A 72,089-nucleotide genomic window follows, 5' to 3' on the forward strand; every position below is an offset into this window, starting at 1 on the left:
CGTCATTACTTTGTTGAAAGCATTGCCTTGGAGTCAAGTTGGATGCCGGGAGCACTTGGTAGTGGTGGCGCGGTGGATCTGAAGCGGGCAGTGTTTTGGTGTGCTTGGTGCCGTTGGTGGTGCATCCGTCTGGGCTGGTCGTTGGTCGGCAGGAGTGCGGCAGGAGCTCCCCTCGGTGACATGTCCGTCGGGGGCGATGGTGGTGGGCACTTGGAGCGCACACGACATGCTTGCAGCGCCTGGCGAGTTAGGTTGGGCGCCCTCTCGGGATCGGAGAGGCACATGTTCGCTCCTCTTTCGTCGGAAATGTCGTTTCTCTCCGGCGACGGTGATGTCGTCTTACATGCTCGTGGCGGTCTTTTTGGCCTCTAGGCGTTTCCTGTATGTCCTGTTGTGCCCTTGCCTAGGTGTGGTGTGCTCTTTGTAAAGGTTTTAGCTCGGTTTCCCTTAATTAACCGAGCATCGGTTTCTTTACCACTTCTTCTAATCAATCGAAATACGCAGCTCTCCTGCGTCTATTTCAAAAAAAGCCACAACATCCTCAATGGATTCTGAAAAGCACATTTCATGATGAACGCTGCATTCCCCATGCCTCCTGTACGTTTAGCTTTAGCAGGAATGAAGAGAGTCATAAGCCAGCCTCAAGGCCGGCATCTTCCTCTTGGCGCGCTAAGTTCAGAGACAAGTGCTTCCTTCCTGTCGTCAGAGACAAGTGATTGATTCCCTCCTATATCTCACTGCTCCTTTCGGCTTCCATTTGCTTGGTCTGGCTGGATTCAGAATATCCTGAACAATTATGAATCGTAAACCATGGTCCACAAAGTGACCGCTATGGATGCATGCATCTAACGTTTGCTCTTTCAAAGTTTAATTAAATTTGGTATTTTTTTAACCATGTAATATTTGCATCCGGACCATGCTTGAATTGACAGATAAGTAAGGTACTACGGGCAAATTATTCGCGAAAGATCTCAGTTCACACCAACTGCTTTTCTAGAACACCAGCACTCTCTGGACCTCTTTGCTGCCGAGCAACTTGCAGTTGCACTCTGCAGAAGCAGCGATGCCTTCGCGATTCCATGCCAAATGATTGAGCAAAGTAACGGAGGCCATGCATGTGCGGGAGAGCAATGTGTGCCACTGGCTGCTGGCTTCAGTTGTGGCTCCATGGCTGCTTCCCTTTGGCGTTTTTCCCTCGGCAAGATTAGCTTCGTTCTTTGCCGCGAAAGCTACTGTTGAACGAGAAAATATGGCCCTGATTGGAGCAATGCATGTATACTTCTTTGATAACATCATTCCAGCGGGCGGACGTGGGGATAGAACGAACCGGAAACACCCGCAAGGGAAATGGTCCCGTGAGTGGCCATGCATGGAATGTACCGGTGAAAGTGATGTGCTGCTACCTACTGGGAGTGTGCTTCTCTTCTGATTTAGACGCGGAAGAAGCTGTGCGTACCACGTGAAATCGTCTATGTATGTAGGGATCTGTGTGGTGGTTGAAGAACTTAAGCATGTGCCGTGCAAAGAATAGTAGTACGTGTCGTCCTCATATGGAATTACTATATCATAGGCATTAACAGGTCTTACGCCTCCATTAGCTCATAGGATAGAAATATCTTAGAAATGGAAAACTTGTACGAAATGTGGTGTCATGTATCTCAAATCCTACGAGTAGGATAGGAAAAAGAGATGTCATTTGGTTCACATCACAGGATTTTTTCCCACGGCTAATGTTCTAATTTTCCTATGGAACATGGCCACCTTCCCGGTTTGGCCTCCATCGCTCAATCAAATGTATACTCCTCGATTTGTGCTAACAAAAACATATACACCTAAAAAAAACTCCGTCAAATGTTATAGCCTGCTCATCTAATTCTGCATTCTTGCCTTAAAAAAACTAATTCTGCATTCGCGCAGCGCAGTTGCAAACGATCATATATGCAATGCAAGGGGTGGATGAGTCATCCACCCCATCTCACATGCTAGTTTTATCTCAACAACCGTGTAAAATTGGTCTGATTTTCCATCAAGACCAGGGCAGAGCAGAGTTTCCCAAAGCAGGAGGTGCCTACTTCAATATGCAGGTGCCAGGAAAGGAAAAAAAACAAACAAGAAAAGAAAAACCGGGCTTAAATATATGTGCTGGGCTATATATGCAGAGCTGTACTTTCTCTCTCACTCAGATGAGAGGAAGGTACCATTCGAAAAGAAAATATCAGACCAAAGTTGGACGGCTGATGACTATATATGCTGTGTTCGTCAATTAGTACTAGTATATGTAGCACTATTCCAGGCATCGCGCACGTTAACCCGGCTAGGCTGTACGTGCAGCTGCTACACTACTGAGCTGAATTTTAATGGTGTTTCCAATCTTGCAATGGAGAATGCCAATTGCCAAGATGGGCATGGCACCGCACCGGCCACGCCCAGTTTGGGGCTCGGGGCTGAGCTGCATGCCTGCAGTGGTACTACATCCATTTCCATTGGCCAGCTAGGTTACTAGCTCATACAGACGACGTGGCAGCAGAACATTTCTTCTTCTTTTCTTCAGTAGAAGCAAAGCATACCATTTAAGTTACGCTCCTTGCAAAAACTCACCGAGGGACGGGCAAAGATAACAAAGGCGATTAGAAGGTTTGAGTGAGTGGTAGCAGAGAGTAGTACTCCCTCCTTCCCAAAATATAAGGCGCACTTAATTTTGCACGGTCTTTGATGCATGACTTTGACCACAAATATTTGCATGAAATATTTTTCTAACCATCTTAAGAGAGAGAGAGAGAGAGAGAGAGAGAGAGAGAGAGAGAGAGAGAGAGAGAGAGAGAGAGAGAATGGAACAAAAATCTCAAATATGGTGAATAAAGAGAGGAGATGAAAGGACTTACCCTAAATAGTACCCTTGCAATTTGGGATATTTTAAAAGCATTTTTATTATTTATTAAATCCTAGAATTAATTTTACAGAATTTATAAATGCCTAAATGAGTTATTTCCAAAGTAAATAATATTTATGGAACCGTTTCTAGTCTGGAAATAATTTTTTACAGTGTAGTTATTTTGATGTAATGTGGCTTTTATAGATTTTTAGAAAAAAGTTTCATATATAATATTTAAAACTCAGTCTGGTTGTGTAGAAATAGAAATAAAACCTAAACCTTGAACCTATTGGGCCAAACCCATCTATCTTCGCCTGCGTGTGCAGAATAGCTAGCAACCCAGCCCAGAGTTAAAGCGAACTACGAACATATGTGAATGCAATGGGGGAATATCCTATTTGAGGCTCTCTGCGTCAAGCTGTCGAGGCTTCGCATAAGAAGAGCTGGCGATCGAAGGGTGAACTGGGCTGGCCCATTTACTGTGTTCACGTTTCCGGTTTTGGGAATCTTCTAGAGTTTCCCAGCCGATTTTTTCTGGGTTTGGGAACCTTCTAGAAGGTTCTCTAAACCGATTTTTCCTTTATTTTTGGTTTTTTCTCCTTTTTTACGTTTTTGGGTTTATTTTTCTACTTTATTTCCTCTTTTCTTTTCCTTCTCTGTTTCCTTTTTTCCTTTCTTTCTTATTTTTCAAGTTTTTTTTGAGAAAAGTTCATGTATCAAGAATTGTTCGTAAACTTAAAAAAATTGTTCTCACTTTTACAAAACGTTCATTTAAAAATATGGTCGTGTTTTCCAAAATGTTCTGGGAAATGAAAAACGTTCCCTTTTTAAAAAATGTTCGTGTTTTCCCTTTTTTGTTTTTGTTTTTTCTTTTTCCTTTTTCTTCTCTTTTTTGTTTCTTTTCAAAAAAGTATAAACCAAAAAACAATTTTTTCTAAAAACGTCCGGGTTTTGAAAATTTTGTTTGGATTTTAAAAATATGTTCGCGGTTACAAAATTTGTTCTCAAATTCAAAAACTGTTTACGGTTTTAAAATTTGTTCCCAAATTCAAAAAATGTTCACGTTATTGATAATGAGTTCATAATTTTAAAAATTGTTCACTTTTAAAAAAAAATTCAAAAACTTGACCTGCTCGAAAAATGTTTAACATTCATAAATTGTTCACTTTTTAAATTATTTTTCGTTTTTGTTCACTTTTTTCATAAAAGTGTTGGTATTTCAAAAAATCCATGTTTTTGAAAAATGTTCATAATTTTCAGAAATTGTTCGCATTTTAGAAAAAGTTCAGGATTTCAAAGTTTCTTCACCATTTCTTCCTGTTTTTGAAGTATGTTTGGAATTACGAAATTGTTCATGTTTTTTAAAATTGTTTGTGTTTTCAGAAAGAACGAGAATCTCAAAATTGTTCGCTAGTTCAAAGAAATATAAAAATATCATAAATGTTTCAAATCTTCCGCTACTTTATGTTCTTAAAAGTTCGCTCTATACAAAATTGTAAGCTGACGTGGTTAGCTTCGTGAGGTATAAATCGAATACTTAAGTTCGAATCCTCACGTTGCTTTATTTTTCGGGATTTTTAGCGTCGCGTGGTTTTGCTTTCAACGCGATTCAGCTCCAGTGGGCCGGTCCAGTCGTGCATCACCCTGTGCGACGCGTGCTCCATTCGACGCAGAATACGTCCTATAGGAGCTCCCTGCAATGGGGCCAACTCTCCACTGTCTCGTCCGCCCAACTCATATTCCAGTTTTGTCCCTTTTGACACCATTCATGGTGAATTTGCATTTTTATTGTTTTTTCCTGTGTATTTGAATTTTGATCTGAATATTTTAGGAGTTGTCGACATATGTATTGTGAACATGAATGGTTTTTTTTAGAATTTTTTGATATGTTTAAATTTTAATTTAGTTGGTATCACAGTATCATGTAAATACTAGTATCACCTGATACTTTCCCCCAATACAGTTCCCAGCGCGCATGCAGGTACCTAGAAAGGAAAACGTAAACAAGAAAAGAGAAAACGTACTACCACTGAAAATGAAACAGAAAAAGATGAGAGCAAAGTTGGATGATCGATCAACCGATCGGGGAAATTCAGCATGTACACACGGAATACATGTCCAAAACACGATTTATGTGCCGACCAATACATTCGGGTGTGCATCCATTGTCGTACTCCACGCTCCTGCCTCCGCAAAAAAAAAGTACTACACGCTCCTGCACGTTCTCATAAGAAGGTATTTTTCTACTTATATCGCCCTTGCTTTAAATTTTGATGTTGTTTTCCAATCTTGCAACGGAGACTGCCAAAATGGGCATGGCCGTACGTGGCAGGAGAACATTTAAATTAGGCTCCTTGTAAAGGGAGACCAAGATAGGAAAATGTTAGGGATAAAGGCATCACAAAGCCCACAACTCAGGCCCATGAAACGACAACGAGCCCAGCAAGGAGGTAGCAAGCCCACAATATTGCTTGCCAGCCGATGTTGATTTCTCTCGCACATATACACATACACAGAGCTGGCCGCATGGCCCGGCCCGGCCCGGCCCATTGTAATCGTGCCTGGCACGGGCACGGCCCGCAAGGGCATGATTATTATATGGGCCATGCCGTGCTGGCAAGGCCCAGTTAGTAATCTGGCTGGCCCGCCTACTGTTTGGTCTACCGGGCGTTTTTGGGCTTATTTTTTCCTAGTGGGTTAGTATTAGGCCATATATATATATATATATATATATATATATATATATATATATATATATATATATATATATATATATATATATAAGATGCCGTGTCGGCCCGCGTGCTCAGCTTAGCAGCCCAAGCATGGCCCAGGGCGTGCCGCGTGCCGGGCACGACCCGTTTAGCCCGTGCCGTGCCTGGCCCTTGGCGGGCCGTGCCGGCATGTTCGTGGGCTGGCCTGATTGGCCCGGCCCGTTTAGCCAGCTATACACATACACATACACTGTATCTTATATTATATATGAGGATTAATAGAGGAAGAGAATAGGTTATTAAACCCCCTAATTCAAATCTATTGTATTCAGCAACCATCACGCCATATTTTCTAATTATCGTCACATGATAACTTACACTGACCATACCAAATTTCTACAAATATTACTACATTATATGGTTATGAATTTGTGTTTATCCAATCTTTTAAAAGCAGTTTAATTCAATAATTGCAAGTTGTACAGAATTTTAGATTTGTTGCAATGCTAGGAATTAGTTGGATTACAGAAGCAACTAAAGATGTCCGAGCAATGGAATGTTGAAGTCTACTAATTCTTGGACTTTTATTCTCAACATTTTCTGTTGCACTGTGCGCACGCCTACTCGTGCGATCAAGATGTATGATAAAGCCGTATTTCCCATATTTTGTTGTAACTTGTATCGGCTATTTAAAGTTACATATATAGTACACTACTACTCCTCGGCAAATTTGACAATTTTGACCTCGGGACGAAATCATTTCACAGAATGAACTGGGTGCGAAACTATTTCACTCCCCTGACCTTTTTGTGTAGCGCCCGCCACGCCGGCGCCATACCCTACTGTGCAGCGCCTAGCGCGGCAGCGTTGCACTCCTGTCCACCGTGGCAGCCCCTGGGCCCGCACCCAGCAGTGCAGCGCCTCCGGGCTAGGCGCCACACATGTAATGTGCGCCTAGCGGCTAGGCGCTGCACTGTGACTTATCCAGCCACTTGGCTGGGCCCCCCTCCCCCCACACACCACACACTCTCTCACTCTCTCCCCGAGCTGTGCCCCCCTCCCACTCTCAAATCTTCTTCCAAATCTTGCAAATTTGAAGAATTTGTCCATGGATTTCGAAGTCAAACCCTCCCTCAAGGTAATATTCTCCGATCCCCTTGTTTTGATCCAAGTAAAGTTCTCCCATTGCTCATTTGTTGCTAGTTTGGGGAAACCCTAGTTTTGTTTGGATCTAGAGATTTGCATGGAGATGTGAGATGTTTGTTTGCCAATCTCTATGATTGGGCTTTGTTAGTATGCTAGGGTTATTCTTATGGGTGTTCTTATGTTGGTGCTAGGGTTAGGTTTAGGGCTAGGGTTATGGTTAGGGTTAGGGTTATGGTTAGGGTTAGGGTTGTTGTTTCATATATATATCAGGGTTTGTATTCCGTGTTAATCCTTGGATTAGTACTCATGGAAGCAATGTTACCTTGTGTTCTTTGAATGCTTATAGAGATGGGAAGAACATGTGTGTTTGTTCATCATGGGGACAAAGACGCCTTTTTGAAAGGCAATATAGAACCGGACCCGGATGAGCTTGACATGGTGTTTGATACTAGTCCTAGCTATGCGGAGCTCTTGCAACAAGTTAGGAAAGATTTGAATTGGATGGACCCTAGTGATATCATTGAGTTGGAGGGAAGGCATAATGTTGGTTTTGGAATGCACATCCGTTGGAAGACAATGCGTGTCAACTCGGAGCAACGTTGGGTTGCATACAAGGAGACGGTGGCCGAATCACTAGACAAGGCTCTTGAGTTATTTGCAACGAAGAAGGTTGATTCAAGTTTGCATTTGGACTTGAACCGGAACCCCTCCCCTTTGGTTGCTAGTAGCCCCCCACCCTTGAAGCGAGATGAAATTGTTGAACCTCTTTTGACCCAAGAAGTGAGGCCAACATTGAGCCCGTATACAAACAACCAAGATGAATCTTTGCAAGAGGACAACGATGAGTATGCGGACGATGACAATGAAGTTGATCTCCATGACAACAATGTGGGTGATCTCGACAAATATCATTTGCAAGAGACAATGGACTATTCCATCCCTTTTTCCCGTGCATATGCATCGGACTTGGATGACGATGGTCCCGATGAACAAGTTGATGCGGAGGGGTTCACGGTGAAGGAGGCCGAAGCTTTCGAGAAGGTATTTGGTCGGGATCATCGGACTACATTGTTCAAGGATGTTAGTCTCGCGGATGAAGCCGTGGTAGATGGTGGCCAATGTATACCTCTTGGGGTTAGGCCAAGCTCTCACCGTGATTTGGTAGACGACAAGAACCGGATTGCTAAAGGTTCTAAGTTCGACAGCTTGTTGGAATTGAAGATGTGGCTCGACAACTACTCGGTTACGCATTATCGTCCACACAAGGTGGTGAACTCGGACGTCAATGTGCGCTACACGGTTGCATGTGCATGTGAAGATGAAATATGTCCGTGGATTGTGCGTGCAAGACCATGGAAAGGAGGTCCAACTTGGCATGTAGTGAGTTGTGTGCCAACTCACTTGTGCCAAGGCAAAAGGGTGGATGGCAAGATTGTGTCCAAAGACCACAAACAACTCACGTCCGAGTTCATTGCTTACAGGCTCTCCAACTCAATATCCACACTTCCAACAATGAGCGTCCAACATGTCATTGATCTTGTGAAAGCCATGTTTCATTACAAGGTGAAATACGGCAAGGCATGGAAGGCGAAGCAAGATGCATTTAAGATGTTGTATGGTACATGGGAGGAAGCATACAACCGAATCCCTAGGTTGTTGTTAGCCATGGCCGCGACAAACCCGGGCATGGTTCATGTGGTCGAGCCTCATGGGCACCAAACAACGGTTCATGAAGGAAGGAAAGTCAGAGTATTTGGCCGTGCTTTTTGGGCGTTCGAGCAATGTGTGAGGGCTTTCGAACATTGTAGGCCGGTCATCGCAATTGATGGCACGTTCTTGACCGGACAATACAAGGGCACCTTGTTGGTTGCGATAGCAAGTGATGCCAATAACCGGGTGTTGCCATTGGCATTTGCTTTGGTTGAGGTGGAAAACAATGACAACTGGGAGTGGTTTCTGCATCTTTTGAGGACGAAGGTGTTACCCGCTCAAAGGGAAATTTGTGTCATTTCGGATCGAAATCAAGGAATTCTTAACGCGGTGGAGATTGACATTCCCGGGCATGCTCAGTTGCACCATCGATGGTGCATGAGGCACTTTTGTTCGAACTTCTATAGGGCATGTGGCCTTAAGGAGTTGGCCGATGATCTTCAAGATTGTTGTCTCGCTTTCTCCGATAAGCGCTTCGCCACTTTGTACAACAAATTGCTCGCACACAAAAAACTTGATCCCGGGGGTCAAGACTTTCTCAATAGGCACATTCAATACCAGAACAAGTGGGCACGTGCTTTTGATGAATATGGCTGGAGATACGGTCAAATGACAAGCAATATGGCTGAATGCTTCAATAGGGTGCTCAAAGGTGCACGTGGATTACCCGTGACGGCAATAGTTCAATACACATTTGACAAGATGAATGCGTACTTTGTAAAGTACTCGATGGAAACCGATGCACAGATAGCGGGTGAGAACCCACGGAAGTACAAGTACAAGTTCCCACCCAAAGTTGATGAATGGTTGGTATTTCAATCACGGAAGGCGGACTCAGAAGAAGCTATATTATATGACAACGAAGAGTGGAAGTATGAAGTGAAAGAGCCAGGAGGAACCACAAACGATGGCCGGCAACATGGAGGTCGGGCTTTCAAGGTGTCGTTAACACAATGTGATTGCACTTGCGGGAGGCCATTGTTGCTTCATCTCCCATGCTCACACTTGTATACCGCCGGTCGCGTTAGGAATGTGGATATCAATCACCCACGCACCATGAGGGAGTCGGAGTTCTCAATCATGACGGTCAAGAAAACATGGGCTCCCCGCTTTCACCCATACTTTGACCAATCACAATGGCCGGAGTATCATGGAGTTCAACTATGGCCGGATCCGGAGTTGAAGGTTGTTAAACGGGGTAGACGTAAGACAAAGCGTCTTAGAGGCGACATGGACGGATGGGGCCATGGTGGGCGCCGCGAAGCGGGCAACGACCAATTCCAAGAGCCTCGTGAGAGCTCCCGTTGTGGGGAGTGCAAAGGTCATGGCCACAACAAAAGAAAATGTACGAAACCAAGGAAAAGGTCCAAGAAAAATGATGCAAGCACAAGCCAACAAGGATCTACACAAGGGAGCCAACCAAGTGGTAGCCAACCTAGTGGTAGCCAACCTAGTCATAGCCAACAAGTGCCAAGCCAACTAAGTGGTAGCCAACAAGTGCCAAGGCAACCAAGTGGTAGCCAACAAGTGCCTAGCCAACCAAGTGTTAGCCAAAGAGGATCTAGGCAACAAAGAGGTCGGCAACTTGGACCTACAAGAGGCCATGGTGGTGGTAGAGGTGGTGGTGGTGGTTTAGGCCGTGGTGGTGGTAGAGCTCGACGTGGTGGTAATGGCCGTGGTGATGGTCTCGGCCTTGGTGATGGTCTTGGCCTTGGTGGTGGACTTGGCCGTGGTGATTGTTGGAAATATGCCCTAGAGGCAATAATAAATTGGTTATTATTATATTTCCTTTTTCATGATAATCGTTTATTATCCATGCTAGAATTGTATTGATAGGAAACTCAGATACATGTATGGATACATAGACAACACCATGTCCCTAGTAAGCCTCTAGTTGACTAGCTCGTTGATCAATAGATGGTTACGGTTTCCTGACCATGGACATTGGATGTCGTTGATAATGGGATCACATCATTAGGAGAATGATGTGATGGACAAGACCCAATCCTAAGCCTAGCACAAGATCGTGTAGTTCGTTTGCTAAGAGCTTTTCTAATGTCAAGTATCATTTCCTTAGACCATGAGATTGTGCAACTCCCGGATACCGTAGGAATGCTTTGAGTGTACCAAACGTCACAACGTAACTGGGTGGCTATAAAGGTGTACTACAGGTATCTCCGAAAGTGTCTGTTGGGTTGGCACGAATCGAGACTGGGATTTGTCACTCCGTGTAAACGGAGAGGTATCTCTGGGCCCACTCGGTAGGACATCATCATAATGTGCACAATGTGACCAAGGAGTTGATCACGGGATGATGTGTTACGGAACGAGTAAAGAGACTTGCCGGTAACGAGATTGAACAAGGTATCGGGATACCGACGATCGAATCTCGGGCAAGTAACATACCGGTTGACAAAGGGAATTGAATACGGGATTGATTGAATCCCCGACATCGTGGTTCATCCGATGAGATCATCGTGGAACATGTGGGAGCCAACATGGGTATCCAGATCCCGCTGTTGGTTATTGGCCGGAGAACGTCTCGGTCATGTCTGCATGGTTCCCGAACCCGTAGGGTCTACACACTTAAGGTTCGATGACGCTAGGGTTATAGGGAATAGATATACGTGGTTACCGAATGTTGTTCGGAGTCCCGGATGAGATCCCGGACGTCACGAGGAGTTCCGGAATGGTCCGGAGGTAAAGATTTATATATGGGAAGTCCTGTTTTGGTCACCAGAAAAGTTTCGGGTGCTATCGGTAACGTACCGGGACCACCGGGAGAGTCCCGGGGGTCCACCAGGTGGGGCCACCAGCCACAAAGGCCTACGTGGGCCAATAGTGCAAAGGGACCAGCCCCTAGGTGGGCTGGGGCGCCTCCCACCAAGGCCCAAGGCGCCCTCAAGAGGAGAGGGGGCAAACCCTAGGAGCAGATGGGCCCTAAGGCCCACCCTAGGTGCGCCCCCCCTCTCTTCCCCCTTGGCCGCCACCCAGATGGGATCTGGGGCTGCCGCCACCCCTGGGGAGGGAACCCTAGGTGGGGGCGCATCCCCTCCTCTTCCCCTATATATACTTGAGGTATGGGGGCTGCCCAACACATGATTTGCTCTCCCTCTTGGCGCAGCCTTACCTCCCTCCCTCCTCGTCTCTCGTAGTGCTTGGCGAAGCCCTGTTGGAGTACCGCGCTCCTCCATCACCACCATGCCGTTGTGCTGCTGCTGGACGAAGTCTTCCCCAACCTCTCCCTCTCTCCTTGCTGGATCAAGGCGTGGGAGACATCACCGGGCTGCACGTGTGTTGAACGCGGAGGCGCCGTGGTTCGGCGCTTAGATCGGAATCAACCGCGATCTGAATTGCTACGAGTACGACTCCTTCATCCGCGTTCTTGCAACGCTTCCGCATCGCGATCTACAATGGTATGTAGATGCACTCCCCTTCCCCTCGGTGCTAGATTACTCCATAGATTGATCTTGGTGATGCGTAGAAAATTTTGAATTTCTGCTACGTTCCCCAACAGTGGCATCATGAGCTAGGTCTATGCGTAGTTTCTATGCACGAGTAGAACAAAAAGTAGTTGTGGGCGTCGATTTTGACAATTTACTTGCCGTTACTAGTCTTATCTTGATTCGGCGGCATCGTGGGATGAAGCGGCCCGGACCGACCTTACACGTACACTTACGTGAGACAGGTTCCACCGACTGACATGCACTAGTTGCATAAGGTGGCTAGCGGGTGTCTGTCTCTCCCACTTTAGTCGGATCGGATTCGATGAAAAGGGTCCTTATGAAGGGTAAATAGAAATTGGCATATCACGTTGTGGCCTTTGCATAGGTAAGAAACGTTCTTGCTAGAATCCCATAGCAGCCACGTAAAACATGCAACAACAATTAGAGGACGTCTAACTTGTTTTTGCAGGGTATGCTATGTGATGTGATATGGCCAATAGGATGTGATGAATGATATATGTGATGTATGAGATTGATCATGTTCTTGTAATAGGAATCACGACTTGCATGTCGATGAGTATGACAACCGGCAGGAGCCATAGGAGTTGTCTTAATTTATTGTATGACCTGCGTGTCAATGAAAAACGCCATGTAATTACTTTACTTTATTGCTAACTATTAGCCATAGTAGTAGAAGTAATAGTTGGCGAGACAACTTCATGAAGACACGATGATGGAGATCATGGTGTCATGCCGGTGACGAAGGTGATCATGCCGCGCCTCAAAGATGGAGATCAAAGGCGCAAGATGATATTGCCCATATCACGTCACTTTATGATTTGCATGTGATGTTTATCATGTTTACATCTTATTTGCTTAGAACGACGGTAGCATAAATAAGATGATCCCTCACTAAAATTTCAAGAGATGTGTTCCCCCTAACTGTGCACCGTTGCGAAGGTTCGTTGTTTTGAAGCACCACGTGATGATCGGGTGTGATAGATTCTAACGTTCGCATACAACGGGTGTTGACGAGCCTAGCATGTACAGACATGGCCTCGGAACACATGCGAAACACTTAGGTTGACTTGACGAGCCTAGCATGTACAGATATGGCCTCGGAACACAAGAGATCGAAAGGTCGAACATGAGTCGTATAGTAGATGCGATCAACATGGAGATGTTCACCGATGATGACTAGTCCGTCTCACGTGATGATCGGACACGGCCTAGTTTGACTCGGATCATGTATCACTTAGATGACTAGAGGGATGTCTATCTGAGTGGGAGTTCATTAATCAGATGAACTTAATTATCATGAACATAGTCAGAAGGTTGTTGCAAATTATGTCATAGATTGCGCTTTAGTTCTACTGGTTAAGATATGTTCCTAGAGAAAATTTAGTTGAAAGTTGGTAGTAGCAATTATGCGGACTGGGTCCGTAAACTGAGGATTGTCCTCATTGCTGCACAGAAGGCTTATGTCCTTAATGCACCGCTCGGTGTGCTGAACCTCAGCGTCGTCTGTAGATGTTGCGAAACATCTGACATACACGTTTTGATGACTACGTGATAGTTCAGTGCGTAATGCTAACGGTTTAGAATTGTGGCACCAAAGACGTTTTTGAAACGTCGCAGAACATGTGAGATGTTCCGAAGACTGAAATTGGGATTTCAGACTAATGCCCACGTCAAGAGGTATGAGACCTCTGACAAGTTTCTTAAGCCTGCAAACTAAGGGAGAAAAGCTCAATCGTTGAGCATGTGCTCAGATTGTCTGAGTACTACAATCACTTGAATCGAGTGGGAGTTAATCTTGCAGATGAGATAGTGATGGTTCTCCATAGTCACTGCCACCAAGCTATTAGAGCTTCGTGATGAACTATAACATATCAGGGATAGACATGATGATCCTTGAGCAACTCGCGATGTTTGACACCGCGAAAGTAGAAATCAAGAAGGAGCATCAATTGTTGATGGTTAGTAAAACCACTAGTTTCTAGAAGGGCAAGGGCAAAAGGGATACTTCATGAAACAGCAAATCATTTGCTGCTCTAGTGAAGAATCCCAAGGTTGAACCCAAACCCGAGACTAAGTGCTTCTGTAATGAGGGGAACGGTCACTGAAGCAGAACTACCCTAGATACTTGGTAGATGAGAAGGCAGGCAAGGTCGACAGAAGTATATTGGATATACATTATATGAATGTGTACTTTACTAGTACTCCTAGCAGCACCAAGGTATTAGATACCGGTTCGGTTGCTAAGTGTTAGTAACTCGAAATAAAAGCTGCGGAATAAACGGAGACTAGCTAAAGGTGAGATGACGATATGTGTTGGAAGTGTTTCCAAGGTTGATGTGATCAAGCATCGCATGCTCCCTCTACCATCGAGATTGGTGTTGAACCTAAATAATTGTTATTTGGTGTTTGCGTTGAGCATAAACATGATTGGATTATGTTTATCGCAATACGGTTATTCATTTAAGGAGAATAATGGTTACTCTGTTTATTTGAATAATACCTTCAATGGTCTTGCACCTAAAATGAATCTCGATCACAGTGATACACATGGTCGTGCCAAAAGATATAAGATAGTAATGATAGTACCACATACTTGTGGCACTGCCACTTGAGTCATATTGGTATAGAACACATGAATAAGCTCCATGTAGATGGATCTTTGGACTCACTCGTTTTTGAAAAGATTGAGACGTGCGAACCATGTCTATTGGTATATATGCATGAAGAAACTCCATGCAGATGGATCGTTTGGACTCACTTGATTTTGAATCACTTGAGACATGCAAATCATACCACATGGGCAAGATGACTGAAAGGCCTCGTTTTCAGTAAGATGGAACAAGAAAGCAACTTGTTGGAAGTAATACATTTGATGTGTGCAGTCCAATGAGTGCTGAGGCACGCAGTGGATATCGATATGTTCTTACTTCACAGATGATTTGAGTAGATGCTGAGAATATTTACTTGATGAAACACAAGTCTGAATTATTGAAAGGTTCAAGTAATTTCAGAGTGAAGTTGAAGATCGTCGTGACAAGAGGATAAAATGTCTATGATATGATCATAGAGATATCTGAGTTACGAGTTTGGCACACAATTAAGACATTGCGGAAAGTGTTTCACAATTAATACCGCCTGGAACACCACAATGTGATGGTGTGTCCGAACATCATAACTGCACCCTATTGGATATGGTGCATACCATGATGTCTCTTTACCACTAGGCGCCCTCAAGAGGAGAGGGGGCAAACCCTAGGAGCAGATGGGCCCTAAGGCCCACCCTAGGTGCGCCCCCCCTCTCTCCCCCTTGGCCGCCACCCAGATGGGATCTGGGGGTGCCGCCACCCCTGGGGAGGGAACCCTAGGTGGGGGCGCAGCCCCTCCTCTTCCCCTATATATACTTGAGGTATGGGGGCTGCCCAACACATGATTTGCTCTCCCTCTTGGCGCAGCCTTACCTCCCTCCCTCCTCGTCTCTCGTAGTGCTTGGCAAAGCCTTGCTGGAGTACCGCGCTCCTCCATCACCACCATGCCGTTGTGCTGCTGCTGGACGGAGTCTTCCCCAACCTCTCCCTCTCTCCTTGCTGGATCAAGGCGTGGGAGACGTCACCGGGCTGCACGTGTGTTGAACGCGGAGGTGCCGTGGTTCGGCGCTTAGATCGGAATCAACCGCGATCTGAATCGCTACGAGTACGACTCCTTCATCCGCGTTCTTGCAACGCTTCCGCATCGCGATCTACAATGGTATGTAGATGCACTCCCCTTCCCCTCGGTGCTAGATTACTCCATAGATTGATCTTGGTGATGCGTAGAAAATTTTGAATTTCTGCTACGTTCCCCTACAGTGATGGACAAGGGCAAGTTCGTTATAGAGGAATGTTTGGATACCTAGATGGACCGTTTCCGTATGTTCCTCACTAACTATAATGTATCATATGTTCTTGTTTTTTCATATGTTCTTCTTTTTCATATGTGCTTCCATTTTTTCTTATTGTCCTTACTAACCATTATGTTTCACTCATTGTAGGTATGGCGGCTTCCCAACCCAACAAACCAACGATGAAGGAGGATGGCGAAGATGAGATGGCGGGATGGTGGGAGAAGGCTGCGAAGAAGCTTAGAGTGGAGGATGCAGCCAAGCTAAAGAAGAAGAAGGAAGAGGAGCTTGAGAAGGAGAGGAAGCGAAAACAGTCTGCGGCAAATGCGATGCGCGCTAGGGAGCAAGCGTTGATGAGGAAAGTTGAGGAGGCACAGAAGAAGCGTCAACAGGATTTTGAAGAAAGAACCATGAAGCTTTGGGCAATTGCAGCTGAAAAAGAAGAGAGGGACAATCAGATATTCATGGAGAGGGTGGTTAAGGAGGCTCACCTCATAAGAAAAAGGGAGGAGGAAGAGGAAGAAGAGAGGAAGAAGAAGAAGGGAAAGGGGCCTTGCTCTACGCAATAGAGCTATGTCATCCTCTTCGATTTGGTTGTGAACTACTATGTCTCCTCTTCGATTTGGTTGTGAACTACTATGTGCCGTGAACTACTATGTCTCCTCCTCGATTTGGTTGTAAGAACTACTATGTGCGGTGAACTACTATGTCTCCTCCTCGATTTGGTTGTAAGAACTACTATGTGTCGTGAAGTACTATGTGTTATGAACTAGTATGTGTCGTGAAGTACTTCGTGCATATGTTCTTTTCACAATTGTTTGCTTGCTACGTATCAATCCTACTTCACATCTGGGCGCTGCAATCTACAGTTGTTACTTACTATGTTTGAATATGCTAAAAAATTCACTAAGTCCAAGTGCAACGCCTAGCATATGGGCGCTGCAATCTGCCGTGTGGCGCCTAGCTGCTAGGCGCTGCACAGGTCTGTAGCTATCCAGACAACAACAGAAGGTATGGCAAGTTACAGACCTGTGCAGCGCCTAGCCTGGAGGCGCCACACTCTACAGTGCAGCGCCTGGCCGCTAGGCGTTGCACGGTATAGTGTGGCGCCCCCGAGCTAGGCGCTGCACAAACACTTAGCGAATTTTTTGCCTCAAACTGGAGGCCTACCTTCTGTGGCTCTCTGGATAGCTACAGACCTGTGCAGCGCCTAGCCTGGAGGCGCCACACTCTACAGTGCAGCGCCTGCCGGCAGGCGCTGCACTGTAGAGTGTGGCGCCTCCAGGCTAGGCGCTGCACAGGTCTGTAGCTATCCAGACAGCAACAGAAGGTATGGCAAGTTACAGACCTGTGCAGCGCCTAGCCCGGAGGAGCCACACTCTACTGTGCAGCGCCTGACAGCTAGGCGTTGCACAGTATACTGTGGCGCCTCCAGGCTAGGCGTTGCATAGGTCTGTAGCTATGCAGACAGCAACATAAGGTATGGCAAGTTACAGACCTGTGCAGCGCCTAGCCTGGAGGCGCCACACTCTACAGTGCAGCGCCTGGCCGCTAGGCGTTGCACAGTATAGTGTGGCGCCCCAGAGCTAGGCGCTGCACAAACACTTAGCGAATTTTTTGCCTCAAACTGGAGGCCTACCTTCTGTGGCTCTCTGGATAGCTACAGACCTGTGCAGCGCCTAGCCCGGAGGCGCCACACTCTACAGTGCAGCGCCTGCCGGCTAGGCGTTGCACAGTAGAGTGTGGCGCCTCCAGGCTAGGCGCTGCACAGGTCTGTAGCTATGCAGACAGCAACAGAAGGTATGGCAAGTTACAGACCTGTGCAGCGCCTAGCCTGGAGGCGCCACACTCTACAGTGCAGCGCCTGGCAGCTAGGCGTTGCACAGTATAGTGTGGCGCCCCCGAGGTAGGCGCTGCACAAACACTTAGCGAATTTTTTGCCTCAAACTGGAGGCCTACCTTCTGTGGCTTTCTGGATAGCTACAGACCTATGCAGCGCCTAGCCTGGAGGCGCCACACTCTACAGTGCAGCGCCTGCCGGCTAGGCGTTGCACAGTAGAGTGTGGCGCCTCCAGGCTAGGCGCTGCACAGGTCTGTAGCTATCCAGACAGCAACAGAAGGTATGGCAAGTTACAGACCTGTGCAGCGCCTAGCCCGGAGGAGCCACACTCTACTGTGCAGCGCCTGACAGCTAGGCGTTGCACAGTATACTGTGGCGCCTCCAGGCTAGGCGTTGCATAGGTCTGTAGCTATGCAGACAGCAACATAAGGTATGGCAAGTTACAGACCTGTGCAGCGCCTAGCCTGGAGGCGCCACACTCTACAGTGCAGCGCCTGGCCGCTAGGCGTTGCACAGTATAGTGTGGCGCCCCAGAGCTAGGCGCTGCACAAACACTTAGCGAATTTTTTGCCTCAAACTGGAGGCCTACCTTCTGTGGCTCTCTGGATAGCTACAGACCTGTGCAGCGCCTAGCCCGGAGGCGCCACACTCTACAGTGCAGCGCCTGCCGGCTAGGCGTTGCACAGTAGAGTGTGGCGCCTCCAGGCTAGGCGCTGCACAGGTCTGTAGCTATGCAGACAGCAACAGAAGGTATGGCAAGTTACAGACCTGTGCAGCGCCTAGCCTGGAGGCGCCACACTCTACAGTGCAGCGCCTGGCAGCTAGGCGTTGCACAGTATAGTGTGGCGCCCCCGAGGTAGGCGCTGCACAAACACTTAGCGAATTTTTTGCCTCAAACTGGAGGCCTATCTTCTGTGGCTTTCTGGATAGCTACAGACCTATGCAGCGCCTAGCCTGGAGGCGCCACACTCTACAGTGCAGCGCCTGCCGGCTAGGCGTTGCACAGTAGAGTGTGGCGCCTCCAGGCTAGGCGCTGCACAGGTCTGTAGCTATCCAGACAGCAACAGAAGGTATGGCAAGTTACAGACCTGTGCAGCGCCTAGCCCGGAGGAGCCACACTCTACTGTGCAGCGCCTGACAGCTAGGCGTTGCACAGTATACTGTGGCGCCTCCAGGCTAGGCGTTGCATAGGTCTGTAGCTATGCAGACAGCAACATAAGGTATGGCAAGTTACAGACCTATGCAGCGCCTAGCCTGGAGGCGCCACACTCTACAGTGCAGCGCCTGGCCGCTAGGCGTTGCACAGTATAGTGTGGCGCCCCAGAGCTAGGCGCTGCACAAACACTTAGCGAATTTTTTGCCTCAAACTGGAGGCCTACCTTCTGTGGCTCTCTGGATAGCTACAGACCTGTGCAGCGCCTAGCCCGGAGGCGCCACACTCTACAGTGCAGCGCCTGCCGGCTAGGCGTTGCACAGTAGAGTGTGGCGCCTCCAGGCTAGGCGCTGCACAGGTCTGTAGCTATGCAGACAGCAACAGAAGGTATGGCAAGTTACAGACCTGTGCAGCGCCTAGCCTGGAGGCGCCACACTCTACAGTGCAGCGCCTGGCAGCTAGGCGTTGCACAGTATAGTGTGGCGCCCCCGAGGTAGGCGCTGCACAAACACTTAGCGAATTTTTTGCCTCAAACTGGAGGCCTACCTTCTGTGGCTTTCTGGATAGCTACAGACCTATGCAGCGCCTAGCCTGGAGGCGCCACACTCTACAGTGCAGCGCCTGCCGGCTAGGCGTTGCACAGTAGAGTGTGGCGCCTCCAGGCTAGGCGCTGCACAGGTCTGTAGCTATGCAGACAGCAACAGAAGGTATGGCAAGTTACAGACCTGTGCAGCGCCTAGCCCGGAGGAGCCACACTCTACTGTGCAGCGCCTGACAGCTAGGCGTTGCACAGTATACTGTGGCGCCTCCAGGCTAGGCGTTGCATAGGTCTGTAGCTATGCAGACAGCAACATAAGGTATGGCAAGTTACAGACCTGTGCAGCGCCTAGCCTGGAGGCGCCACACTCTACAGTGCAGCGCCTGGCCGCTAGGCGTTGCACAGTATAGTGTGGCGCCCCAGAGCTAGGCGCTGCACAAACACTTAGCGAATTTTTTGCCTCAAACTGGAGGCCTACCTTCTGTGGCTCTCTGGATAGCTACAGACCTGTGCAGCGCCTAGCCCGGAGGCGCCACACTCTACAGTGCAGCGCCTGCCGGCTAGGCGTTGCACAGTAGAGTGTGGCGCCTCCAGGCTAGGCGCTGCACAGGTCTGTAGCTATGCAGACAGCAACAGAAGGTATGGCAAGTTACAGACCTGTGCAGCGCCTAGCCTGGAGGCGCCACACTCTACAGTGCAGCGCCTGGCAGCTAGGCGTTGCACAGTATAGTGTGGCGCCCCCGAGGTAGGCGCTGCACAAACACTTAGCGAATTTTTTGCCTCAAACTGGAGGCCTACCTTCTGTGGCTTTCTGGATAGCTACAGACCTATGCAGCGCCTAGCCTGGAGGCGCCACACTCTACAGTGCAGCGCCTGCCGGCTAGGCGTTGCACAGTAGAGTGTGGCGCCTCCAGGCTAGGCGCTGCACAGGTCTGTAGCTATCCAGACAGCAACAGAAGGTATGGCAAGTTACAGACCTGTGCAGCGCCTAGCCCGGAGGAGCCACACTCTACTGTGCAGCGCCTGACAGCTAGGCGTTGCACAGTATACTGTGGCGCCTCCAGGCTAGGCGTTGCATAGGTCTGTAGCTATGCAGACAGCAACATAAGGTATGGCAAGTTACAGACCTGTGCAGCGCCTAGCCTGGAGGCGCCACACTCTACAGTGCAGCGCCTGGCCGCTAGGCGTTGCACAGTATAGTGTGGCGCCCCAGAGCTAGGCGCTGCACAAACACTTAGCGAATTTTTTGCCTCAAACTGGAGGCCTACCTTCTGTGGCTCTCTGGATAGCTACAGACCTGTGCAGCGCCTAGCCCGGAGGCGCCACACTCTACAGTGCAGCGCCTGCCGGCTAGGCGTTGCACAGTAGAGTGTGGCGCCTCCAGGCTAGGCGCTGCACAGGTCTGTAGCTATGCAGACAGCAACAGAAGGTATGGCAAGTTACAGACCTGTGCAGCGCCTAGCCTGGAGGCGCCACACTCTACAGTGCAGCGCCTGGCAGCTAGGCGTTGCACAGTATAGTGTGGCGCCCCCGAGGTAGGCGCTGCACAAACACTTAGCGAATTTTTTGCCTCAAACTAGAGGCCTACCTTCTGTGGCTTTCTGGATAGCTACAGACCTATGCAGCGCCTAGCCTGGAGGCGCCACACTCTACAGTGCAGCGCCTGCCGGCTAGGTGTTGCACAGTAGAGTGTGGCGCCTCCAGGCTAGGCGCTGCACAGGTCTGTAGCTATCCAGACAGCAACAGAAGGTATGGCAAGTTACAGACCTATGCAGCGCCTAGCCTGGAGGCGCCACACTCTACTGTGCAGCGCCTGGCAGCTAGGCGTTGCACAGTATAGTGTGGCGCCCCCGAGCTAGGCGCTGCACAAACACTTAGCAAATTTTTTGCCTCAAACTGGAGGCCTACCTTCTGTGCCTCCCCCCCTCTACTGGGTCATTTTCAGCCACAGTTCAACAATTCGTATAATAAACATTAAGGTTCAAAAAGGGTTCACCACAGACATCATTTCTTAGAAAGGACCATCACAATAAGTTCAAGTTTAACATAGAGCTACCACCACTCCAAGTTCAACGACATAACAAATTCCACATTACTAATAGGTACGACCACTCCAAGTTCAACGACATAACAAATTCCACTCTAAGTTCAACATTATAAAAAATGACGATGACTAGTGCTTTCCACGCTTGCTGGCTCCTCCCCCCCTCTTGACGCTTATCTTCTTCACCTTCCTAGGAAGAGGAACCCGCTCCGGCTCCGGCTCCGGCTCCGGTTCGTCCACGTCATCTACATAGTCATCCAAAGCCGCCATCCGCGAGGTGCCGACCGTCCTTTTGCCTCTTTGGGTGAAGTCTTCAGGTGTGTACTTGTTGATTCCCGTCCTAGGCTTCAACTCGTATGCAGACCGAGCCTGGTACCTCCCCACGGTCATATCATCAGCAACCTATGCATCAACAGAAGATATGGAAACACCGTGTGTGAGGATATAGTTAGCAATGCATCAACAAATGGATATATATCGTCGTGACATACCTCTTGGGTGACCACACCCACGTCCTCATCCTCGAAAGGTTCACCATGGCCCTGCCCCGAAGCGGGATCTGATGGTGTCGCCGACCTAGACCGTTCTGGTGATACATACTCGGGGTCACGACAACCGAAAAGGTTTGATAGCCGCCTTAACTTTTGGCCCTGGCGTTGCAACATGTACAATTGAATGAGACATGGAACGTAGCAACAAATGTTAAGTGCTAGTTTGAAGGAGATGTGAACCTTAATGAATGCTCGAAGTGCACCTTCCCCATCGCTTTTGCCAGCCAGGGTTGTTTCCAGAATAGTCTCGGTCTCATCAGCTGCTTTCTTGATCTGGGCACGCTATGAACAGAAATGGTATCAAAGTGTTAGGCAAGCGAAGATGTGAATAGTGCGAATGGAGAAGCAAAAAGGGCTAACCATAAAGTTCATCATTGGAGCTGAAGGGATCACTGAGTTGCCTTTCCTGACTAATGCTTTGTACTGGTGCTGGGCTACCTCATCAAAAACGGTGGGTTCTTCCAGAATCTCCTCAGCATACGCCGGCTGGCATACCTCCACGCGGGTACTTGCAAGAAACCATGTGAGATAGTTGTTGAACGCGATCGGGCAGTGCTCATGAAGCTGGGCTCGTTTTCCAGCCCTTGCTTGCTCCACACTAAGAGCGAACTGAACGACATACTTCCTGTGATGCTTGGCCCAATCCTTGATCTTCCGCTGCTTTTTACTATCCAACCTGCAAGTTAGAAACAGAATATTAGCATCATCGAAACCGTCGAGAAGCTGCTAAGTGCTCAAGGTTAATTATATCTTACGTGTGTAGCAACTTGTCCGTGTCCTCCCACTCCGGCGGGTGTGGCTGGAACAAACCAAACTGGCGGAACACCCGATGTGGCAGGTGAAGCTCAACCGCCCAGTTGCATATCAGTGGGCACCACATATGCCAGAGATCCCTATCCCTAGTGCACATCGGATTCAGCCTGAACTCTATAGGGTTACCAAAACTCTCTCCTTTTCCATACGGCTCCCATTCCACCTGCAAAATGGGATTGAATGCAAAATTGATATCGAGTTACGATACAAGCATGATAATCACTTATGCAATGGCGGTTCACCTGCTCAGGCGTGATCGCGTCCAGCTCGCTCTTGTACAACTTGTACATTACCGAGGGATCATCCGTCGTCTCATTTAACACATCCCACTTGTAAGCCCAAGTGGGGAGCCGTAGTGGGTCGTCTTTATCATCCCAATCCTCGTACTTCACGGTCTTCGGTCGTCCAACCGGCAAACGCTCCCAGCTCCATATGGAAAGTGCGAGCAGACAACCACCAATACCTCCAGTGTGCCTACAACAGGCTTCGTCCAACTGCACATAAAAGAGAACATGGTCAAATTTGCCGCAAGAGCGCATTGATAACGTATCAATTAAGTGAAAAGGAAACAACTTCATACCTGTCGATACAAGTAAGCCAGTGTCGCCGAACCCCAACTCCATTTGCTATCGAAGACGGTCAACGCCTTCAGCCACATCCATGGAGCATTCTTGCCTGTGCCATCAGCAAACATTGTCCTGGATATCACGTACCACATGTAGACACGAGCATATGTCTTCACCATGTCCTCATTAGCATCCTCAGGGCAAGTACTGAAGTTTGATGATATCTACGTGAAAGTAGCGCCCGCTGCGACTCTTTCCTTCTTCTTATCTTCTGCTTCTGGTTCCCGAGGCTCCGGAGGAATCATACCGATAAGGGCATGCATCTGCGCGCGCCACCCATCAGAATCGGTGTTCATACATAAAGGATTGCCATCGATAGGAAGACCGGTGATCATAGCAATATCCTGCAGCGTCACGGTCATCTCCCCGGTCCGAAGATGGAAAGTGTGTGTCTCCGGCCTCCAATGATCAATAAGCGCGGTGAGTGTTGCAGCATTGTTGGGTGGCGTCGACCGGCGGACCAACTGAATGAAAGGGAGAAGTCCTACCTCCCTTACATACGGTGTGTACCGCTCATCATAGCGCATCCATCCAAGGCTGATCCCGTGAGACCGAAGCTTCAGAGGTGCAAGCTCCTACAAACAAACAAATCATAACATTACATATGGGGCATTTGTGTTTGAAAAAAATACGAAATTCATAACACCGGCCACTTTCAGTATTACCCGCTGCTCCATCGACATAGCGTACGACCGGTGTTGTTTGTCCCAATGATCATCGAGAAGCCAAACCATCATATGATGGAACTTTTTCTTACTCGCATTATCCTTATTTTTTTTTTGATATTTCCTTGAAATGCTCCGATTGCTTTTGCCTCACAAATTCTGACCAATCATCTTTCAGTTTCTCATGTTGTCCATTGAAATCCGGAGTCTTGCCCTTGTTGACATAGTCACGGGTTAAATTTTTCTTGAAGTTCCGGAATGCTTCGCCCATCTTCTGAAGAGCGAACTCTTTAACTAGCCTCCTCCTCTCACGTCCAACCGGAACCTCGTTACCGAATTCATCGACTTTGTTGTATTCCGGAGGTAGAATGAAATGTTCCATAAGCTTTCTCCAGCAATCCTTTTTCGTTCTCTTGTCGACAAAACTGAAACCAAGACGTGCCTTCTTTGGCTCCTTCCATTCCTGGACGGTGATTGGGACGTTGTCTCTAACAACGACTCCGCATTGGTTGATAAACTTTGAGGTGTGCTGTAGGAGCTTGCCGGTTTCACTGACAAACTCAATGGCATATGTTTCTCCTGTTTTCATCGCCTTGGATTTGCCACGCTTTGTCGTACTCGATCCGGCCGAGGGCTAAAAAAAGAAAGAGAGTCGCGCGCGTTAATACATATGTATTCACATTTCAGTAAGTTTGTATCACGAGAGGCTCAATGTATATATATACCTCGCCGGAGGTGGTTGCTACTTGCAATTCGAGATCGTCGTTTGTTGACGGTTGACCTCCGTCGACAATGTCCGTTCCTTCACCTTCTTGATCATCGACAATGTCTGTTCCACCGTCAAGGTTCAGAAAAGAAGAGACTACATCCTCTTCTTGCTCATATTCTGAGCCCGGCACATAAGGAATCTCGTTGTTGATGATGCCCATTAAATAACGTTCAGCCTCCGGATCCCTAAGCGGCTCGGCTCTATCGTCCGCCATATGTCACTCCTGCATGTAGTAAAACTTCTTTAAGTATAAAGGAATTAAAAAATAAGATTAAGGGGACATAGAGGAGGAGGAATTAAAAAATAAGATTATTGAGCACTAATTTGCATAGAAGTTTTTGTTTAGCACTGCCAAGTATTTTGTTTTTCCTTTTCTTTTTTCTTTTCTTTTTCCTTTTCTTATTTTGTTTTTCCTTTTCTTCTTCCTTTTCTTCTTCCTTTTCTTCTTCCTTCTTCCTTTTCTTCTTCCTTTTCTTCTTCCTTTTCTTCTTCCTTCTTCCTTTTCTTCTTCCTTTTCTTTTTCCTTTTCTTCTTCCTTTTCTTCTTCCTTCTTCCTTTTCTTCTTCCTTTTCTTATTTTCTTTTTCCTTTTCTTATTCTATTTTTCCTTTTCTTATTTTCTTTTTCCTTTTCTTATTTTCTTTTTCCTTTTCTTATTTTCTTTTTCCTTTTCTTTTTCCTTTTCTTCTTCCTTTTCTTCTTCCTTTTCTTCTTCCTTCTTCCTTTTCTTCTTCCTTTTCTTCTTCCTTTTCTTATTTTCTTTTTCCTTTTCTTATTCTGTTTTTCCTTTTCTTATTTTCTTTTTCCTTTTCTTATTTTCTTTTCTTTTTTCTTTTCTTCTTCCTTTTGTTCTTCCTTTTCTTTGTTTGAGGACGGCGGCGGGAGGCAGGCGGGCGGCGGGAGGCAGGCGGCGGCAGGGGCAGGGGCAGCGGCGGGAGGTAGGCGGCGGCGGCAGGGGCAGGGGCAGCGGCGGGCGTTGGCGACGGCGAGGAGGAGCGGGCGGCGACGGGGCAGGGCGTCGGAGCTCACTGGGGCAGGGCGTCGGAGCTCACTGGGGCAGGGCGAGGTCGGGGAGGCGTTGACGACGGCGAGGTCGGGGAGGCGTTGGCGACGGCGAGGAGGAGCGGGCGGCGACGGGGCAGGGCGCGGCAACGGCGACAGCGACGAGGAGCAGCCTGGCGGCGTCGAAGCGTCGGGGGAGAATGTGGAAAAATCCTAAGTGCCACACTTATATAGGAAAAGCATTAGTCCCGGTTGAGGACGCCAACCGCGACTAAAGGTACCCTTTAGTCCCGGTTGGGGACACCAACCGCGACTAAAGGTACCCTTTAGTCGCGGTCCGCCTCCCCAACCGGGACTAAAGGGTATTTCGCGCCGCTTTCGTTCCCGCGCGGAAAGAGCCTTTAGTCGCGGTTCGTGTCACGAACCGCGACTAAAGGTCCTTTTTCATATACTTTTCAAAAAATAAAACTAATTCATTTTAAAATCTTAAAAATACAATTATATATCAAAAAATCAGAAAAATAAAACTAATTCATTTTAAAATCTTAAAAATACAAATAATATATAAAAAAATCAGAAAAATAAAACTAATTCATTTTAAAATCTTGAAAATACAAATAATATATCAAAAAAATCAGAAAAATAAAACTAATTCATTTTAAAATCTTAAAAATACAATTATATATCAAAAAAATCAGAAAAATAAAACTAATTCATTTTAAAATCTTAAAAATACAAATAATATATCAAAAAAATCAGAAAAATAAAACTAATTTATTTTAAAATCTTAAAAATACATATAATATATCAAAAAATTCAGTTCATCGATCCCTTGAAGGTTTGATACATCATTCAGTTCATCGACCAAATACAAATCATCCGGATTCGCCATCGTACGTTTTAATTCACATGATCCATTCAACAAAGTTTGGTACAATAAATTATTACACATCAATTCTTCCCTTGTGTCCTGCTTGCTTACGATTGTGCCGTATCCATGGAGCATCCTCATCATTTAACTTAATGCTTGGGTCAGTGTTCACTTTGAAGGGCGGAATTTCACCAAACATATTATAATCTTCTGACATGTCTGTCTTGTCCTCCACTCCCACGATGTTTCTTTTCCCTGAAAGAACAATGTGGCGCTTTGGATCATCGCATGATGTACTGATCGTTTTTTTATCTTTCCGTTTCCTCGGTTTGCTACTCATGTCCTTCAAATAAAAAACCTGAGCGACATCTTTGGCAAGGCCGAATGGTTCGTCAAGGTAACCAAGATTGTTGAAATCCACCATTGTCATTCCGTATTGCTCGTCCACCTTTACCCCACCTCCTGTTAGCTTGAACCATTTGCACCGGAACAAAGGGACCTTAAAGGAGGGTCCATAGTCAAGTTCCCATATCTCCTCTATGTAACCATAATATGTGACCTTTTGCCCATTCTCGGTTGCTGCATCAAAGCGGACACCACTGTTTTGGTTGGTGCTCTTTTTATCTTGGGCGATGGTGTAAAATGTATTCCCATTTATCTCGTACCCTTGGAAAATCGTTATAGTCGAAGATGGTTTCTTGGCCAACATGTACAACTGATCTCCAACATCATTGTCATTCATTAAATGTTTTCGCAACCAACTGCCGAAAGTCTCCATGTGGGCCTTTCTAATCCAGGATTCAGGCTTCCCCGGGTTGTCCGAGCGTAAAATATTCTTGTGTTGCTCGAAGAACGGAGCCACCAAGCTGGAATTTTGCAGAACTGTGTGGTGTGCTTCAGTCATAGAATGACCGTCCATACATATCGTTGATTTCCTTCCGATCGTGCCTTTTCCCTTAGTCTCCCCTCATGCCGCGATTGAGGAATACCAATCGGCTTAAGGTCAGGAACATAGTCAATACAGAACTCAATTACCTCCTCATTTCCATAGCCCTTGAGGATGCTTCCTTCTGGCCTAGCATGGTTACGAACATATTTCTTTAATACTCCCATGAACCTCTCAAAGGGGAACATATTGTGTAGAAATACAGGACCGAGAATGGAAATCTCTTCGACTAGGTGGAGCAGGAGGTGCGTCATAATATCGAAGAAGGATGGTGGGAACACCAACTCGAAACTGACAAGGCATTGGACCACATCGTTCTGTAACCGTGGTAGATCTTCTGGATTGATTACCTTCTGAGAGATTGCATTGAGGAATGCACATAGCTTCACAATGGCTACTCGAACATTTTCCAGTAGGAGCCCCCTCAAAGCAATCGGAAGCAATTGCGTCATAATCACGTGGCAGTCGTGAGACTTCAGGTTTTGGAACTTTTTCTCCGCCATGTTTATTATTCCCTTTATATTCGACGAGAAGCCAGACGGGACCTTCATACTGCTCAGGCATTCAAAAAAAATGACCTTCTCTTCTTTGGTAAGAGCGTAGCTGGCACGACCTTGAAACCATTCCGGATGCCGGTCATCTGGGTCTTTCAAAAGTTGCTGGTCCTGCCGTGCTTCCTTTGTATCATTTGTCTTCCCATACATGCCCAAGAAGCTTAGCAGGTTCACGCAAATATTCTTCGTAACATGCATCACGTCGATTGCAGAGCGGACATCTAGGACTTTCCAATATTCTAGCTCCCGAAATATAGATTTCTTCTTCCACATGGGTGCGTGCCCGTCAACTCCCCGCGGAACTGATTGTCCGCCAGGACCCTTTCCAAAGATGACTTTCAAATCCTTGACCATATCAAATATCTCAGCACCAGTACGTTCCGCAGGCTTCGGCCAGTGATCTGCCTTGCCGTTGAAATGCTTGCCTTTCTTTCTTACGTTATGATTTCGGGGAAGAAATCGACGATGACCCAGGTACACGTTCTTCTTACAATTAACCAAACGTACACTTTCAGTCTCATGTAAGCAGTGCGTGCATGCATTGTATCCCTTATTTGTCTATCCCGAAAGGTTACTGAGAGCAGGCCAATCGTTGATGGTTACAAAAAGCAACGCTCGTAGGTCAAATTCCTCTCCTTTGTGCTCATCCCAGACACGTACACCAGGTCTGGCCCACAACTGTAAAAGTTCATCAACTAATGGCCTTAGGTACACATCGATGTCGTTCCCGGGTTGCTTTGGACCTTGGATGAGCACTGGCATCATAATGAACTTCCGCTTCATGCACAACCAAGGAGGAAGGTTGTAGATGCATAGAGTCACGGGCCAGGTGCTATGGCTGGAGCTCTGCTCGCCAAAAGGATTCATGCCATCAGTACTTAGACCAAATCTTATGTTCCTTGCGTCAGCTGCAAAATCTTTGAACACTCTGTCGATCTTTCTCCATTGCGTTCCATCAGCGGTGTGTCTCAACTCCCCGTCAGACTTACGGTCCTCTTTGTGCCATCGCAACAACTTGGCATGCTTTTTGTTCCTGAACAGACGTTTCAACCGTGGTATTATAGGAGCATACCACATCACCTTGGCGGGAACCCTCTTCCTGGGTTTCTCGCCCTCAACATCGTCACCAGGGTCATCGCCTCTGATCTTATAACGCAATGCAGTGCATACAGGGCATTCATTCAAATTCTCGTATTCACCGCGGTAGAGGATGCAGTCGTTAATGCATGCATGTATCTTCAGAACCTCTAAACCTAGAGGGCAGACAACCTTCTTTGCTTCGTACGTACTGGCGGGCAACTCGTTATTCTTCGGAAACATATTCTTCAACATTTTCAGCAAATTTTCAAATGATGAGTCACCTACACCTTCCTGTGCCTTCCATTTTAGCAAATCCAGTGTGCAGCCCAGCTTTTTCAGACTATTATCGCATCCTGGATACAATGACTTTTTGTGATCCTCTAACATGCGATCCAAATTCTCCCTATCCTTGTCAGTTTCGCAGCGTCTCCGTGCATCAGCAATGGTCCGACCAAGATCATCAGCGGGCTCATCATGTGCCTCTTCTTCACCTTCACCTAACCCTTCCCCACCTTCAGCATCATCCTCCATGAAAGTATCACCGAAATGATCATGATAGTTGTCATCGATATCATCCCCTTCTTCATCTTCTTCCATTCTAACCCCTCTTTCTCCATGCTTGGTCCAACAATTATAGCTTCGCATGAAACCGTGCCGAAGCAGGTGCATGTGAACGTCTCTTGAGGAGGAGTAACCCTTCTGATTCTTACAGACAGCACATAGACAGATAATAAAACCTTGCTGCTTGTTCGCATTTGCCACTACGAGGAAATCTTTCAAACCCGTAGTGAACTCGCCGGAGAGTCGGGGACCGTACATCCATTGCCGATTCATCTGCATTATTATTATATAAAGTATATAATTAACCATCATGCATTTGTTAAACTAACTAGCTAGAAATAATACAAATTAAACAATGAACTACACACATGCATATTTTATCAATGACACATGAAAGGTTCAAGTTGCTAACCGCGATCGCGGAGGAAAAATAAATGAGAAAGCTCAAGTGTGGCTCGGACACTTCATATCATGTTTGTTTCAGGCTCTCGGGCATTTCATCGAACACCTTGTGTGCATAGGAGGAACCAAAAGCAAACCCACCACCCCCTTCTGAATATTGTGAAGTGAGCTGAGTGAAGTGAAGTGAGCTGAGTCCTATATATAGGGATGGGCCTTTAGTCCCGGTTGGCCTGGCCAACCGCGACTAAAGGCCTTCGGGGACCTTTAGTCCCGGTTGGCCAGACCAACCGGGACTAAAGCCCCTCCCGTCCGCCAGCTGTCGACCTAGCGCGCTGGGCCCAGATAGTTGGTCGCGGGTCTCCTCCCGAACCGCGACTAAAGACCCCTTTTGTCGCGGTTCGATTATTTTGGGGACTAACGGGGGCGTATGGAAGCCTCTTTTTCTACTAGTGCGAGCTTGGCGGCACCGGTGGTGGCCCTGAGGTGGAGCGACTCGGAGCGGGTGGCGACGGCGAGCACGAAGGTGAGCACGGGCGCGATGTTGGAGAAGGCGCTGACGAAGGTCGCCGTGGTGTAGCGCAGCCCCACGAAGACCATGTACTGCCTCATCGCCGCCCTGCCACCATGCAAGATCGTGTACACGAACAAGGAATGAAAAACGTTGAAGACGTGTATATGATGCAACCGTTGTTGATTTGATCAATGAAGGAAAAGAGTGTACCCGAGCGCGGCGCTGACGAAGAGGTAGGCGAAGATCTCGAGCGTCATCTTGGGCCTCGACTTGCTGATGGATGAAATGAGACCGATCAACACGAAGATGAGAGAAAGGCTACATATAACGTAGTACTATATTGCTTCATTCAATAGAAATGGATGGATGCCGTGTGGACTCACTCACCCCTCTGTGAAATGCGCGATGGGGCCGAGGAAGATGGCGGCGGCGAGCTGCTGCAGCGTGACGAGCACGAGCGGGTCGAGGCCGCCGGCCATGGCCACCTTGACCAGCGCCACCATCACCGCCGACAACACGTTGAGCAACAGCATCACCACGGTCGGCAACAACAACCCGCCGCTCCCCATATATCTCTCTCTATTCGTCTCGCGCTATACCACCACGTATTAGAGTACACCAAGTCACCAAGACGCACACGCACGCAGGCCGCTGGAACAGCAAGAAGAAGATATGTGCAAGCCTGGGTCGGTTGCCTTCGCTTGGGCTGCGCATGTGCGTTACACTTGTTGATCGGCAGGATAGGAAGAGGACGAACACAGCAGTTAGTATCTACTGGACGGATTCGGAAGAGATATAGAGCACGAGGCCAGAGCGAAGCAATGCAACAGTAATCAAGCAATGCAGGATAGGAAGGAGATCTTTCATTAATGGCAGCAGTAATCAAACAAGATCTTTTCTTTTCTTTTCTTTAGCGACTCTTAATTGTGTGTCCATGATGACCGAGATTGCGATCGATCCATCGAGAGAACGAACAGAAACTGAACATGGTATGATGCTCTCGGTTGCAGTTACATCTTCCCGTTTTGGTCCACACATTGCATTGCATGGTCTCCGGCTAGGGCTAGACGTACGTACTCGTAACGCATGTGGCATGGCCTTTCCACCTCATCTAATCTTGTAGTACTACCGGTCGGCATATGCGGCGCATGTGGTTATCTTTCTTTTCTGCAGCGCCTGTGGTTTCACATGATAGTACTATATTGTACTGTATCATACATTTTACATGACATGTCTACATTTTTAAAACTTTGGTTTATGGATGTTTTTAATTTACCGTATTATGACATAAGGCCATAGGAGACGAGGCAAACCGATGGTGGCGCCAGTAGGAGGCGGAGAAACCCTCATCCGCCTGGAAGTTCGCTCGGGGAGAAAATGTTTCGGGTCTCTCTCACTCTCTTCTTTATATCCCTTTCTATATTTCTCTCTTGACACCCCGAACTATGAGTCCCTTGTCATACTTTCTGATATACCCGAAAGTTACTTTATGACCACCAGTTACAAATGATATTTGGCAACCCCAAAGTAAATGTCTTGTATGGACACGAGGATACGTTAACACATGATATGGTAATAAACTAATAAACTAATTAATAATGATAACACAGTGACGATTGGATCTCGTAGTATTTCAGAAGTAGGGTCTGTCCAACACCATTGTTTTGCCAACAATGCGTTATCATTATTGTCAGCATCCTTGTTACTTTAACAATGTGCTATGGTCTCCCTTGCCGGTGGACAACGGTCGTCAGTGGCCTCGCGCGAATCTGCGCCGGCCTCCGTGGTGGGGCGACACAGGGGGTGTCCGGTGGGGAGGTTGGCTGGAGCCTGGAGGGATGGGAGGCGCCGACGTGGTCGGGCCACCCGTCACTGGCAAGCGATATGCTGGTCGTGGATGCGTCCGCTCCCCCCCCCCCCCCCCCCCCCACTTTCCTCGGCCGAGTGTGTGACGACACAGCTGCGGCGATGTTTGAGGCTGGCCATGGCAACTATAGCACAGAAATATAAACATTACGAACATGGAAATACAATAACACTTTATTATTGCCTCTATGCCATGTTTCATACTTTGGGATTGGTCTACGAAACACTATATTCACCTCCTACAACATCTTATAAGCATGAATCATGCATTTTAGCACAATTTTCGTGCCCTTTGATCAAGTCTGTAGATTTTCTCTTCATCCGAAACTGAAACCTGATTTAATAAACCCGTTGACATATTCTGGGAGGCTTTTCCTTCGGTTGATGAGTCGGGAGTGCTCTGTGTAGCACTATTAACCTCCTACAACAACTTCTATGTAAGAATCATGCAATTTTAGCATGTTTTTCATGCCCCTTTGATCCAGTATGTATTTCTCTCCGTCAGAAATTGAAACTTGCTTAAATAGACTCGCTGACATATTTCGGGAGGCTTTTGCTTCATTTCATGCTTCGGGAGTGCTTTGTGCAGCATTATCCACATTCGACAACAATTTATGTAGGAATCATGCCATTTTATCATGTCTTCATCAACGTCTTCATTTCTGCTGCATTGTGTTAGTGAGATTGATCTTTTCCATGCATCTTCGTCTGTCCCGCCACCACGAAAGGATCTGGACAACGGCTGTCCTCTACCGAGTCCCACTGTTCGCCGAGTGTGCTACTTGACAAGTTACTTGGCAAAGGCCATGTTACCGAGAACCCGTGAAAGATAACTTGGCAAAGACAGTTGTACTCGGCAAAAAATAATATTTTCGTAGTGAATTTTTTTTGTTTACAGCATGAGCATTTGATCTCGAGGTCAGAAGAACGCATTTAGCCCCCGTGTAAAGAAATAATAGGGTTAGCAAGGTTTAGGCCGAGGAGTTGTGATGGTTCCAAAGCTTGCCAATAGTTTTGGTGGTCGATTTGCGCGGTCTGCCGTGGTTGAGCCGCTCATGCTCTCGCCGAGAGCATCTCCAATAGGTGGTGCAAGTTTAAAACTAACAAAAATATACATCACTTAGGCTAAAAAAAGTAGCTCCAACAGATAATGTAGATGCAAAATTACATATGAGTTTACTCCAGATGTAAAATGCACCGCCAAGTCATACAAATATACATCACTTGGCCGCGCCAGATGTAAAATGCGGCCGCACCACGCAAAGCCCAACTGCCACCCACCCCTTCCCCCGACCCCAACCGCGAGAACGCCCTACCTCCCGTCGCTCCATGCCGCCTGCTCACCAGACCCCGATGCTGGAAGACCCAGCCTCCCCACTCCCACTGCCTCCGGATCCGCCGCCCCATGCCCCGAAATCGCACGAGTTCACCAATTTTTCACCGCTCCTCCGCGCGATTTGAAGCTTCTCCGTCGTCGCGTTGTCGCTCTCTTTGGAAGACACACATGCTCGGCCGTCGCCGCACCGTCTCTCGATTTGGAAGCTGCACGCTTCAACTCCGCCATGTTGGGGATCGTAGCAGAAATTAAAATTTTTCTACGCATCACCAAGATCAATCTATGGAGTCATCTAGCAACGAGAGAGAGGAGTGCATCTACATACCCTTATAGATCGCGAGCGGAAGCGTTCAAGTGAACGGGGTTGATGGAGTCGTACTCGCCGTGATCCAAATCACCGATGACCGAGCGCCGAACGGACGGCACCTCCGCGTTCAACACACGTACGGAGCAGCGACGTCTCCTCCTTGTTGATCCAGCAATGGGGAAGGAGAGGTTGATGGAGATCCAGCAGCACGACGGCGTGGTGGTGGAAGTAGCGGGGATCTCGGCAGGGCTTCGCCAAGCTCAGCGAGAGGGAGAGATGTCACGGGAGGGAGAGGGAGGCACCAGGGGCTGTGGTGCGGCTGCCCTCCCTCCCCCTTCATATATATAGGCCTCCTGGGGGTGCCGGCCCTAGGAGATCTGATCTCCAAGGGGGGCGGCGGCCAAGGGGTGGCTTCCCCCCCAAGCCAAGTGGGGGGCGCCCCCACCCCTAGGGTTTCCAACCCTAGGCGCAGGGGAGGCCCAAAGGGGGGGCGCACCAGCCCACCAGGGGCTGGTTCCCCTCCCACTTCAGCCCATGGGGCCCTCCGGGATAGGTGGCCCCACCCGGTGGACCCCCGGGACCCTTCCGTTGGTCCCGGTACAATACCGGTGACCCCCGAAACTTTCCCGGTGGCCGAAACTGGACTTCCTATATACAATTCTTCACCTCCGGACCATTCCGGAACTCCTCGTGACGTCCGGGATCTCATCCGAGACTCCGAACAACTTTCGGGTTACCGCATACTAATATCTCTACAACCCTAGCGTCACCGAACCTTAAGTGTGTAGACCCTACGGGTTCGGGAGACATGCAGACATGACCGAGACGACTCTCTGGTCAATAACCAATAGCGGGATCTGGATACCCATGTTGGCTCCCACATGTTCCACGATGATCTCATCGGATGAACCACGATGTCGAGGATTCAATCAATCCCGTATACAATTCCCTTTGTCAATCGGTACGTTACTTGCCCGAGATTCGATCGTCGGTATCCCAATACCTCGTTCAATCTCGTTACCAGGAAGTCACTTTACTCGTACCGTAAGCATGATCCCGTGACCAACCACTTGGTCACTTTGAGCTCATTATGATGATGCATTACCGAGTGGGCCCAGAGATACCTCTCCGTCATACGGAGTGACAAATCCCAGTCTCGGTCCGTGTCAACCCAACAGACACTTTCAGAGATACCTGTAGTGTACCTTTATAGTCACCCAGTTACGTTGTGACATTTGGTACACCCAAAGCACTCCTACGGCATCCGGGAGTTACACGATCTCATGGTCTAAGGAAATGATACTTGACATTGGAAAAGCTCTAGCAAACGAACTACACGATATTTGTGCTATGCTTAGGATTGGGTCTTGTCCATCACATCATTCTCCTAATGATGTGATCCCGTTATCAATGACATCCAATGTCCATAGTCAGGAAACCATGACTATCTGTTGATCAACGAGCTAGTCAACTAGAGGCTCACTAGGGACATGTTGTGGTCTATGTATTCACACATGTATTACGATTTCCGGATAACACAATTATAGCATGAACAATAGACAATTATCATGAACAAAGAAATATAATAATAACCATATTTCCAACACGCCATGCCTCTGAATAAGGTCTTTAAGAGCAAGACCGGCTTCTTCGGGGTGTGGGAGAAACCGTCCGGGAAGTTCGTGTCGAGTTCTAGTGTAACGGGTAACGCTACTGGCTCGGCACCTTCAAGTACCCGGAGGTGGCCGCACGTGCGTACGACATCGCCACTTGGTGTTTTGCTCTAGGGAGAGGTTTAGTCAACGGATCTGCTACATTCAGGTCCGTATGTACTTTACAAATATCTATGTCTCCGTTTTGAACATTTTCACGAATGGAGTTGAAGCGACGCTTGATATGCCTGGTCTTCCTGTGAAACCCTGGCTCCTTGGCAAGGGCAATAGCTCCAGTGTTGTCACAGAAGAGAGTCATCGGGCCCGACGCATTGGGAATCACCCCTAAGTCGGTAATGAACTCATTTATCCAGATTGCTTCTTGTGCTGCCTCTGAGGCCGCCATGTACTCCGCTTCACATGTAGATCCCGCCACGACGCTTTGCTTGCAACTGCACCAGCTTACTGCCCCACCATTCAAAATATACACATATCCGGCTTGTGACTTAGAGTCATCCAGATCTGTGTCGAAGCTAGCGTCGACGTAACCCTTTACGACGAGCTCTTCGTCACCTCCATATGCGAGAAACATATCCTTAGTCCTTTTCAGGTACTTCAGGATATTCTTGACCGCTGTCCAGTGTTCCATGCCGGGATTACTTTGGTACCTTCCTACCAAACTTACGGCAAGGTTTACATCAGGTCTGGTACACAGCATGTCATACATAATAGACCCTATGGCCGAGGCATAGGGGACGACACTCATCTTTTCTCTATCTTCTGCCGTGGTCGGGCATTGAGCCGTGCTCAATTGCACACATTGCAATACAGGCAAGAACCCTTTCTTGGACTGATCCATATTGAACTTCTTCAATATCTTGTAAAGGTACGTACTCTGTGAAAGACCAATGAGGCGTCTTGATCTATCTCTATAGATCTTGATGCCTAATATATAAGCAGCTTCTCCAAGGTCCTTCATTGAAAAATACTTATTCAAATAGGCCTTTATACTTTTCAAGAATTCTATATCATTTCCCATCAATAGTATGTCATCCACATATAATACGAGAAATGCTACAGAGCTCCGACTCACTTTCTTGTAAACACAGTCTTCTTCATAAGTCTGTGTAAACCCAAACGCTTTGATCATCTCATCAAATCGAATGTTCCAACTCCGAGATGCTTGCACCAACCCATAGATGGAGCGCTGGAGCTTGCATACCTTGTTAGCATTCTTAGGATCGACAAAACCTTCCGGCTGCATCATATACAATTCTTCCTTAAGAAAGCCGTTAAGGAATGCCATTTTGACGTCCATTTGCCATATCTCATAATCATAGAATGCGGCAATTGCTAACATGATTCGGACGGACTTCAGCTTCGCTACGGGTGAGAAAGTCTCATCGTAGTCAACCCCTTGAACTTGTCGATAACCCTTAGCGACAAGTCGAGCCTTATAGATGGTTACATTACCATCCGCGTATGTCTTCTTCTTAAAGATCCATTTATTTTCTATGGCTCGCCGATCATCGGGCAAGTCAGTCAAAGTCCATACTTCGTTTTCATACATGGATCCTATCTCGGATTTCATGGCTTCTAGCCATTTGTCGGAATCTGGGCCCGCCATTGCTTCTTCATAGTTCGAAGGTTCACCGTTGTCTAACAACATGATTTTCAGGACAGGGTTGCCGTACCACTCTGGCGCGGAACGTGTCCTTGTGGACCTACGAAGTTCAGTAGGAGCTTGATCCGAAGTACCTTGATCATCATCATTAACTTCCTCTCTAGTCGGTGCATGCACCATAGGAACATTTTCCTGAGCTGCGCTACTTTCCGGTTCAAGAGGTAGTACTTCATCAAGTTCCACTTTCCTCCCACTTACTTCCTTCGAGAGAAACTCTTTCTCCAGAAAGGACCCGTTCTTGGCAACAAAGATCTTGCCTTCGGATCTAAGGTAGAAGGTATACCCAATGGTTTCCTTAGGGTATCCTATGAAGACGCATTTTTCCGAATTGGGTTCGAGCTTTTCAGGTTGAAGTTTCTTGACATAAACATCGCATCCCCAAACTTTTAGAAACGACAGCTTAGGTTTCTTCCCAAACCATAATTCATACGGTGTCGTCTCAACGGATTTCGACGGAGCCCTATTTAAAGTGAATGCGGCAGTCTCTAAAGCATAGCCCCAAAATGAGAGCGGTAGATCGGTAAGAGACATCATAGATCGCACCATATTCAATAGAGTGCGATTACGACGTTCGGACACACCGTTTCGCTGAGGTGTTCCAGGCGGCGTGAGTTGTGAAACGATTCCACATTTCTTTAAGTGCGTACCAAATTCGTGACTTAAATATTCTCCCCCACGATCTGATCGTAAGAACTTTATCTTTCGGTCACGTTGATTCTCCACCTCATTCTGAAATTCCTTGAACTTTTCAAAGGTCTCAGACTTGTGTTTCATCAAGTAGACATACCCATATCTACTCAAGTCATCAGTGAGACTGAGAACATAACGATAGCCACCGCGACCCTCAACACTCATTGGACCGCACACATCAGTATGTATGATTTCCAATAAGTTGGTTGCTCGCTCCATTGTTCCGGAGAACGGAGTCTTGGTCATTTTGCCCATGAGGCATGGTTCGCATGTGTCAAATGATTCATAATCGAGAGACTCTAAAAGTCCATCAGCATGGAGCTTCTTCATGCGCTTGACACCAATGTGACCAAGGCGGCAGTGCCACAAGTATGTGGGACTATCGTTATCAACTTTACATCTTTTGGTATTCACACTATGAATATGTGTAACATCACGAACGAGATTCATTAAGAATAAACCATTGACCAGCGGGGCATGACCATAAAACATATCTCTCATATAAATAGAACAACCATTATTCTCGGATTTAAATAAGTAGCCATCTCGCATTAAACGAGATCCAGATACAATGTTCATGCTCAAAGATGGCACTAAATAATAATCATTGAGGTTTAAAACTAATCCCGTAGGTAAATGTAGAGGTAGCGTGCCGACGGCGATCACATCGACCTTGGAACCATTCCCGACGCGCATCGTCACCTCATCCTTCGCCAGTCTTCGCTTATTCTGCAGCTCCTGTTTTGAGTTACAAATATGAGCAACCGCACCGGTATCAAATACCCAGGAGCTACTACGAGTACCGGTAAGGAACACATCAATTACATGTATATCACATATACCTTTGGTGTTGCCGGCCTTCTTGTCCGCTAAGTATTTGGGGCAGTTCCGCTTCCAGTGACCACTTCCCTTGCAATAAAAGCACTCAGTCTCAGGCTTGGGTCCATTCTTTGGCTTCTTCCCGGCAACTGGCTTACCGGGCGCGGCAACTCCCTTGCCGTCCTTCTTGAAGTTCTTCTTACCCTTGCCTTTCTTGAACTTAGTGGTTTTATTCACCATCAACACTTGATGTTCCATTCTGATCTCCACCTCCGCTAATTTCAACATTGAATATACCTCAGGAATGGTCTTTTCCATCCCCTGCATATTGAAGTTCATCACAAAGCTCTTGTAGCTTGGTGGAAGCGACTGAAAGATTCTGTCAATGACCGCGTCATCCGGGAGATTAACTCCCAGCTGAGTCAAGCGGTTGTGTAACCTAGACATCTTGAGTATGTGCTCACTGACAGAACTGTTTTCCTCCATTTTACAACTGAAGAACTTGTCGGAGACTTCATATCTCTCGACCCGGGCATGAGCTTGGAAAACCATTTTTAGCTCTTCGAACATCTCAAATGCTCCGTGTTGCTCAAAACGCTTTTGGAGCCCCGGTTCTAAGCTGTAAAGCATGCCGCACTGAACGAGGGAGTAATCATCAGCACGTGATTGCCAAGCGTTCATAACGTCTTGGTTCTTTGGGATTGGTGCTTCACCTAGCGGTGCTTCTAGGACATAATCTTTCTTGGCAGCTATGAGGATGATCCTCGGGTTCCGGACCCAGTCCGTATAGTTGCTGCCATCATCTTTCAGCTTGGTTTTCTCTAGGAACGCGTTGAAGTTGAGGACAACGTGGGCCATTTGATCTACAAGACATATTGTAAAGATTTTAGACTAAGTTCATGATAATTAAGTTCATATAATCAAATTATTCAATGAACTCCCACTCAGATAGACATCCCTCTAGTCATCTAAGTGAAACATGATCCGAGTCAACTAGGCCGTGTCCGATCATCACGTGAGACGGACTAGTCAAGATCGGTGAACATCTCCATGTTGATCGTATCTTCTATACGACTCATGCTCGACCTTTCAGTCCTCCGTGTTCCGAGGCCATGTCTGTACATGCTAGGCTCGTCAAGTCAACCTAAGTGTATTGCGTGTGTAAATCTGGCTTACACCCGTTGTATTCGAACGTTAGAATCTATCACACCCGATCATCACGTGGTGCTTCGAAACAACGAACCTTCGCAACGGTGCACAGTTAGGGGGAACACTTTCTTGAAATTATTATGAGGGATCATCTTACTTACTACCGTCGATCTAAGCAAATAAGATGTAAAACATGATAAACATCACATGCAATCAAATAGTGACATGATATGGCCAATATCATTTTGCTCCTTTGATCTCCATCTTCGGGGCGCCATGATCATCTTCGTCACCGGCATGACACCATGATCTCCATCATCGTGTCTTCATGAAGTTGTCACGCCAACGATTACTTCTACTTCTATGGCTAACGTGTTTAGCAATAAAGTAAAGTAATTTACATGGCGTTATTCAATGACACGCAGGTCATACAAAAAATAAAGACAACTCCTATGGCTCCTGCCGGTTGTCATACTCATCGACATGCAAGTCGTGATTCCTATTACAAGAACATGATCAATCTCATACATCACATATATTTCATTCATCACATCCTTTTTGGCCATATCACATCACAAGGCATATGCTGCAAAAACAAGTTAGACGTCCTCTAATTGTTGTTGCATGTTTTTACGTGACTTCTATAGGTTTCTTAGCAAGAACGTTTCTTACCTACGCCAAAACCACAACGTGATATGCCAATTTCTATTTACCCTTCATAAGGACCCTTTTCATCGAATCCGTTCCGACTAAAGTGGGAGAGACAGACACCCGCTAGCCACCTTATGCAACTAGTGCATGTCAGTCGGTGGAACCTGTCTCACGTAAGCGTACGTGTAAGGTCGGTCCGGGCCGCTTCATCCCACGATGCCGCCGAAACAAGATAAGACTAGTAGTGGCAAGAAAATTGACAACATCTACGCCCACAACAAGTTTGTGTTCTACTCGTGCATAGAAACTACACATAGACCTAGCTCTGATACCACTGTTGGGGATCGTAGCAGAAATTAAAAAATTTCTACGCATCACCAAGATCAATCTATGGAGTCATCTAGCAACGAGAGAGAGGAGTGCATCTACATACCCTTGTAGATCGCGAGCGGAAGCGTTCAAGTGAACGGGGTTGATGGAGTCGTACTCGCCGTGATCCAAATCACCGATGACCGAGCACCGAACGGACGGCACCTCCGCGTTCAACACACGTACGGAGCAGCGATGTCTCCTCCTTCTTGATCCAGCAAGGGGGAAGGAGAGGTTGATGGAGATCCAGCAGCACGACGGCGTGGTGGTGGAAGTAGCGGGGATCTCGGCAGGGCTTCGCCAAGCTCAGCGAGAGGGAGAGATGTCACGGGAGGGAGAGGGAGGCGCCAGGGGCTGTGGTGCGGCTGCCCTCCCTCCCCCTTCCTATATATAGGCCTCCTGGGGGAGGCGCTGGCCCTAGGAGATCTGATCTCCAAGGGGGCGGCGGCCAAGGGGTGGCTTCCCTCCCAAGCCAAGTGGGGGGCGCCCCCACCCCTAGGGTTTCCAACCCTAGGCGCAGGGGAGGCCCAAAGGGGGGGCGCACCAGCCCCTGGTGGGCTGGTTCCCCTCCCACTTCAGCCCATGGGGCCCTCCGGGATAGGTGGCCCCACCCGGTGGACCCCCGGGACCCTTCCGGTGGTCCCGGTACAATACCGGTGACCCCCGAAACTTTCCCGGTGGCCGAAACTGGACTTCCTATATACAATTCTTCACCTCCGGACCATTTCGGAACTCCTCGTGACGTCCGGGATCTCATCCGGGACTCCGAACAACTTTTGGGTTACCGCATACTAATATCTCTACAACCCTAGCGTCACCGAACCTTAAGTGTGTAGACCCTACGGGTTCGGGAGACATGCAGACATGACCGAGACGACTCTCCGGTCAATAACCAACAGCGGGATCTGGATACCCATGTTGGCTCCCACATGTTCCACGATGATCTCATCGGATGAACCACGATGTCGAGGATTCAATCAATCCCGTATACAATTCCCTTTGTCAATCGGTACGTTACTTGGCCGAGATTCGATCGTCGGTATCCCAATACCTCGTTCAATCTCGTTACCGGCAAGTCACTTTACTCGTACCGTAATGCATGATCCCGTGACCAACCACTTGGTCACTTTGAGCTCATTATGATGATGCATTATCGAGTGGGCCCAGAGATACCTCTCCGTCATACGGAGTGACAAATCCCAGTCTCGATCCGTGTCAACCCAACAGACACTTTCAAAGATACCTGTAGTGTACCTTTATAGTCACCCAGTTACGTTGTGATGTTTGGTACACCCAAAGCACTCCTACGGCATCCGGGAGTTACACGATCTCATGGTCTAAGGAAATGATACTTGACATTGGAAAAGCTCTAGCAAACGAACTACACGATCTTCGTGCTATGCTTAGGATTGGGTCTTGTCCATCACATCATTCTCCTAATGATGTGATCCCGTTATCAATGACATCCAATGTCCATAGTTAGGAAACCATGACTATCTGTTGATCAACGAGCTAGTCAACTAGAGGCTCACTAGGGACATGTTGTGGTCTATGTATTCACACATGTATTACGATTTCCGGATAACACAATTATAGCATGAACAATAGACAATTATCATGAACAAAGAAATATAATAATAACCATATTTCCAACACGCCATGCCTCTGAATAAGGTCTCTAAGAGCAAGACCGGCTTCTTCGGGGTGTGGGAGAAACCGTTCGGGAAGTTCGTGTCGAGTTCTAGTGTAACGGGTAACGCTACTGGCTCGGCACCTTCAAGTACCCGGAGGTGGCCGCACGTGCGTACAATATCTCCACTTGGCGTTTCGGCCGGCCGAGGCACGAGATGAACTTACCGGAGATCGAAACCCGGGAGGACGCAGAGTTCATCGGGTCGAAGAATCTTAACATACGACATATGGACGAGAAGAAGAAGACGGGCATCACCATTACTACCGATGAATGAAGCGGCGTTCGTGCGGGAGCATCCGGAGTATGTCCAAGCTGAGCCGGAGTTCTATTGGAAGCGTGATGTCAAGCAGAAAAAGAAGGCAGTGACTGAGGACCAGGCTGGCCACTCGACGGTGATCTCCGTCGAGTTTGACTAGTCGTGTTGGGATGACTCAAAGGAGGAGGAGAAGCTCGACGACTGCGATGACCCCAGCAAAGATCAGTTCTGGGGTCAGTTCAAGAGTGACAATCAGTAGTTTTAGTTTGATGTAGTTCAAGTAGACTCGGAGTAGTAGTAGTTTGGTGCAATATAGTAGTTTGAACTATGTTTAATTATGTTTCAAGAACTATGTTTGCTTCAAATGAACTTGGTATGTTTGAAATGATGTAGTAGTTCAACTAGTTTTATATATCATCTATTGGACCACTAGTTTTTCATCCTCTATTATACATCATGTTGGAGTTGGCTCCCTTTTTTATGTAAAACCACTTTTTGATTATGTAGACATTACATCAACCACTTTTTGTTGATATAAAATACATTATCTATTGGAGATGGTCTGAGTTGTGGGCCCGTTGGTTCTGTCTTGTGTCAGTTTGCCGTCTTGTATATGCCAATATGGCTCTTGTCTCTGAATGTTGTGTTAAATAAACAAAATCTCATTGAGATCTTTGCATGTTAGTGTTCCCCGGCTTGCCAAATGCAGGCCCGTTTTGTCTGCTTTTTTTTAACACAGTATAGACGCAAGCGCTCATATACAGGCGCATACACTCACCCATATGAACGCGCGCACACACATCCTACCCCTATGAGCACCTTCGAAAGACTGAGCCGGCATATCATCTTGAAATTTACGAAGTCACCGTAGACACCTTGTCGTCGACGGGAAGTCTCCTTCCACTGAATGCGCATCGCCGGAAATCCTGAAATAAATCCAGGAATAAATGCGAGCACCAGGGCTTGAACCCTGGTGGGCTGGAGATACCACCGTCCATCTAACCATCCAACCACAGGTTGGTTCGCCATTTCATCTGCTTCTTGTGGTGTGGAACTGCTGAAAGTTAACGCCTTGCTGAACTTTGTATAGAAAAATAATAATCCAGAACCCATTTTTCTCTTTGAACTGCTTAGAGCATCTCTAGTAGATCTTGTATATATATCACCTCATCCCGCAAAATAACCTCTGTTTTACAGGATCGGAAAGATCAATCGTCCCGACAAGGTCTTGTAAAACGGTCCGTCCTGTAAAAAAAAATGGGGAGCTGTATATTTCGTCCACCATATTTTCAGGATTTCTCCCTCTTTTTACAGTTTCTTCTATCCCTCACGTGGTTTGACGGGAGGGAAATTTCAGCCCCAACCGCTTCCGCCGCAGTCGTTGCCGCCATCTCCCAAGCTCGATTCCGGCCAAATAGAGAATCCGCCGCATCTTCCGCCGCCGCTGTTGCCCCGCCATGGCCTTGAACCTCGATCCCCGCCGCAACAGTAGCTCAACCACCCGCAAGCTCGCCCCATGCGGGATATGACCCAATTGTAGTTTAGCGGGTGCTTTTAGGGGGGGGGGGGGGGGGGGTGTGCAATTTTGCCGGGACCATGAAGGATTTTTACGGGATCTGTTACGCCCGAACAAAATCATACTGTGAAAACTAGAAAAAAACGTTTTGCGGTATCCTGTAAAACGGTTATACGGTAAGAGATTTTAAGGGATTGCTAGAGAGGCTCTTACTGCTAGTTGTAGCAGCATTATCATTTGGTCAACTCGTCCCACACCTTTATTCCGCTGTTAATTGTACTCCAGTCAGGGCGCTCCCAATTCAATTTTGTTAACAAGATCGTAAGGTAAAGCCTCTATTTCCGGTAGGAATAGAGTTTTCTCTTTTTCTGGAGATTTTTTGGCCTCTATTTCCTGTAGGAGGAACAGAGGTTTCTCTTTTTCCTTCGGAGGTTTTTTCGGCCTCTAGGCGAATGATGAGGGGAACACACGTGTAGTTTAGGGGATGTGGCCATTGTAGTTTTCTAGCCGACCGATTTGTTTTTGTTTTGCCTCATGTTGTGTTTGCCAGTGGTTCTTCCAATCCTATCACGTTGTGTTCGCCAGTGGTTCTTTCATCCTATATGTCACCTGTCGGTTCTCTCCTGTCTCTCGAAGGCTCTTTACGAATCTCCTGCCACCGCCACACCATTGTACATCGCTATTCTTCTTTCCAACGGTTCATACCTCGTCTGGTCCCCTCTCTCCCCGTCGGCAAAAATGCTAGACTTACAGATGGTTTCCACGGCTTTTGCCTACGGGCTCGTTTCCCAAAAAATCATCTACCTGCTGATTTCTAGTGGTGGCCCCCCTTTCCCTTTGATTTCCTATCCCATCGTAACAGCTCATCCTGTAACCTGACTCCCGTGCAAATCGTCCGTAGGTGTAGCGTTGTCCGTCCCCCCATCGGACCGCCGGGCTCCCATCTTCCCTCGCGGTGCCACCCCATCTTCTCTCTGCATGACCGAGCTGGTGGCGTGCGGGACCAAAGCGGCCGCCGAACCAGCCGCTCCCGGAATAGCGGCGATCAACAGCAGGTGTGCGAGGCGTATGCTATTAGGGGTACATGGAAGTGTAGCCCTTGACTGGCGTGCCGCCCAACTGTTTGGCGACAGCGGGGGTCATGGGATTTATAGACAGCTTACGGCCATGCGACTGTATATTACACTCACAAATGGTGGTTTCTAAAAATAAACTAATTACAGGAGAGCGGTATCATGTGTGTGATATGACAAAGTATTACAGGTGTCTTTCTAAACTATTCTGCATATCCTTAGGTGAGAACGAACTCACATCCAGCCCATATATAAAACTAGAGCATAATTGGTTTGATGCCAAAAATTGGCATGCCAAATTTTGGCAACTGCATAATATTGGCTAGAGATTGGTTGCTTGCCAATTTTCATTGCCAATCTCAGAAGAAGTTGCCAAATGTTGGCAACTTCTGATTTTGCCAAATGTTGGCTTGCCAAATATTGGCAATGCCAAATGTTGGTAGCAAACCAATTATGCTCTAAAACACATGGTGTGCGTGGCTCCTACCAAAAACACTACCGTGTCTTGAATTTCTATTCTTGTGCGTCACAAAAAGAATAATCCTAAACATACAGACCTATTACGGGCGTTTTACGGAACCCTTTTAACTAATCCCCCCGCCCATCCCAAATTTCAGCCAGGGTGGGGCCCTCCCTCCTCTAATCTCCAGTCCTATTGGTCTATGATTAGTTAATCCGTTAAACCCGTAAGTTATCCATGCAGCTCTAGCATTATTCTCACGAAAAACTACCTCCCGCTGCGGAACTTTTTTAAGCACGTTATTGCTAGGTGGTCTACAGATCTAGATGTAATTTTTATTATTTCTGGTGTTCGTTGTACTGCCATGATTTAAAATGAATAGATCGGAAGTTTTCTTGCAAGAAAAGCACGTTGTGAAGTTCCTCTCTTAGGCTTTCGGATTGGTAGGATGATGGGTTATTAAATCTTGGGATAGGGATATGTATAAATCTCAACAGTTGATCTAATAAAGGAGGGGTGCACTGACGCATAACCCTTAAAAACCTTTGCAACTTAAAACTCCCTAAATTTCTTCCAATCTTCGTTTCTAAACTAGCATAGCCCGTGCGGCAGCACGCCGCACCCATCGATATATTGTATTTATACAGGTCATAAAGGGCATTGTCATATTTGTAACGATAGAATCATCCATGGTTAGAACACATAAATAGTATATACGATGAGTCCATCAATAAAAGACAGAAAAGGGGTACATTTATTGCAGCTATACATGATACGTATTGATGAACGGAAAGGTACACGCTGATACATTACTAATAAGGTCTACTTATTGGCACCATATACAGTCCGTTCTATGGAACATATCGTATAGGGCGATGCAACTGCATGAAAATAAATGATTGCAGACCACCCTAGTCAAATCATCCTAGTGTAGTCCCTGCAGGATTAGTGCATGTAATGAAGTGGTAAATGGCTTTTGCAAATTCATATACCCGTCCAACGGGTGGCTTTGCTCCTGTGTATGTAACGATGGGATCCTTGCTGTGAGAATGTTGGGGGTACATTAGGTACCACACTGCGGAAATGTTGCATATTTTCACCAAGATCATTGTTTGTCTCGCAAATTCATTTTGCTGGGTACATACTTGCTGGCGAGCCATGTTGAACTGCCATTGCTTGGTTCATGCTTTTTTTTTTTGTGTTGTAAAAAGCCTTTTCTTCACCACTTAAGTGTGTAGTAGTTGTAGCCACGCCCTATTGATATGTTATGATGTAATTTTTTGTATAACCAAAGGTTCTCAAATAAATTGTTTTCTTCAAAACAATGTAAATGAAATGATTAAAAGGTAGGACTTTATCGCATGGGCCGGCTAGGGTGATCTTTCAGAAAAATATCCATGTTGATGGTGATCCATTATTCATTGGCAGGCTAAGTTGGCTTACGTGAAATATTGACAGGAGGCATACTCGAGACCCACTTCTTTAGTGTGAACTTACTGTTAATTTCCTTATGTAATTTTTTGTTTCGTTTATAGGAATATTATGCTGCTATCTGTAAGAAACGGAAAGATCAGTTACCTTTTTACGTTCTTCTCATGTAACGACGATCATCTTCCACCTGGACGAAATAAAAACATTCCATGTCTCAAGTATGGAAAAATGACATACAAACTTTATGTCCTAATCGCTGGCAGACCAATCTGTGTAAAATAGTATGGCCAACATAAGCCTACGGGGATAAATATCAGATTGCCAAACCAAGAAGGTAACTTGAAAGTAAAAAAAACGAAGCACTCACTAGCAAGTCGTGGATTTCAGCGGTCTCTGAAAATCTGCACTATCTGCAAAGCATGATAACAGACGACAGTTTCACAATCTGTAGATGTTCACGCTAACGTTTCGTTGCCCTTATACTTAGCCTGTAACACTGGTATTTTCTTAGAGATTTGGTATCTTTATGTCACAAACAGTAATGATATATCAATTTCCTTTCAGAATATCTGATCGCCAATTGATCTCCAAAGATCATTCGTTGTACACTCATCATTAGGGCAACCTACCTCTGATGAATGCATGTGCCAAATACAAAGAGCAACAGTATACAGCACCTCGGTTGCACTAGTAGAAAACAGGCCTTTGGTTCGGCCAGAAAAGAGCATTAATCCCGGTTGCATTACGAACCGGGACTAATGTGAGCATTAGTCCCGGTTCGAGCGGCTAGGGCACCGTACAGGCATTAGTCCCGGTTCAAATGGGACCTTTAGTCCCGATTGGTGCAACGAACCGGGACTAAAGGGTGCGATGCCCATTAGTACCGGTTGATGGCACCAACCGGTACTAAAGGTTAGACCTTTAGTCCCGGTTCGAGCCACCAACCGGTACTAATGGGGTTTGAGGCATTAATATCGGTTCATGGCACGAACCGGTACTAAAGGTCCCATTTTCAAACTCTACCCCCCCCCCCCCCCCATCGCCTTTTTAGTTTTGTAAAAAGCAAAAGAAAATGATAAAAACTTCAAAAATTAAAATCCTTCCAGATGTATGTTACTACATGTACTAGTTAGGAAAATTTAAAAACTTAAATTTGGACATGTTTTGCAAAAATGTGTAGGGAAAATGTAAAACGGCTATAACTTTTGCATACGATGTCAGAAAAAAAACGTATAATATATCAAAATGTTCAGCACAAAAATCCGCATCCAATTTTGACATCCTATGGCCTGTTTGCAAATTTTTAGAATCCCCAAATTCTAAAAGGAAAAAATGTTATGCTCAAATTTCTGTTTTTTTTTGAATTTTTGTTAAATCTGGTCAAACTACTTATTCAAGAAGTATTAGTGTTACTAAATAATTATTCAAGAATATTAGTGTTACTAAATAATTATTTCAGTTTTTTTCAATTTTGGTCAAATCTGGTCAAACTGTGGTCAAACAATGGTCAAACTAATTATTCAAGAAATATTAGTGTTACTAGATAATTATTTCAGTTTTTTTGAATTTTGGTCAAATCTGGTCAAACCGTGGTCAAATTGTGGTCAAACTATGGTCAAACTACTTATTCAAGAAATATTAGTGTTACTAAATAATTATTGTTTTTTAGAACAATAGTTTCAAACTCAAACAGTGAAATGTGTGACTTCATGCTCAAGCTAAATTCCTGAGGGTTAATAGGATTGACATCTTACTATTGTCAGGAAAACAAGTGTAGACTTGGAAACGAGGGAGAATAGAACCCGGAATTTAAGCGTGCTCAGGTTGGAGTAGTGAGAGGATGGGTGACCGTCCGGGAAGTTAGATGATTTGGAATGATGAGGAGTGATTAGAGATTAGAGGTTAAATTGAGCAGTGATGAGGTGTGATTAGAGATTAGAGGTTAAAATAATTCAGAAATTTGAAAACAAAAAAAATTCCAAAAAAAATTCCAAAAAAAATCATAAAATTTCCTTTAGTACGGGTTGGTGTTACCAACCGGGACTAAAGGTGGACCTCCAGGCAGCGGCCACGTGGAGGGCCTTTAGTCCCGGTTCGTGTAAGAACCGGGACTAAAGGGGGAGGCTTTAGTAACGACCCTTTAGTCCCGGTTCCAGAACCGGGACTAAAGGCCCTTATGAACCGGGACTAAAGGCCCTTTTTCTACTAGTGTTGGGATCCTTGCAATGCAGTTGCTTTTGAAGAAATGCCCAATAAATGGAAAACCAAACTGGTTTCTTCAGGCAAATTGCCACAAGATGCTCTATGTCTCCAAAAGCAAAATCATATGGTGACAAAAATATGGGCCGTATGCATCTTTTGGATGCAGAGGCCGGGTGATAACCTCCTTTTCGAAAAAAATATGGTGACAAAAATATAACACCAACTACCTTCACATAACAGAGATCACTGAACTTTGTTTCTCTAGAAGCTTTGATTCAACATATAGAGGTGGAAAATGTTCAGAATAACTTACACGGATGTCTTGAAAAATACAGTAACAAATAACAATAGTTCAACTGAAAAGGAGGTATAAACTTCCATGTCTTATAACTTACGTCAGCAATGAAGATGGTGGACTTCTTTTATTGGCTACTCATAATCAAAGAGGCCAGCTCAACTTGTTAATGGTAGTGGATCAAGTGATAAAAATTTAACCATAAAAACAAAGGTGAGTGAATTGGACAGCATAAAATTCAGATACCCGCACGCTGAATCCATGGTGAGGAAGATTCAGAGAATGTTGATCTGAAACTGGAGCTCAACTCTATGAAAATTAACAACTTGTGTTGAACCTGAAAGTAAACAAAAGACATAACACATAGTCAGTGCCACAGCGAGCGAATATGTAATTCCTACATGCCAACACTTCTGCTTGATTATCCAGAGCTTGGTTCAACACCTCCACACCTGCGGTGATACATGTCGTTATTTTCTGGAGGGAACGTTGTACTCCCAACTGACCATGCAAGCAAAATATACGACAAGGTTATTACAGTACTACCTCAGACCTCTAGGTAGGTGTAGATGAAACATTCTGTAAAAATCATCAAACTGTCGATGGGCATTCAACATTAAATATAAATGAGTCCCAAGCCTGAGGGATTAAAGATGGATAACAAAAAATAGTACTATAATATAGCAGGAAAAAGACAAATGGCTAAACCAACAAATTCCACAGCGAGCTTAGAAGATGACCGCTACACTTCCGACAATTCATGCAGCATCAATGGGCCAATAGCTTCTGTGCGACACATTTGAGGTGAATTGGCAAGAGTGCGACGTTGTTCAAGCGAATGGCTGTGGTGCGACAATTTTGAGCAGGTAAATAGCCCACGCACGACATGGCTGTTAAACTCAACTGATGCCCTCGTTAGCTGTTGGGGGCTGGACCCACCACTTATCCACGTAAGCGCGGGACCCACCTCCTCGCAGCTAGAAGAAACGAGCGCCCGTGCCCGTCCGCCCGCCGCCGCCCATTCATCCCCTTTCCCCAATCTTTCTCTTCTCCGGCGATCTAGCGCAAATGTCTACCTCCTCCGCCACGCACTCAAAATGGCGACAGTATGGACCAGTGCTGCTCACAAGGTGCCCTGACTGCCCACGCCCAGACCCTCTTAAACGGTTGGTCACTAAGAGGGATGACAATGGCAATCTTGGGCGGGAATTTGTGAAATGCTTGAGCAAACCAATGGCAGGAAGGGATGGCAAGGTTAGATCTCAGTTCTTAGCCCGTTCTTTCGCTATCTTTTGCTCTGATTTCTCCATATTTTGTTTTTTCTCCTCGAATTTGGGATTTAGGGTTCATGTTGTTCTTTTCAGATCTTGAAAAAATGTTACCATTTCGAGTGGATTGATGAATATGTTGATAGGATTCAGTTTGAGGGCTACGTTGATTCGAGCGTGGCCACAACCTGGGAGCTCAATTTGGGCGGGGTGCCGCCGATTGCTGTGGAGAATACGGGGAGCTCGGGCGGAGGGGCGGGCAGAGTCATGCCGTTGGCGATCTATGCGCGCAATGCTGAACTGCATGCGGAGTCCGAACTGACCGAGGAGCTGAAAAAGATCAAGAAACATCTAATGCAGATGATCGATTTGCAGAAGCAAGCAAATATCATGGCAGGGGGATTCTATTGTTGTATCATTGCTCTGTTTTTGTTTTATTTGTTGTTCATCCGTCATTAGAATGGGCATTTAGGCCTGTCAGGGTAGATGATGTGATCTGTGCGCCATGCCAAGTTATGTATCTGAATTGAAGCAGCAATTTGGAACAGAAATTATTCAGTGTTCATGCTCTGTTTCCTCTGTTTTTGTTCTTCAGTTAACAGAGTACACACCCAAATTCAGTTTCCAGTAAAAAACAAAATTGGGCTGCCGAATAGATGTTGGGCCGTGACCAGCCCACCCTCGTAGGGGCACCAGCCCACCCGCGTAGGGGCACCAGCCCACCTCTAACTTCGGCAAATAAAATGGGGCCCAATAAAATGTTACTTGTTTTTATTTTGGCCTTTTTCTTGCACTAAATTTTGTGATGGATCATTTTTTGATGCACTAAAACTAAATGTTAATTGTTTTTATGCATTTCTATGGTTCCATGAACTAAATGAGTTGCATGCTTGCATGAAGTGCCCGAAGTAAGTTGCACCCATGTCCATAGTGGGTTTGCATGGGGCTCCTAGTTGCATGTCCATGGTTTGGCCAATATTTTGAAGATGGTGTGTGTGGTGATTGGGGTGTAGAAACCCGGGCCCGTAGCAACCCATAGCAATACACGAATAATAAGCAAAAACAACCCATAGCAATCCACAAATAATAGCACGAAACACACAATATATATAGTAGCATAACGATTATATAGAAGCATAACGATTGCAACCCATAGTTCCACGATAGCCTTACAACTCCATGATAGCCTTACAACTTAAAGTACTAATAAAACTTAATAATAGTAGCATAACGATTACAACTTAAAAAAACTAATACTATAGATCTATAGCAAGCTAGATAGATAGGGGGGCACCAAACGCGGGTTCTTCGGGTTCTTCTTCTCCTCCTCCTCCGGGGCCACCTCGCTCCTCCGGGCGCCGCCCTTCACTCCTCCCCGTTGTTGATGGGCCGGGAGCGTGTGCATAACGCCGTTGTTGGGGAAGATGCCGTTGAAGTCGGTGAAGATATTGTAGGTTGTGAAAGCTATGAACTCACAACCAACCCAATACGCTCGCCCGAGGAGATGGAAAGCATCGAAAGGGTTAGTGAACGTGGCGAGGAGCCCAACCACAACGCTGTTGTGGTTGACCTCCTCAAGATGGTACATCCGAGGAGAGCCGCGGGGGAGGTGGTGGAAGCCGGTTGCAAGGAAGAACTCCGTTAACTCCCTTGCGCCCCTCCACCTCGAGATCGCCCAAACCCTAAGGGTTCTCTCTACATACACTCCGGCCGGGTAGAGCCTTTCCGGCACGGTTGGGGGGAAGCGGTAGGTGGGGCCGTTGTACTGCATGGTGGCGGGGTGGCTCGAGGGCTCGCTCGGGTTTGATGGAGAAGAAGGAAGAGGGAGGGCAGAGGAGGCAGAGGATGGGGTGTCGATGAGGAGGGAGAGGAAGACGATAGTGCCAGGCTTAAATAGCCCAAGTGCGACGTGGTTTCACCCCGTAGAATTAATGGGCGGGCGGCGTTTGGTGGCGCCCCATGAAAGTGTGTACACGAGCGTGGGAAACGGGCTGCGATCCTTCTGTCCCACCGGTGGCGGGTCAAGGGGGATGGGCTCACGCACGCGTCTGTGCCGTCGTGGGTCAAGGGGACACGCCTGCCCCGGGTTCTCTGCGTGTGCCGCCCGTGCATTCATGCCGTAGCCCATTAATTTGCACATCTTGCTAGGGCCTGGGTAGAGGGCAACGTTCGGTCGATGGGAGACGTGACAATAATGGACGGCTTCATTTGCCCATCTTGTAACGGGCAGCACGCCGTTTGAACTGCAGCGATACCCACATCGATACCCCATGCCAGTATTGCGTCCTCAAAGAGTAGCACGCCATGCAGCATTGGCTTTTTGTTTGTCTTCATCGGGCTGCTGCATTGTGGCCGGGTGCATGCTTTGATGCGATGATGCATCGGTTCTAATGGTAGGCATGCGACAGCTTACTGCGTCGATAGGGGTGGCGGAGCAGGGCTACGTCGAGGGCATGCATGCAACGCACGGGCGCAGTTCTGCGGGTGGGCATGCATGCTGCGGGTAGGCACGGGCACGCATGCAACGATGGAAAGGGCACTGCGTAGGCTTGGTCCATGCACCGCGTCAACTCTTGCCGTTGGATTCAAATGAACGGTCTTGATGCCCCAACGAGAGAGGCTGATCCAAACCCCACCGATTCAACCAATCAGCGCGTCTCATGCGGATCGATGCACACTGATTCAACCAATCAGCGCGTCTCATGCGGATCGATGCACACTCTAGCTAACCCTAGCGCCTGATCTCAACCGTCCACGCACAACGATCGACGACCCGGTAGTGTGCGGGGTTTTGAGGGGTTTTGACTGATTAGGGTTGAGCATAACTAATTCAAAAAAATCAAAAAAAAACTTGCGCACATAGTCTTATTATGTCGTATAGTAACAGAAAAAAAAATATAAATATGGTTTACATACATTTTTACGAAAAATCCTTCACAAAATTGTCATTCCTCGAATAATGTAGTATGGAGTTCAAGGGAGAGAGTAGTGGGCACCCGAGAGTAGGTGGGGTTTTGTGAAAATGAAAAGTGTGAAAACCTCACCAAAACTTCATTTTGGATTGACTAAAAAAGATCTTAACTTACTTTTCTCATTTTCATGTTTTAAACTTGTTTTATATATAATTTTCTATTAAACCTTGTTTTTTCAAAAAAAAGAAAATAATAGAAAATTAATTCAACAAATAGTGAGACTTTAGATTTACACTATATAGGTAGAATAGATGTGTAGAAAAATTATTTGGCTGGTTTAGACAAGGTGCCAAAAAAACTTGCTTAAATATGAGGCCGTTTACCCTACCTTTGGAGGTCATTTGAGACACACTTTTCATGACTATGAGTTCAACTTACCAAAAGGGCTCGGAATGATCAGCAAGCAAACATATTTCAGTTGAGGTACTTTAGATAGCATTAAAACATCAATACCCCATCCCTAATTCAAATTTGAGCCCAAATTTGAATTTAAATTTGAATTTTATTTGGCTGGTTTAGACAAGGTACCAACAAACAAGTTCGAATAGAAATACGGGGATACATAGTGACTACCAGTACGCACCAAGTTACAAATATTATTACATGCCCTAAATTTTCAAACTGTTCTCTGTTCTACCTCTTCCTACCACGTCGTGTGCCCTTGTTCGGCTTAGCACTTCTTGTTTTTGGTTCTACTACACACACAAGTTCACTGATCATGTTGGTTTTCTTCACTGGCCTTTTCAACACCTCGCCAACACCCTCGTGATCAGTGTCTTCAGTCTCAATGTTGACAGCAGTTTCAGTTTCTTCGATGTGTACCTCAACATGGGTTTCTTCAGTCTGAACCTCGACACGCTCAGGTTCAGTTTCAACCACGAGAGCAGTTTCTTCAGTCTGAATGTTGACTGCAGCGGGATTTTCTTCAGTCTGCTCAGGCTCAGGCACACTTCTCTTCTTTCTACCGCCATTGACTCTTCCTTTTTTTGTTGGCCAACACTGTTCAACAACAAGGGGCTGACTTGCTCGCTTTCTCCTGGCCATTGGGAAAATGTTATAGATATAGTAATTGGAAAAAAGCACCAAATCAAAACACAGACAAATAAACAAGAACATACTTTGGCTTATCAGGAGTGTAATGCTATTTGACAGATCCCACTCTGTGCCCAAGTTCCTGGCACAACTTGCATCTGTTTTTGTTATCTTTTTGGGCCCTTTTTGGCTTTCCATCTTTCTTTCCCTTCTTACTACTCCCACCTTTCTCAAACCATGCCTTGAATCTACTCTGTTTAGGCCTGCCAGCCTTTCTTTTCGTCAAGGGAGGACACATGGAAAATTCAATGTCCACTTCAGGCCACTGAGGCTGATCTGTAAGTGCTGGAATTGGAGTAGCATATGCAGCTTTGAATCTTGCTACCGAATAATATTCATGCAAATATGGGTGCATGTTTATCTTCGGTTGGGATACTAAGAAGAGAATGGCATGCTCACATGGTTTACCAGTGTGTTGCCACTCGAGGCAAGTGCAATCATGCAATTCAGTGTTAACAACATGTCTCCTTCCAGTTTTGTTATCTCTAACTTCAGCATCCCAAGGTGAAGATTTTTCAACAAACAAATGTGAAAGATATCTGCTCCTATTGACCACCTGTTGTACCACTTCTGGAAGCTTATCACCTTGCAGACAATCACCTATCCTTCTTCTCAATTCCCACAACCGCATGAGCATGATCCTGATTTGGTCAACCATGTCATGCACAGGCAAATCTTTTAACTCCTTCACCTTGTTGTTGAAACTCTCTGCCAAATTGTTGTTGATGTGGTCACACTTGATGGCAGTGTTGAATGCTGACCTGTACCATAACAAAGAATGGTAGGTGTTCAGCCATGGACCAAACTCATCACATGCTGCCATTATCTTATCAAGATGATATTTGTGTGTCTGTCTAGTGTAAGATCTTGCTGCTGGCCACATGCGCCCAAATTCTTCTCCTCTAAATTTTTTGATGAAATTCATCCACAAATGACCGAAGCACTCCCTCTGCTTAGCATCTGGGAAAATATTTTTCACTGAATTTTCAAGCCCCTTACATGCATCTGTGTGTATAGCCAAAGGTGACACTGGCCCTAGGCATCTTCTCAACTGGATCATGAACCATGTCCATGAAGCCTCTGTTTCTGACTGAAACAAGCCAACAACAATAGGAAACATCCAGTTGTGTCCATCTAGAGCATTGCATGCTGTCAACTGACCATTCCACTTGCCTGTCAAAAATGATGAGTCTATGCTCAAATATGGACGGCACCCTGCTTTGAACCCATCGATGCAAGGCTTCAAAGCCATAAAAACTTGAAGAACTTGACTTCACCTTCGGCTGATACCTCTGTATCTATCTCCACAACACTGCAAGGTGACCTCTTTTCTACCTCTGCTTTGAAGTTGTAAAGCATCCTAAATGTATTTGCCCAATCACCATATAAATTTTTCATTGCCCTTTGTTTTGCCTTCCACACTGTGGTACATTTCAGTTTAATGGGGTACATCTTTTCCAAGTCTACTTTGAGTTTCTTGGCAGTAGTGTTTGGTGTTTTGGCTAAAATTGGGGTGATCTTTTCTGAAACCCAAAGTTGTGATGTCATGGTTGATACTCTCTGTGAACTTGTAATACAAGTATGTTGATTGGGGATTTGGTTAACCCTGACAGTACTTCCATCAGGTTGCAGTCTAGCAGATATGTACCACTTGCAAGGCTTCACACTACCATCAAATCCTCTGCACCTCGCATAAAACTTCTTTCTATCAGTCCAAACAGTCTTCGCATCAAACTCATGTTTCACTGCATAAGTCTTGAAACACATCCTAAACTCCTTCATGCTTGGGAACAACTTGCCTAGTTCAATGACAGAGTTTTCTTTGTCATACACATGCACCAGCTCATCATCATGTGCATCATCTACTTCATCTGCAGCTTGTTCCATCAACTGTCCATCTACTTCTTCATCCGCATTAGCAGGCAAACTAGATTCGCCCCTCTCCTCCTTATCTCTGTCATCGACTGGAATGCCAAAAAGTTTGGCCATCTCAATGTTAGGCATTGGTGTTGGGGAACGTAGTAATTTCAAAAATTTCCTACGCACACGCAAGATCATGGTGATGCATAGCAACGAGAGGGGAGAGTGTTGTCCACGTACCCTCGTAGACCGAAAGCGGAAGCGTTAGCACAACGCGGTTGATGTAGTCGTACGTCTTCACGATCCGACCGATCCAAGTCCCGAACGTACGACACCTCCGAGTTCAGCACACGTTCAGCTCGATGACGTCCCTCGAACTCCGATCCAGCCGAGCCTTGAGGGAAAGTTCCGTCAGCACGACGGCATGGTGACGATGATGATGTTCTACCGACGCAGGGCTTCGCCTAAGCACCACTACGATATTATCGAGGTGTAATATGGTGGAGGGGGGCACCGCACACGGTTAAGAGATCAATGATCAATTGTTGTGTCTATGGGGTGCCCCCCTGCCCCCGTATATAAAGGAGCAAAGGGGGAGAGGTGCGGCCAGCCTTGGGGCGCGCCAGGAGGAGTCTTACTCCCACCGGGAGTAGGACTCCCCCCCTTTTCCTAGTTGGATTAGGACTTGGGAGGGGGGAAAGAGGAGAGGGAGAAGAAGGAAGGGGGGCACCGCCCCCTTCTCCTTGTCCTATTCGGACTAGGGGGGAGGGGCGCGTGGCCCAGCCCTAGCCGCCTCTCCTGTCTTCCACCTAGGCCCACTAAGGCCCATTATGTTGTCGGGGGATTCCGGTAACCTCCCGGTACTCCGGTAAAATCCCGATTTCACCCGGAACACTTCCGATATCCAAACATAGGCTTCCAATATATCAATCTTTATGTCTCGACAATTTCGAGACTCCTCGTCATGTCCGTGATCACATCCGGGACTCCAAAAAACCTTCGGTACATCAAAACATATAAACTCATAATATAACTGTCATCGAAACGTTAAGCGTGCGGACCCTACAGGTTCGAGAACTATGTAGACATGACTGAGACACGTCTTCGGTCAATAACCAATAGCGGAACCTAGATGCTCATATTGGCTCCCACATATTCTACGAAGATCTTTATCGGTCAGACCGCATAACAACATACATTGTTCCCTTTGTCATCGGTATGTTACTTGCCCGAGATTCGATCGTCGGTATCTCAATACCTAGTTCAATCTCGTTACCGGCAAGTCTCTTTACTCGTTCCGTAATACATCATCCCGCAACAAACTCATTAGTTGCAATGCTTGCAAGGCTTAAGTGATGTGCATTACCGAGAGGGCCCAGAGATACCTCTCCGACAATCGGAGTGACAAATCCTAATCTCGAAATACGCCAACCCAACAAGTACCTTCGGAGACACCTGTAGAGCACCTTTATAATCACCCAGCTACGTTGTGACGTTTGTTAGCACACAAAGTGTTCCTCCGGTAAACGGGAGTTGCATAATCTCATAGTCATAGGAACATGTATAAGTCATGAAGAAAGCAATAGCAACATACTAAACGATCGAGTGCTAAGCTAACGGAATGGGTCAAGTCAATCACATCATTCTCCTAATGATGTGATCCCGTTAATCAAATGACAACCCATGTCAATGGCTAGGAAACTTAACCATCTTTGATCAACGAGCTAGTCAAGTAGAGGCATACTAGTGACACTCTGTTTGTCTATGTATTCACACATGTATTATGTTTCCGGTTAATACAATTCTAGCATGAATAATAAACATTTATCATGATATAAGGAAATAAATAATAACTTTATTATTGCCTCTAGGGCATATTTCCTTCAGTCTCCCACTTGCACTAGAGTCAATAATCTAGTTCACATCGCCATGTGATTTAACATCAATAGTTCACATCACCATGTGATTAACACCCATAGTTCACATCGTCATGTGACCAACACCCAAAGGGTTTACTAGAGTCAATAATCTAGTTCACATCGCTATGTGATTAACACCCAAAGAGTACTAAGGTGTGATCATGTTTTGCTTGTGAGATAATTTTAGTCAACGGGTCTGTCACATTCAGATCCGTAAGTATTTTGCAAATTTCTATGTCTACAATGCTCTGCACGGAGCTACTCTAGCTAATTGCTCCCACTTTCAATATGTATCTAGACCGAGACTTAGAGTCATCTAGATTAGTGTCAAAACTTGCATCGACGTAACCCTTTACGACAAACCTTTTGTCACTTCCATAATCGAGAAACATATCCTTATTCCACTAAGGATAATTTTGACCGCTGTCCAGTGATCTACTCCTAGATCACTATTGTACTCCCTTGCCAAAATCAGTGTAGGGTATACAATAGATCTGGTACACAGCATGGCATACTTTATAGAACCTATGGCCGAGGCATAGGGAATGACTTTCATTCTCTTTCTATCTTCTGCCGTGGTCAGGCTTTGAGTCTTACTCAATTTCACACCTTGTAACACAGGCAAGAAACTCTTTCTTTGACTGTTCCATTTTGAACTACTTCAAAATCTTGTCAAGGTATGTACTCATTGAAAAACTTATCAAGCGTCTTGATCTATCTCTATAGATCTTGATGCTCAATATGTAAGCAGCTTCACCGAGGTCCTTCTTTGAAAAACTCCTTTCAAATACTCCTTTATGCTTTGCAGAATAATTCTACATTATTTCTGATCAACAATATGTTATTCACATATACTTATCAGAAATGTTGTAGTGCTCCCACTCACTTTCTTGTAAATACAGGCTTCACCGCAAGTCTGTATAAAACTATATCCTTTGATCAACTTATCAAAGCGTATATTCCAACTCCGAGATGCTTGCACCAGTCCATAGATGGATCGCTAGAGCTTGCATATTTTGTTAGCACCTTTAGGATTGACAAAACCTTCTGGTTGCATCATATACAACTCTTCTTTAATAAATCCATTAAGGAATGCAGTTTTGTTTATCCATTTGCCAGATTTCATAAAATGCGGCAATTGCTAACATGATTCGGACAGACTTAAGCATCGCTGCGAGTGAGAAAATCTCATCGTAGTCAACAGCTTGAACTTTGTCAAAAACCTTTTTCAACAAGTCTAGCTTTGTAGATAGTAACACTACTATTAGCGTCCGTCTTCCTCTTGAAGATCCATTTATTTTCTATGGCTTGCCGATCATCGGGCAAGTCAACCAAAGTCCACACTTTGTTCTCATACATGGATCCCATCTCAGATTTCATGGCCTCAAGCCATTTTGCGGAATCTGGGATCACCATCGCTTCCTCATAGTTTGTAGGTTCGTCATGGTCAAGTAACATGACCTCCAGAACAGGATTACCGTACCACTCTGGTGCGGATCTCACTCTGGTTTACCTACGAGGTTCGGTACTAACTTGATTCGAAGTTACATGATCATCATCATTAGCTTCCTCACTAATTGGTGTAGTAGTCACAGGAACAGATTTCTGTGATGAACTACTTTCCAATAAGGGAGCAGGTACAGTTACCTCATCAAGTTCTACTTTCCTCCCACTCACTTCTTTCGAGAGAAACTCCTTCTCTAGAAAGGATCCATTCTTAGCAACGAATGTCTTGCCTTCGGATCTGTGATAGAAGGTGTACCCAACTGTCTCCTTTGGGTATCCTATGAAGACACATTTCTCCGATTTGGGTTTGAACTTATCAGGATGAAACTTTTTCACATAAGCATCGCAACCCCAAACTTTAAGAAACGACAACTTTGGTTTCTTGCCAAACCACAGTTCATATGGTGTCGTCTCAACGGATTTAGATGGTGCCATTTTAACGTGAATGCAGCTGTCTCTAATGCATAACCCCAAAACGATAGTGGCAAATCGGTAAGAGACATCATAGATTGTACTATATTCAATAAAGTACGGTTATGACGTTCGGACACACCATTATGCTGTGGTGTTCCAGGTGGCATGAGTTTGTGAAACTATTCCACATTGTTTTAATTGAAGGCCAAACTCGTAACTCAAATATTTTACCTCTGCGATCATATCGTAGAAACTTTTATTTTCTTGTTACGATGATTCTCCACTTCACTATGAGATTCTTTGAACGTTTCAAATGTTTCAGACTTGTGTTTCATTAAGTAGATATACCCATATCTGCTTAAATCATCTGTGAAGGTGAGAAAATATCGATATCCGCCACGAGCCTCAACATTCATCGGACCACATACATCTGTATGTATGATTTCCAACAAATCTGTTGCTCTCTCCATAGTTCCGGAGAACGGCGTTTTAGTCATCTTGCCCATGAGGCATGGTTCGCAAGCATCAAGTGATTCCAAAATCCCATCAGCATAGAGTTTCTTCATGCGCTTTACACCAATATGACCTAAACGGCAGTGCCACAAATAAGTTGCACTATCATTATTAACTTTGCATCTTTTGGCTTCATTATTATGAATATGTGTATCACTACGATCGAGATCCAACAAACCATTTTATTGGGTGTATGACCATAGAAGGTTTTATTCATGTAAACAGAACAACAATTATTCTCTAATTTAAATGAATAACTGTATTGCAACAAACACGATCAAATCATATTCATGCTCAACGCAAACACCAAATAACACTTATTTAGTTTCAAGACTAACCCGAAAGTATAGGGAGTGTGCGATGATGATCATATCAATCTTGGAACTACTTCCAACACACATCGTCACCTCGCCTTTTACTAGTCTCTGTTTATTCTGCAACTCCCGTTTCGAGTTACTACTCTTAGCAACTGAACCAGTATCAAATGCCGAGGGGTTGCTATAAACACTAGTAAAGTACACATCAATAACATGTATATCCAATATACCTTTGTTCACTTTGCCATCCTTCTTATCCACCAAATACTTGGGGTAGTTCCGCTTCCAGTGACCAGTCCCTTTGCAGTAGAAGCACTTAGTCTCAGGCTTAGGACCAGACTTGGGCTTCTTCACTTGAGTAGCAACTTGCTTGCCGTTCTTCTTGAAGTTCCCCTTCTTCCCTTTGCCCTTTTCTTCAAACTAGTGGTCTCGTTAACCATCAACACTTGATGTTTTTCTTGATTTCTACCTTCGTCGGTTTCAGCATCACGAAGAGCTCGGGAATTACTTTCGTCATCCCTTGCATACTATAGTTCATCACGAAGTTCTACTAACTTGGTGATGGTGACTAGAGAATTCTGTCAATCACTATTTTATCTGGAAGATTAACTCCCACTTGATTCAAGCGATTGTAGTACCCAGACAATCTGAGCACATGCTCACTGCTTGAGCTATTCTCCTCCATCTTTTAGCTATAGAACTTGTTGGAGACTTCATATCTCTCAACTCGGGTATTTGCTTGAAATATTAACTTCAACTCCTGGAACATCTCATATGGTCCATGACGTTCAAAACGTCTTTGAAGTCCCGATTCTAAGCCGTTAAGCATGGTGCACTAAACTATCAAGTAGTCATCATATTGAGCTAGCCAAACGTTCATAACGTCTGCATCTGCTCCTGCAATAGGTCTGTCACCTAGCGGTGCATCAAGGACATAATACTTCTGTGCAGCAATGAGGATAATCCTCAGATCACGGACCAAGACCGCATCATTGCTACTAACATCTTTCAACTTAGTTTTCTCTAGTAACATATCAAAAAAAACATAGGGAAGCAACAACGCGAGCTATTGATCTACAACATTATTTGCAAAATACTATCAGGACTAAGTTCATGATAAATTAAAGTTCAATTAATCATATTACTTAAGAACTCCCACTTAGATAGACATCCCTCTAATCCTCTAAGTGATCACGTGATCCAAATCAACTAAACCATGTCCGATCATCACGTGAGATGGAGTAGTTTCAATGGTGAACATCACTATGTTGATCATATCTACTATATGATTCACGCTCGACCTTTCGGTCTCAGCGTTCCGAGGCCATATCTGTTATATGCTAGGCTCGTCAAGTTTAACCTGAGTATTCCGCGTGTGCAACTGTTTTGCACCCGTTGTATTTGAACGTAGAGCCTATCACACCCGATCATCACGTGGTGTCTCAGCACGAAGAACTTTCGCAACGGTGCATACTCGGGGAGAACACTTATACCTTGATAATTTAGTGAGAGATCATCTTATAATGCTACCGTCAATCAAAGCAAGATAAGATGTATAAAAGATAAACATCACATGCAATCATAATATGTGACATGATATGGCCATCATCATCTTGTGCCTTTGATCTCCATCTCCAAAGCATCGTCATGATCTCCATCGTCACCGGCATGACACCATGATCTCCATCATCTTGATCTATATCAATGTGTCGTCACATGGTCGTCTCGCCAACTATTGCTCTTGCAACTATTGCTATCGCATAGCGATAAAGTAAAGCAATTATTTGGCGCTTGCATCTTATGCAATAAAGAGACAACCATAAGGCTTCTGTCAGTTGCCGATAACTTCAACAAAACATGATCATCTCATACAACAACTTATATCTCATCACGTCTTGACCATATCACATCACAACATGCCCTGCAAAAACAAGTTAGACGTCCTCTACTTTGTTGTTGCAAGTTTTACGTGGCCGCTACGGGCTAAGCAAGAACCGTTCTTACCTACGCATCAAAACCACAACGATAGTTTGTTAAGTTGGTGATGTTTTAACCTTCGCAAGGACCGGGCGTAGCCACACTCAGTTCAACTAAAGTTGGAGAAACTGACACACGCCAGCCACCTGTGTGCAAAGCACGTCGGTAGAACCAGTCTCGCGTAAGCGTACGCGTAATGTCGGTCCAGGCCGCTTCATCCAATAATACCGCCGAACCAAAGTATGACATGCCGGTAAGCAGTATGACTTGTATCGCCCACAACTCACTTGTGTTCTACTCGTGCATATGACATCTACGCATAAAACCAGGCTCGGATGCCACTGTTGGGGAACGTAGTAATTTCAAAAATTTCCTACGCACACGCAAGATCATGGTGATGCATAGCAACGAGAGGGGAGAGTGTTGTCCATGTACCCTCGTAGACCGAAAGCGGAAGCGTTAGCACAACGCGGTTGATGTAGTCGTACGTCTTCACGATCCGACCGATCCAAGTACCGAACGTACGGCACCTCTGAGTTCAGCACACGTTTAGCTCGATGACGTCCCTCGAACTCCGATCCAGCCGAGCTTTGAGGGAGAGTTCCGTCAGTACGACGGCGTGGTGACGATGATGATGTTCTACCGACGCAGGGCTTCGCCTAAGCACCGCTATGATATTATCGATGTGTAATATGGTGGAGGGGGCACCGCACACGGTTAAGAGATCAATGATCAATTGTTGTGTCTATGGGGTGCCCCCGTATATAAAGGAGCAAAGGGGGAGAGGTGCGGCCAGCCTTGGGGCGCGCCAGGAGGAGTCCTACTCCCACCGGGAGTAGGACTCCCCCGTTTTCCTAGTTGGATTAGGACTTGGGAGGGGGGAAAGAGGAGAGGGAGAAGAAGGAAGGGGGGCGCCGCCCCCTTCTCCTTGTCCTATTCGGGCTAGGGGGGGAGGGGCGCGCGGCCCAGCCCTAGCCGCCTCTCCTCTCTTCCACCTAGGCCCACTAAGGCCCATTATGTTGCCTGGGGGTTCCGGTAACCTCCCGGTACTCCGGTAAAATCCCGATTTCACCCGGAACACTTCCGATATCCAAACATAGGCTTCCAATATATCAATCTTTATGTCTCGACCATTTCGAGACCCCTCGTCATGTCCGTGATCACATCCGGGACTCCGAACAACCTTCGGTACATCAAAACATATAAACTCATAATATAACTATCATCGAAACGTTAAGCGTGCGGACCCTACGGGTTCGAGAACTATGTAGACATGACTGAGACACGTCTTTGGTCAATAACCAATAGCGGAACCTGGATTCTCATATTGGCTCCCACATATTCTACGAAGATCTTTATCGGTCAGACCGCATAACAACATACGTTGTTCCCTTTGTCATCGGTATGTTACTTGCCCGAGATTCGATCGTCGGTATCTCAATACCTAGTTCAATCTCGTTACCGGCAAGTCTCTTTACTCGTTCCGTAATACATCATCCCGCAACAAACTCATTAGTTGCAATGCTTGCAAGGCTTAAGTGATGTGCATTACCGAGAGGGCCCAGAGATACCTCTCCGACAATCGGAGTGACAAATCCTAATCTCGAAATACGCCAACCCAACAAGTACCTTCGGAGACACCTGTAGAACACCTTTATAATCACCCAGTTATGTTGTGACGTTTGATAGCACACAAAGTGTTCCTCCGGTAAACGGGAGTTGCATAATCTCATAGTCATAGGAACATGTATAAGTCATGAAGAAAGCAATAGCAACATACTAAACGATCGAGTGCTAAGCTAACGGAATGGGTCAAGTCAATCACATCATTCTCCTAATGATGTGATCCCGTTAATCAAATGACAACCCATGTCAATGGCTAGGAAACTTAACCATCTTTGATCAACGAGCTAGTCAAGTAGAGGCATACTAGTGACACTATTCACACATGTATTATGTTTCCGGTTAATACAATTCTAGCATGAATAATAAACATTTATCATGATATAAGGAAATAAATAATAACTTTATTATTGCCTCTAGGGCATATTTCCTTCAATTGGTGCAATGACCAAATCAGTAGGCTCATCTAATTCAACTACATTCCAATCAACATTTGCTGCAGTTTCAGTTTCAGTTCCAGTCACCTGTCCCTCTTCGCCTATTATTGTAAGTTCAGTACACATGGGAATCAATGGCCTCTGTGTAGCCCAATCATCATCTACCATCTGCGCAGCCAATTGTGATGGCACATATCCAACCTTCGAAAAAATGTTCAGATCAACGAGCTCAGCAAAAAATTAGCCCGTTTGCTTGTCCAGCCGTTTTGCCGATCGATTTCTTCAACAATCTGTTCACCATCTTCTATTCTCACATACTCTCCTTTCCGATCATCAAACCGCAACAGTGATACTTCTTGCTCTGGACCCCAAACAATATTCTCCCCAATTTTTTCCACCCATTTCTTCACTGCCGTCTCTCCCATGTTCTGTAGAACTTGTGGATCAATCTCTGTAAACTCAACCTCCTATTTAACAATTGTGTCTCTCTCAATGTTCTGTATGCTACCATCAACTAATTTTGCCTTTGATGGAAAGAAATTGACTGTCAATTCGAAGGTCCGAGAGGCAGCATCCCCTCTGTCAGTGGCGGACAATGTGAGCCCGTGAGAAAGAGCAGACGAGGCCACCCCCTAATTGCATGCAAAATTGGATCGGAGAGGCGCATTACCTATTCGAAGTTGAATCTGGCGGCTCCATCTCAGTATGCCCACGGGCTCCCCTCACAACCTATCGATTCCGCAAGCGAAAACAGAGGAAACGAGCTGAGATCTACCGGCCCGAGAGAGGAACGGGAGGGCGACTAGGGTTTGAATTCACTCACCATTTTCTGAGGACGAAGGCCCCGCCGCCGTTGAGAACAAGGGCTCCGCCGCCGCCACCGAGAACGCAAGATCCGCCGCCACCGGAGAAGAGGGGGGCAGAGTGGCGGGCCCGGCACGGTCGGGCGGCAGGGCACGGTCAGCTGTTTTGAGGAACAATTAAGTTGGACCCACATAAACGGGCGAGCTTGGTTGACGACCAATTTAACACCCCATGTGGCCTGGGCTATTTACACGCTTAAATGTGTCGCATCACGCCATTCGCTCGAATAACGTCGCACAGGAGCTATTGGCCCAGCATCAATACACGCTGAATATCTGGCGTAAGAAAAACTGATCAACAAAGCAAACCAGCCAGACGAATAAACATGAAGGCTCATATACAACAAATAACAAAGGAAAACCTATCCGTTCGCCAAAACTGTAAGCAAACCAGAAACTGAAACTATCTACAGTGAAATTAGAGCCGTGCTGCTGGCGACAACTGCAAGGTGTAACGCAAGGAGCAAGGAGCAGCGCCATGCGCCGGCCAACAAACAACAATCCCGTCTGGCCGGAGCAGTCCACCGCCGCACGTGCTGAGTACCACCGATCACAAATACAGAGTTGCCGACCCGACAGCGCAGGAAGACTGGCATCGGCGATGTACGCATACATTGTCTGCCCCGAAGCCCGTGTCCCGCGTCCGCTGTAGTGGTCGCCGCCACCGCCCCGGCGAATCACCAAGGAGCTCAGGGCACTAACTGCTCCATCGGCGATCTGGCCGCCGGCTGTGAGGAGCATCTCCTAGGCGTGCTGTGGGCCGCCACCGCCGCTCCGTACTCGCAGCCTCGCAGTCGCAGGTCGTTGCCGGAGAAGCAACTGCAGGGGCTGATGGCCCGTGTCCCCGTCCGCTGTAGTGGTCGACGCCAGCCCGCCACCGCTGCCGGGAACGACCGAGGAGCTCGGAACGCTTCTCCATTGGCGATCCAACCGCTTCACCTGCTTGGAGTCGTGCGACACCCGCTTCACCGCGATATGATTTGACTTTGGGAGCACGCCCTCTTGTACCTACCGAAGCCGCCGATGCCCAGCAACTGCCTGTTCTTGATACCCATCGGTGGCCTTGTACAGCTGCTTGTACGCGAAGTGGTGTCCTCGCGAACGGCGGCATACCTTATCCGCGGCTTCACAAACATGAAGGTGGCGGAGGCAGATCGGGTAGGGCCACGCCGAGCGGGGCGGTAACATCGGCAACCAAGAAGAATCAGCACAGTACAGCTACAACTACAGGCCGTCTCTAGCGAGGAGCTACGTACCGCGCACGGCTCCGGGGCCGCACGCCACCACGTCCAGCTCGTCCCAGTGCTCCAGCTACAGCGGGTTGCCGTTCAACAACGGCCGCCTGCGCCCCATCCGCACAACCGTGCACGGAGGGCCACCCATGCCCGCGCCTTAGAACAAGATCAAGAAGCTGGCGGAAGACTCCATCCGCGCCAAGCTCAAGGACTTCCCCAAGCCGGCCTTCCCCGGCGCGCGGCTCACGGGATTCCTCAATATCATCTTCGCCGGCAAGCGCGCACGTGCTCATCGGCGTCGTCGTACTCGTGGTCCTGCCCGAGCAAGATGCCCCGTCGACGCGTGGGCAGGCGTACCGTACCGTGCGGTTCATGTACAACGACCGCGAGGCGCCGGCGACGGTGCCTAGGGCGGACGTCCAGAGGGTACCCGTGCAGGAGGCGTACACTGCTGCGCTGTCCGCTGGGATCGGGGCTTGGGGCCGAACCACAACAGCAACGACGGGAGCTTCGAGGTTAGTCGATCCACGGCACAGGCAGTTCAGGGCGTGTAGATAACTACCGTGGTCGGCGTACACTGCCACTGTCCGCTGGGAAGGAGGAGAGCCTCTTCTTATATAGACTTATAAGGCCGTGGCGCTGTGCATAGATTTTACCGGGCCTTCTAGAGAAGACCGGACACGGCAAGAGGATCAAGAAGATAGATACCAACCGCCAATCGTAAGCGGTCCTCTAGAGAGCACGGGAACAACGAATAGCAACAACCCACCGCGCGGTGGCAACACGTGAGCACACACGTGTCTACATAGAAACAGAAGAGGCATGCAGCGCGCCGACGCACATGCAGGATCTGCATCGCCATGCAGAGCAGATGGAGTGTCCCAAATCTAATGCACCCGACAGTGTACATGCTGATTTCCCCAGTAAATAACGTGCCACGATCCTATTGGCTGAGTTTTTACTGATAGAAAAAAGTCAAAAAATAGGGTAAACTAAACCTGGCCAGGTTTAGTATATTTAGAATTTGGGGTAGAGGCGGGGAAAAATCCACCTGAGTTTTCATCGATTGAGATATCGACAGAACAACAGAGCTAGCTATAGGTATGGAACTCTTGGCAGGGGAGTAGGAGACGAGGATACCCCTTAAAAAATTATGGACGCCGATAAGTGCCACACGTATGGGCGTTAGGGAGGCTGCCCACACATTTTGTGTGGTGTATAAGAGGAACAGCCCACACACCCACGTGTGGGAAAAAAAGTAATGCCCATACACCTTTTTTTCCCCTCCCGATTCCTCTCACACGCGTGCGTGTGGGCGAAATAGATAACGCCCACACGCCCCGTACGTCAGGCCTTGTACCTCGTGGTCCCGCACGCCCGTGTGACAGTCACCGCGCGTCCCGCAGTTGCCATGATCCAGACCCTCGTCCATGTTCGTTTAACTGCAGTTGCCATGTCGCTGAATTTCGGTTGCCATGTCGGACAACTACAGTTGCCATGGTTGCTCAACTGCAGTTGCCATGTATGGTCTGATCTACTGCAGTTGCCATGATTTTAAAATTTTAGGAGTTGCCACCCACTAAACACTAGGCAGTTGCCATGTAGCACTACAAAAAGGCATGGCAAAAAAACATGTTCGGGTAAAAGAGAGAGTTGCCATGTGCTCACAAGCACGCAAGGGCAGTTGCCATGTAAAAGAAAGAGTTGCCATCTGCTTACGTGCACGCTACGGCAGTTGCCATGTACCATGCAAAAATGCATGGCAACTCGGGTAAAAAGAGTTGCCATCTGCTTACAAGCAAAGCTAGGGCAGTTGCCATGTACCTGCAGAAACACATGGCAACTGCCAGCTTTGGGTGTGGGCGGAGGCGGGCGTGTGGGCGAAGTGATAAACACCCACACACCAGCCCCCTCTGCGTGCGTGAAACTAGTGTGTGGGCGAATTGCTAAACGCCCATACACCAGCCCCCGTGTGGTGAAAAAAGGACGTGTGGACGACCGGATGAATGCCCACACACCAGCTTAGTCCTACGTGGCACATAAAAACTGCTAGAACGTGCCAAGATTCGTGCAGAATTGGATGGACGAGAATCCATGCGGGTGGGCGAGTTGCCAGACGCCCACGCGTTAGACTTTTCGAGAATTATTAACCGAACAAGGTCAAGATAATAAATAAATCCCTAACCACGAAAGTTTCCAGGTCCACTATGTGCCATCAAATCCCTCGCTGCCTCCAACCCCCTAGGGTCATCCAACCACCATCAGCTACGCTACAAAGTCACCCGAACGCCTCTCCGCCACCAATCACCACTTCTACCTTCCATCCTGTAGTCCCTCCACATATGTTGGATGCCCCTTTGCATCAACAGGGCCAGTGACATCCATTGCATGCTTCTACCCTGCACCACCCCGTCGTTGGGTCACCATTCACCAACCACTCCATCTTGGTATTTTTTTATTGGATTACTTTTCATCCTCGACACCCTAACAATATGTTCTCTAATTTGCTTCCATACCTTATGATTTTCTTCTCTTTCATTATGTTATGATTTAAGAAGCAATTTTTACAAACGCCGTTTACAACATAGGCATGCAAGCACACACTCGCGTGCGCGCACACACAATGCCTACTGAGGACTGGAGTTGCTGAGCTTCAAGATTGACAAAGTCACTACATGCACCTTGTTATTGACAAGAACATCGCCTCCTACTAGAAGAATAATTTGCATTAATGCGACATCAGAATGTCAAACCTGGGGTTTGATCCATGGTGGGCTGGGGTACCACCATGGGAGGACACAAGCACTGGGCACTGATACATCTCCAACGTATCTATAATTTATGAAGTATTCATGCCATGCTAGCAATAATTTTATATGGCTGTGGTGTGACTTTTATATGATTTTCATGGATTAGCATATTACCTAGTGCCCAGTGCCAGTTGTTGTTTTCTGCTTGTTTTTGGTTTTCCAGAAAATCTATACCAAACGAAGTCCAAACACAACGAAACTTTTTGACGACTTTTTTGGAACATAAGAGACCCCCGAAATTTCGTGGGAGGATCAGAAGACCCACGAGGAGGTGACAGGGCAAGTTGGCAAGCCCAGGGGGTGGCCGCGCCGGGATACCTTGTCGGCCCCTCGTAACTCCGTTTCGCGTGATTTCAACTTTGAAAATTCTTATAAATAGGGAAACCCCCAGAAATAAATCTAGAACTTCAACTCCGCCGTCGCAAGCCTCTGTTCCGAAGAGATCCCATCTGGAGGCCTTTTACGGCACCCTGCCAGAGGGGGAAATCATCATTGGAGGCCATCTTCATCATCCCGGTGGTCTCCATGACAAGGAGGGAGTAGTTCACCCCTGGGGTTGAGGCTATGTACTAGTGGCTATGTTTGATCTCTCTCTCTCTCTCTCTCTCGTGTTCTTGATCTAGCTTGATCTTGATGTAACCATGGGCTTTGTTAATATAGTCGGATCATATGGTGTTTCTCTCTCTCTCTCTCTATCTCTCTCTATCTTGTTGTGTGAATTGAGTCTTTCCCTTTGATGTTTCACTATTATCGGATTGAATTTTTTTATTTGAGAACACTTCATGTATGTCTTGCATGTGGATACCCGTGGTGACAATGGGGTGTTCTATTGATTCACTTGATATATGTTTTGACAATCGACTTCCGGATTCCCGCGCTGACATTAGGGTAATCTAGGCATAGAAGTTGATGCACGTTTTCGTCCTACTTTCTCTGGTAGAAACTTTGGGGGTACTATTTAAAGTTCTTTGTGTTGGACTGAATATTATGAATCTGAAGTTGTTTGATGCATATCGTATAATTGACTCATGGATACTTGTGGTGACATTGGAGTATCTAGATGACGTTAGAGTTGATTGATGCGTATCATATGGTGTTATTTTAATATGAACTCTAGGGCTGT

General features: G+C 46.6%; 2 protein-coding genes across 2 annotated transcripts; both read right to left on the reverse strand.

Moving 5' to 3' along the window:
* Window positions 1-22,663: 22,663 nt before the first annotated feature.
* LOC141026786 (serine/threonine-protein phosphatase 7 long form homolog) lies at window positions 22,664-23,497 on the reverse strand. Its single transcript, XM_073503639.1, has 3 exons — window positions 23,306-23,497; window positions 22,968-23,219; window positions 22,664-22,888 (listed from the first exon to the last, which is right to left on the reverse strand). Exons 1-3 carry the CDS (start codon window positions 23,468-23,470, stop codon window positions 22,664-22,666), a joined length of 642 nt encoding a protein of 213 aa, XP_073359740.1. The 5' UTR covers window positions 23,471-23,497.
* A 6,772-nt stretch (window positions 23,498-30,269) lies between these two features.
* LOC109780140 (WAT1-related protein At4g01440-like) lies at window positions 30,270-31,352 on the reverse strand. Its single transcript, XM_040395575.3, has 3 exons — window positions 31,099-31,352; window positions 30,922-30,984; window positions 30,270-30,816 (listed from the first exon to the last, which is right to left on the reverse strand). Exons 1-3 carry the CDS (start codon window positions 31,278-31,280, stop codon window positions 30,615-30,617), a joined length of 447 nt encoding a protein of 148 aa, XP_040251509.2. The 5' UTR covers window positions 31,281-31,352; the 3' UTR covers window positions 30,270-30,614.
* Window positions 31,353-72,089: the final 40,737 nt, after the last annotated feature.

The sequence above is a fragment of the Aegilops tauschii genome, chromosome 7, assembly GCF_002575655.3.
Source record: "Aegilops tauschii subsp. strangulata cultivar AL8/78 chromosome 7, Aet v6.0, whole genome shotgun sequence".
NCBI lineage: Eukaryota > Viridiplantae > Streptophyta > Magnoliopsida > Poales > Poaceae > Aegilops > Aegilops tauschii.

Bases quoted from the DNA above. Each gene is read 5' to 3' on its own strand.
- LOC141026786 (XM_073503639.1), bottom strand. From the start codon at position 23,470: ATGGTGAAGACATATGCTCGTGTCTACATGTGGTACGTGATATCCAGG. The intron at 23,220-23,305 runs GTATGAAGTTGT...TTTTATGTGCAG, and splicing joins TGGCTTACTTGTATCGACAG to TTGGACGAAGCCTGTTGTAG. The intron at 22,889-22,967 runs GTGAACCGCCAT...CCCATTTTGCAG, and splicing joins ACGCGATCACGCCTGAGCAG to GTGGAATGGGAGCCGTATGG.
- LOC109780140 (XM_040395575.3), bottom strand. From the start codon at position 31,280: ATGGGGAGCGGCGGGTTGTTGTTGCCGACCGTGGTGATGCTGTTGCTC. The intron at 30,985-31,098 runs GTGAGTGAGTCC...TTCATCCATCAG, and splicing joins ATCGCGCATTTCACAGAGGG to CAAGTCGAGGCCCAAGATGA. The intron at 30,817-30,921 runs GTACACTCTTTT...GCATGGTGGCAG, and splicing joins TTCGTCAGCGCCGCGCTCGG to GGCGGCGATGAGGCAGTACA.